This window comes from Euphorbia lathyris, chromosome 1 (genome assembly GCF_963576675.1).
Source record: "Euphorbia lathyris chromosome 1, ddEupLath1.1, whole genome shotgun sequence".
Taxonomy (NCBI): domain Eukaryota; kingdom Viridiplantae; phylum Streptophyta; class Magnoliopsida; order Malpighiales; family Euphorbiaceae; genus Euphorbia; species Euphorbia lathyris.
Window position 1 is genome coordinate 23,580,178 of NC_088910.1, and position 72,089 is coordinate 23,652,266.

General features: G+C 34.1%; 4 protein-coding genes and 1 non-coding gene across 8 annotated transcripts; 2 read left to right on the forward strand and 3 right to left on the reverse strand.

Annotated features, from left to right (window-relative positions):
- Positions 1–3,378: 3,378 nt before the first annotated feature.
- On the reverse strand, positions 3,379–10,215 carry LOC136225249 (U-box domain-containing protein 32). Of its 3 annotated transcripts, none has more exons than XM_066013418.1 (10): positions 9,692–10,215; positions 9,124–9,245; positions 8,792–8,913; positions 8,519–8,623; positions 7,852–7,979; positions 7,595–7,737; positions 6,841–6,990; positions 5,126–5,653; positions 3,825–4,577; positions 3,379–3,728 (listed from the first exon to the last, which is right to left on the reverse strand). In XM_066013418.1, the coding sequence occupies exons 1-10, from the start codon at positions 9,876–9,878 to the stop codon at positions 3,546–3,548; spliced, it is 2,421 nt and encodes an 806-aa protein (XP_065869490.1). In that variant the 5' UTR covers positions 9,879–10,215; the 3' UTR covers positions 3,379–3,545. The 3 variants fall into 3 exon arrangements, with proteins under 3 accessions (XP_065869490.1, XP_065869491.1, XP_065869492.1); XM_066013419.1 differs by having other exon boundaries at positions 7,595–7,725; positions 9,692–10,214; XM_066013420.1 differs by lacking the exons at positions 9,124–9,245; positions 9,692–10,215 and having other exon boundaries at positions 7,852–7,995.
- An 8,664-nt stretch (positions 10,216–18,879) lies between these two features.
- On the forward strand, positions 18,880–28,185 carry LOC136225286 (uncharacterized protein At3g49055). 2 transcript variants are annotated; one of them, XM_066013422.1, is made up of 5 exons: positions 18,880–19,921; positions 25,832–25,908; positions 26,297–26,408; positions 26,493–26,606; positions 27,386–28,185. In XM_066013422.1, the coding sequence occupies exons 1-5, from the start codon at positions 18,941–18,943 to the stop codon at positions 27,737–27,739; spliced, it is 1,638 nt and encodes a 545-aa protein (XP_065869494.1). In that variant the 5' UTR covers positions 18,880–18,940; the 3' UTR covers positions 27,740–28,185. The 2 variants fall into 2 exon arrangements, with proteins under 2 accessions (XP_065869494.1, XP_065869493.1); XM_066013421.1 differs by having other exon boundaries at positions 18,881–19,921; positions 26,493–26,609; positions 27,386–28,182.
- Positions 28,186–30,144: 1,959 nt separating this feature from the next.
- Positions 30,145–33,612, reverse strand: LOC136225312 (probable prolyl 4-hydroxylase 12). Its single transcript, XM_066013424.1, has 7 exons — positions 33,401–33,612; positions 32,606–32,725; positions 32,357–32,414; positions 32,175–32,276; positions 31,001–31,058; positions 30,731–30,900; positions 30,145–30,647 (listed from the first exon to the last, which is right to left on the reverse strand). The coding sequence occupies exons 1-7, from the start codon at positions 33,463–33,465 to the stop codon at positions 30,303–30,305; spliced, it is 918 nt and encodes a 305-aa protein (XP_065869496.1). The 5' UTR covers positions 33,466–33,612; the 3' UTR covers positions 30,145–30,302.
- An 881-nt stretch (positions 33,613–34,493) lies between these two features.
- On the reverse strand, positions 34,494–40,833 carry LOC136225328 (uncharacterized). The gene is made up of 5 exons (XM_066013425.1): positions 39,205–40,833; positions 38,487–38,545; positions 37,977–38,105; positions 37,258–37,393; positions 34,494–34,962 (listed from the first exon to the last, which is right to left on the reverse strand). Exons 1-5 carry the CDS (start codon positions 39,907–39,909, stop codon positions 34,633–34,635), a joined length of 1,359 nt encoding a protein of 452 aa, XP_065869497.1. The 5' UTR covers positions 39,910–40,833; the 3' UTR covers positions 34,494–34,632.
- Positions 40,834–62,209: 21,376 nt separating this feature from the next.
- Positions 62,210–62,316, forward strand: LOC136215889 (small nucleolar RNA R71). The gene has a single exon (XR_010682892.1). It is a non-coding gene; the product is annotated as a small nucleolar RNA R71 (small nucleolar RNA).
- The last annotated feature ends 9,773 nt before the right edge of the window (positions 62,317–72,089 follow it).

The window sequence follows — 72,089 nt, forward strand, 5'->3', positions numbered from 1 at the left end:
AAAGAAATCAAGAAATTAAAGATTTTACTAAATCAAAATTAAGGATCTTAATATATATATATATATATATATATATATATAATATATATGAAATGATTTTTTTTTAATTAAACAGACAATGCATTAATGAGCCAAATTTTGGCAAAATTGTAACAATAAATCAGAAACAGAACTCGGTAATAAATTAAAAAAAGAATGTCAAGTGGATAAACAGGAAGACTGTGCTAACACATGTGTCATCCCATTCGCTTGCCGCCGTATCCATTTGACTGAGTAAGAGTCATTTGATATTAGGATCGATCGTATTTGAACAATTTTATCCCCAAATTCAGAATCATCAACAGAACTAGAATTTATTGCATCAATCACTTGTGTAGCATCAAACTCAAATACCACATTCATTATTCCATCAGCTTTTAATAAACTAATAACTTGTTTATCCTAATATTAATCATTTGAAATATATAATAATGGAAACAAATGGTGATCCAAGTGCTTAAAATCATGGTTATCAAAACCGGACCGGTCAAAGAACCGGAAAAGACAAAGGGTCAAGGGTTAGAGGTTCAATCGGGGTTCAACCGAGGTTCAACCGGTATTAAAAAAATTATGTGAAAATAATATTTTATCCATATTTTAACTTATAAAAATTATGTAATAAAATTAAAAATATTAAATTTATAAATCCAATCATGAATTAAAAATATAATAAAAATTCAATTTATAAAAAGACTAAAAAATATAAATTATATATTTTTTAAAACTAAATAATTAGTATTATTATTAACATAACATATAAGTATAATAAAATAGTTATTATACAATTTTTTTAGAGTTTTAAATTTTATTTTATGAAATATTTAAATATTAATAAAATATTATGAGTATTGAAATGATAAAATAATGTTTGTATAATATTTATAGAAATATATATAAAAAAATATTTCAAATATTTACGTTTTATAATGATTATATATATCTATAATGATTATATATATATCTATATTGTTAAGATTATACACAAGTTAATAAGTGGCCTAGTGGTTAAGCAGTCATTTCTTATTCAAAGGTTCTATGTTCGAATCTTTGAAAAAGCAATTTTTTTTATTGAGTATAAAGTGTAATCCGACCAACCCGATTAACCACGACCGGTTCAGACGGGTCACGGTTCAACCATTCTTAAAATAGAGCTACCGGTTTGGTGGCTGTGGAAAACGAAATTGAATCTCTTTATCGAAATGAAATATGGTTGATATGGTGGCCTTGGACCTCAAACACACGCCAAGAAGGTACACAATTCCATATATTCAAACTCATTTACATTCTCAAGGCTTATGGCACATTTGCTACATGGAAAGTTGGAGGAGCAGATCTATCTATAGCAACCTAAAGGGTTTGAGTTTGAAGGAAAGAAATGTCATATATATTTATTAAAGAAATATATGTATGGGCTAAAGTAGTTATTCAAGATCATCTTATAATAATTATGTTTATTTAAGTAAGGCTGTAGATTCTTTCATCTATTTGTTATTGTATGTTGATGATATGAATGGAGAATGTTAGGGATAGAGAAGTTGGTATACCTGAGCCAAAAAATTATATATATTGAGAAATTTCTTAAGAGGTTTGGCATAAGATATGCAAAAGTGGTATCTACTTCATTGGTAGCTCATTTCAAACTTTCTGCTACGATGCCACTACAATTTGAAGAAGATGAGAAGTACATTGCATGCGGCCCCTAGTGTAACATGATCCGTAACACAATGTATTGCATGGTGTGTACTCGTCTTGATCTGGTAGTGTGCTTAACCGGTATATGTCGTGTCCTGAAGTACTTGTGCAGAATTTCCCATTATTGCCTTGATAGATCTTTTAGTAGTTTGGTTGGATATTGCGATTATGATTATGCATGAGATTTGCATAAAATGAGATCATTGACGGATTATATCTTTACCCTTAGCAATACAACTATCAGTTGGAAGGCTTTTCTGCAACCTACAATTGTGTTGTCAACAAAATCATTGACGGATTATATCTTTACCCTTAGCAATACAACTATGAGCTGGAAAAAAAAATCTAGCTGAACTTGCAACAAAGTAATAGGTTGTGTATGTTAATTGTGATAGCGAAAATGCTACATATTTGACAAAACATCAAAGGTTTCATGAAAGAACAAAACATATTGACATACGGTATCATTTTGTTCGGAAAGTTGGAAATGAGTGGCAAATTTTGGTGAAAAAAAATCATACTTCTTATAATCTAGCTAAGAAGTTCACTAAACATGTTCAATCTATCAAGTTCAAGTTGTGTAACGGCTTGGTAGGACTTGGAGCATGATACTTGTGACTCTAAGGAGAACAGAAAATAATGATTAATCTAGAATTAATAGTTAAAGATGAGATTGTTACTGGTAACTATTAATTCATAATTATTAATTAGTCACGTGTAAAAATTTTGTTTTTTTTAATAGTATGAGAAAACTTGAGTTTTGAATAATGACGGAAATCATATTACTTTGGTCAAACATGTATTTTCAAATAGTTGAACACACAAATGAGTTTTGTGTTTCCATTAATACTCCAAGGAACCTATAAATAACATGTAGTGTTCCATTTAAATATCAGTAAAGAAAAATTGAGAATTTGAGAAAAGAAATTCTTAGATTTGTGAGGTTTTATAAATTTTTCTTTGTATAATAATAAAAACTTCTGATCTCCCATCAAAATAGACCTGAATTGACCAAACCATCGTACAACTTTTATGTTTCTCTTTTGAAGAGTGAGAAATTGGTTCTCGCTGTATTTTGAAAAGGAGAAAAATCTTGTTGCTGCAACTTTTTTTAGTGGGAGACAGACAGATTTGTGAGAAAATAATTGATTGGTCTTTTTCAGGAAAAAAATTACTTATTTGAAGAATTTTGTTGAGAGAAATTATATTTTTTTATTACTATTATTTTTTGAGGAACGCATTTGATTTTGGAGATTTGTGTTGGTTTTGATACTATTTTCCTAAGTATTTTTATTTTTTCTATATTTATGATTACTCAGTTCATAAATTCAAATAAATAAAGGAGACTGAAACATTTTAATTTCGCATGTAAGATACAATTCAGCTGTTAACATAAAACTAAAATAAAAAATTACCATTCATTTTATCTCTATTTAAATTGTAATTTTAAAAGTTTGAATGCAGTTTTTAAATATATAAATAAAAACTGTAAAACTTTCATTTCAAATTATTAAAAATACAATTTCAAACTGCAGTTTTTTTATATGTTCCATGTAATACTCTTTTAACTACAGTATCTTTTTTTGGTGAGCATGGACTTAAAATTATTTCAATAATGAATTATGGATCTTGATGTAATTCTGAAGAAAAGGAAATCAAAATTTACTGATGATGACTTTAGCCAATTATCAACTATGAGCAGCTTTTAGATTCTCTATTGTTCTGTACTTTACAGCAAGTGTCTTCCTGTTCTTGTTCATTTTGGTTATGTTTATGTATATGTGATTAGCATCTGTACACTATTAACTATGAGCTCAGCAACGTTGCTCCCACTCTTGTATTGCTTGATAAAGGGCATGATTAGGGAGAAGATTACAGTGTTCAAGTTTCAGATTTGTCATCGGGGAAGTCTTGCGCCCACTTTTCAGCCATCCTCCAATAGCTTCTGCATCGTATGTGAAACCATCTGCTGCAATTTGTGGATCTTTCATCACTTCCTGCAAATGATCCAAATACAGTAGCTATAAGAAACACAGATATTATAAAGATCAAGTTTTAGTTGTAACTTGAAGGCGGTTTCAGATTTATGTTACCTGAAAAATGGGACATACGAAATGGGATGGAATCGGTTGCAGCTCCTTGGAGTTGGAAATGAAGCATGATGCTGAATCAACACATGATGTCCTCAACGGCTCGAGGACGTTCCAGATTTCTGACACAAGGTCTGGCCTTTGCAGCGGACTACTTTCGCAGCACCTTAATGCCAAGTTTGCTAGTAATCTGGCTTGTTCAACTAGACATTCCCCAGAAGAGCAATAGCAATCCAGTAATGCTTCCAAGTTCTCTTTTTGTAACGCACATTTCACATCTTCCACCAATCCGGAAACTGGTCTTGCAGTTAAGAGTTGTAACAGTATCATCCCGAATGAGTAAATATCTGACTGTGGTCTGAGTATGCCTGTCTTAATGTATTCTGGATCAGTATACAAAAAGTCCAGGTTAGAGTTATTGGTGTTTCGGGTTTTTTCACTTTGGGGAATCAAACAAGAGATGCCAAAGTCATTGAGTTTGCTGATGTAGTTGGCATCGAGAAGTACTTTTGATGGTTTTAGATTTCCATGTATCATACAAGGATTCTTGGAGTGAAGGAATATAAGAGCCGAGCATATCTCAGTAGCAATGCGTAACCGAGTTTGCCATGAGAGTGGAGGTTCCTTATTTTTGCAGGCAAGGCAATCTTCAAGGCTTCCATTTCTGACATACTCGTAGACGAGTGACCTTGACTCGGGGCAAGTTCCAATTAATGTTACCAAGTGTGGATGCCGTACCCTACTCAAAACCTCTACCTGAAATTCAACCAACATAAACAGTCCTTGTTATCTGAATTTACAAAATTCAACATTCGACTCGAAACTTTATCACACACATGCATATAATTTGCACAGTTCTCACAAAATGCATGAGTAGTAAAGCCTTGACCTGTTAGGACATTAGATACCACCTTAATAAATTCTTTTAACTAAGCCTCTTAATTTCAACAGCTTTCATTCTAGTCAAAACTTAAGTAATGAATAGTGTTTTAACAAATACACCCATTTCACGTAGAACACAAGAACCTGAGAGCGCAATCAAGACTATAGTAGAGGCCTGTACTGGCATACAGGAGGATGCAACACCTCAAGAACACCATAATCATCCCAATGCCATTATCATTCCTTCCAAACTTTTGAGTGAGCAAAAAAACTCTGATTAGGTTCATTTATTTCCATCACAAGCTTCATTCTTGATTTCACAGTCATGATAAAACTATGTACCACTATAATCATTGCTTAGAATTTGAGTAGAATAATGATATGATTAAGAAGTAGTACAAAGAAGGGCAGATATGGTTTACCCCGTTTTGAAAATGAATTTGGCTTTGAGAGCTGTAAGAAGGTAACATCTTGATAGCAACATGTGCATGTCGAAGGACCCCTTTGTAGACACTTCCGTATCTGCCTTCTCCAATCTTCCAGGACGGTTCAAATTCTCGAGTTGCCTGATTGATCTCCATGAAAGAGAATTCAAGGATTTCAGACCAGCAAAATCTCACAGGTTCCATCTTTTCCAATTTCCTTAGCCTGTTAACTTCTGTTATTGATTTTTCATATTCTGTCCGTGCTCCATCTCTTTTTGCCCTGAAACTTATTAAGAGCTCTACAGCAGAAATGATTTTGTCTTCCAGATCTTTCACTGTGCAATTGGATTCTGTAAGTTGACTCTCAAGTACAGACATCTGATCCTGGACAGTCTGCAGTTCTTTCGTTAATTCATCTCGTTGATTCTTTGTCCTTTCTACTTCTTGCTTTTTTCTAGTCAATTCTTCCTCCATCTCTTTTCTTAGGCTCATCTCCTTAACACACAAGTTTTCTAATGCCTTTGCCTGTAAGAGAATTAGATAGCCGAAAGGTTAACAATGAAAATGAAGTTGACTGAATGATATAAACAAGTGTTCCATAAACCAATGCCAAGAGACATTCTTTTCACTTGATTAAAGTCAAGTTTGGTTAAAATAGTACATGTTGCTTGATGTACTAATGTTAATGGTGGTGGTAGGTTGATCATCCACTTATTCGATATCAAGGGAAAATGAAGACTGAAACATAAATTACAGAGCAAAAGAATACAACAACTACATGCATGTTACATAATAATTCAATGTAATAAATGTAATAATTCAATGTTGCTTGATGTACTAATGTTAATGGTGGTGGTAGGTTGATCATCCACTTATTCGATATCAAGGGAAAATGAAGACTGAAACATAAATTACAGAGCAAAAGAATACAACAACTACATGCATGTTACATAATAATTCAATGTAATAAATGTAAGCATGCCTATGTCAGCTAAAGCATGCTTAGGCTGCTATAGGACTGTTATAGGCTGCTGTGGGCCTACAATGTCTCCTTGATTGAAGGTGAACCTTGTATATATATGTGTATTGCTCTTACGTAAAATATATCAATGCAGTCTCTTAATCTACATGGTATCCCATGTATTCCTAGTGTATTACATGGTTTGTTACAATGCAGAACCGCAGAGGTTCTCTTTTATTCTGTTTTAGTGGTTATCGTTGGTGAGTACAGGTTATCCTGCAGTGAACTGAACCTCACCTTAATACCAATAAAATAGTCCACCACAATCATTTTGTGCCCTTAACTCTACCTCGAGCAAATATCTTATTACGTTGATGATAATCATGACTGATTTTAGTTTTTCTCAATGTGTGAGTTTCCTCATGTTCTTAGAACTATCTATGTGATTCTAAAGAAATTCTGTGCCAGTTGTCCAAAATTCCAGACAGGTTGAACATCTGGTTCAAGTAGAAAGCCTCAAGGTACAAATAAATTGAAATAGATACAGAAAGATTTGTCTGTGTAATCGAGAAGGATGCATTATGAGTAAAAGGTATGCCAGACTAAATTTTTGTTATATCCAGGGTTATTATCATTTCCTTGGGCAGCAGTCTAAGGAACTTTAAGACAATAATTTCAGATCACAATGACCTCTATCTCCCAATAGAAATGACAGAAAAAAGAAGAAGAAAGGGACTTATAAAGTACTTGCCTTGCATTTGGCCTCCATAGCATCATCTTCCTCTTTCCAGCGCATTACTGCCTCCTCACTGGCTTTTTTCTTGGAGTCTTTAACATTTAGAATTGCTCGTTCCAGTTGACAAGTAGTTCTTTCAAAATTATTTTCTTCAACTTTTTCTTCCTGCAGAAGCCATATTTTATTAATATCATTATGTGGTTTAAGCAGGAATCACTTCTACCAATGGCCTTAATTTCCTTTAGGACTGTCAGATATTAATATGAATTGGGCTTTAACTATCACCTTAAACTTTTAGTTGAAACGGTTCCATGACATGGTACCAGAGCCTTTTTGATCAAGGGTTCAATTCCTGTCAACCCCATTCGTTGATTAAATTTCAGGACATGGTAATATAGGCCTGTGTTGTGGCGTTCGAGGGTGTGCCAGATATTAATATGAATTGGGCTTTTAACTATCAGCTTAAACTTTTAGTTCAAACGGTTCCATGACAATGACTATGGAGACTAGTGTAGATTATAATATATTCCTGAGAAAAAGGAATGTGGGACTTTTCTCCTGACACTCTTGCAGATCATTGTTTTCTAAATCTCTACATGATACTAAAAGAGTTCCTCTTTTATTTCTTCTTCATACAAACAGGAATGTGTTATAAAATGGCCCATTGTACCCAAATCTTCTATAGACCACAAAAAGATGAATGGTAAACAATAAAAATTGGACTTGGGACCTTTGACATATAAGGCAAAAACAGCAAATTTTCTCAAACCTCTTCTATCGCATGGCGAATCAACTTAGCTGTGGCAAGTTCTGCATTTCTTGAATGGCTGGAAAGTACTAAACATTGAAGATTCAAACTTCCTGATATTCCTTCCAAGTCATCAGCGTCCTCCTCAGAAGCTGTACATTTCTCTGGCAGTTAGTCAAATCCTTTAAGATTACAATTCTTTGGCAGTCCCCATATGAAAGAGAAAAATAAACAGATTTAAACATAAAAGCAACCGGCATGACAGTTAATACACCTACCTAGAGACCTATGGGTTTGTGTAAAAGATCCCAGTCTCAATTGTTCCAACCGCTGGGTTTCTAAATCTGAATTCAGCAGCAGCAATGGAAGAGCCATCTCTTTCTCAGATTTGTCAATTCTACTTTCCCTGTTTTCGTTTGTTCCTTTTATAAGAAACCAATGATAGTTTTATTGAATAGATGCGTAAAATGGATGGAAAATTGGAACAATGAAATAGAATCTGGCAGGGAAGATACTTTTAGACATAACAAAATATCAACTCAAAACCAAATCATGCTTTTAGGCATTTCTTATAACATGAATGTGAACCGTGAGCAGAACTGTTATTCATTTTTCTCTAAACTCCATATGGACATTAGAATTGCAAGGTTAGTACACTTCAGGCCCCATTGATGCTATTCAGATGAGAATGACGGACAAAGCAGATGAAAATGCAAAATTCCAAGTAATATTAGACTGAATAAGTCAGTGGCAGCTTCAGTTTAATCTTTTATTGGAAAATGCATGAACTACTTAAGATTGAAGCACCAGTAATAATGACAGACCACGAATAGTATGAAGGAGATAGCGAATTGATCCAAGAAAAAGGTCTTTGAACTCTACATGTTTCCTCTAGTTATACGAAAATCAACCAAGCAAAAGAAACTTTTAGAATGTCAAATGTACCTTGTATAGATGAGACAACCCTTGCAAGAAAACCAGATTTGACAGGAAATAGGAGCATGTTGGCATACAAATACAGCTTTTTTGGACTTCAGCCCCGTCAACTTCCTGCAGTAGGAAATAACTTTTAATTAAGAGTTTGAAGTACTAGGGACTTCCAAATACCAAATAAAATATGCTACATATAGACTCCTCATAGGCACTTTAAACTATGTCTTAAAAATAACCAACATGCGATGATACTGAACAACTAGCTACTGCATTTAAGATTCACACTTTGAATAGTATTTATCTGCTGCTGCTCCCATGACAAGCCATCTGATGTTGTACTGAGCAATAATCTCAACAATCCCCTTTTCAACATTGTCCATCTGAATCCAAACTTTATCTGCCTCTACCTATGAAAATAATTCACAGTTGAATCAACAAATGAATCAAATGTCTGATCATATGCATAATGTTAGAGTTAAGATGGACATTCAGAGTCTGAATGAATAACTATCTTTAGGTACAGTAATTGGAAGTACTTTCTTCTTAGTTGAGATTGGAAGTACCAAGCATCTTCATCCTAATTTGAACAAAAAATAAAAAAACAAAAGAACACATACCCCTTCTTGAGCAATAATGCGACAGTATTGATGTAAAACATCTAACATCTTCTTCTTTTCAAGCTCCTGGAATGCCCCAAGCATCTCTTGTTTCGGTTTACCCAGAGCAAATTTCTTGTCAGCTGTGTAGAATACAACTACTTCAGCAATCGCATAAAAGCATCCAGAACAGAAAATCCACAAAATGAGATAAAAAGTGAAGCGTATTCACTACATAATAGAATCTTTGTAAGCATTGAATTCCACGGTTGACATTTCTGAAATAATTTAATTTCATTCAACATCAGATCATAATATGAAGAAAAGGAAAGAAATTAGAAATGCTATTATTATTTGTCTAATAGCAGAAAAACAAAAAAACAAAACAAACATGGAGCTTAACCAATTCGAAATATATATTTGACTAATTCCCGAATATCAGAGCAAAACAAAAAACACGGTTATCGCTTTCGAAGTCCAAAATTTTCCATTCTTTTCCCGCAGTTTCTCAGCAACCAAACACGGAATGAATCAATCAAACAACAACATTACAAGTACTTGATAAAAAGAAGAAGAAGAAGAAGCTAACTCAATGAAAAAGCATTAGCAGGCTGATGAACATGAAGCAAACAAATCTTCTTCCCAGCAAAGCTCTGGAGTGCCCATAACAGCGTTGTTTTAGACTTCTCCACATTCTTCCCCAGCGCAACGAATATAGTATTCTCCGCATCATAATCTGAATCTCCCGGCTCCGCAATCAGATCAACGCTCCCCATAGAATCAATATTGAAATTGATAGAGAAGGATAAGATCAGCCAGAGTCACATCCGAGAAGAGGGAAAGCTGAGGAAACCGAAGAAAAGATTGCTTTATGTGAAGTGTCAGTCCATGGTGGTTACTAGGAAGAGTTGGCCTACTTTCGGAAAGATGAATAGAAAAAGGGGCAATTTTGGTTGCATTTGAGTGCGTGTTGAAGGTTGTATTCTACTTGATGGAGAATTAAGGAAAAGAGAAGAAAAAGATGGAAAAGGACAATGGAGATTATTAATATTCCATTACAAAGACCAGCAGTAGAATGTCAAATGGGTATGACGTTTAGTAATCGGTGTTTCTCTCTATTGCTTAATTATCTCTAAACTTATCTAAGAAGTTTTGAATAGTAAAATCAATTTTTAAAATGTTGTCATGATACTTTCAATTTCTATTTATTTAAAATGCAGTCGATCAATTATTTAATGACAAAGAAATAAAGTATATATATGTAAAATATACTGTATAAGCTTTAAAATGTTAAAGCCTCTATTCAATTATATAGGTTATTTTAAAGTATTTTATACAAATTAAAAAATATATTGATTAACTAATAAAATTCAATAAATATCTATACTATATATAACAGCGGAATCAGAGAGAAATAAGAAGAAGTGTTTTAGCTAAATGTGGATGGTGCGTCATTTGCGAACGAGAATGTGGCTGGGTTTGGGTGTATCGTTTGGGATGAGTTGGGTCGATTTGTTGCGGCTAAAAATGGTATATTGCAGAATTACCATGATGCATCGTTCATTGAAGCGCTATCGGTCCGTGAAGCTCTCAGTTGGATCAAAGAACGCGGATGGAAGGATGTAATCATTGAATCAGATTCTTTGATCGTGGTACAGTCTATGGCCCGTCCGTTAGAGGTTTCATCTCCTTTTAACGTCTTAGCCAATGATTGTCATTTTTCATTGAACGGGCTTTTTAATTGCTCTATTCGATTTGTCTGTCGTTCTACAAACTCTGTTGCTCATTTGTTAGCTAGAAGTAGTATTTTACCTTTACATTGGGGTGAGTGGTTTTCTGTACCCCTGATTTTATTTGTAATATGCTTCTTCTTGATTCTTAATATATGCTTCTTTGGTTGTAAAAAAAAAAGTGTTTTAGAGGTATTTTTGATGAGTTTTTAACGTATTAAAAAAATCAAAATTAAAAAGATTTAATTAATTAAAAATAACAGATTTATATTTATAATATATTAAATAATTACTAGCCCATTAGTTAAAATAATAAAAGAAAGTAAGAGTTACAGAAAGATGAAAAAAGACAAAGAAATCCAAAATTCACAAATAAACTTCTATATAAACCATGATAGATAGTATTCCACCATTATATTCATTGGTCGTGATAGATAGTATTATATTTCTAAAGGTAATTATTCAATGTTTTTCATATGTTGTAGTTATTTTGTTCTCAATTGTGTTTTTTTTATTAAACAATAGTTGTTATAGTTTCATCTTTCAGATCCATTTATGTCGTTACACAGGTTCTATACCTCTCGCTACCTTATCCATGTTTTCTTTTTAGGTTAATTATAAATAACTACCCTGTGGTTTGGCCGATTTGTGATGTGGTACCTGTGGTATTTTTTTGGTTGCAAAATTTTACATGTTTTTTTTACTTTACCAAATTTGGCCGATAACGACTTCGAAATAAAAAAATTCAAGAGCTAAATGATATTTTAAGCAACTTTAATTCTTCAATTTTTTAGGTTTAAGGTCATTTAGGTGTTGTTTTTTTATGAGAGGGAAAGATACTGTTTAGAGAGAGAAAACTCCAAAAATGATGATTTTGAAAAATTAAGAATATAGTTCCATAGTAAATATGATACCAAACAAGTTTAATTCTTGAAAATTTTCATTTCGAAGTCGTTATCGGCCAAATTTAGCAAAGTAAAAAAAACATGTAAAATTTTGTAACCATAGGGTTGTGTTTGCAAAAAAAAATACCACAGGTACCACATCGCAAATCGGCCAAACCACAGGGTAGTTATTTGTAATTAACCCTTTCTTTTTTATTTGTCTTTTTTTTTCAAAATGATATCTCCAATTGAAGAAATCCGATACAAATAGAAGATGCATGGACAACAAGAATCGGGAAACACAAAAGTGTCAAATTACAAGAAATTCTTATGTTTTTCAAGGTAATTATCCAATTTTTCTATATGTTGCAGTTATTTTTGTTCTCAATTGTGTTGTTTTATTTTTATTAAACAATAGTTGTTATAGTTTCATCTTTTAGAGATGAAATTCCATTTATGTCGTTACCCAGGTTTCATACCTCTCTCTACCTTATCCATGTTTTCTTTTTTTATTTGTCATTTTTTTTTCAAAATGACTAAAATAAAGATTTTGTATATTTGCATTCTTTTTTAATATATGTTGCTAGGTGTTACGTTATCGTTTTGATTGTTAACTCTAACTAAAATTTAGATTTTCGGTTTTATATGAACTCAATTTTTAGCTTTAATTGAAGTTAAATTAATTGTTCTAATTCGAAACCTGTTGAAATCCATTCATTTTTTTTATCTTGAGTTTATCTAACTGATATGGATTGTAATTTTTATTTTTATGCATTTTTGTACAAATAGATATAAAGTTTCACACAATAGTTGTTCATTGAAGTTGGAGACATATTGAATAAAATATTAAAGGTGTATTCAAATATTATACTTACAATGGAGTTTATTTCAATTATAAATTATGTTATATTATTATTATTATTATTATCAAGAAGTTATTTTTTTCCCCAGTTCTCTAGACAAAGAGATTGTAAGCGTCTAATACACTTGATAAGATGTTTATTCTCGAAGAATTTGGATTATGCTAGCTACGAATTCAAAATGAAGGTAAATAAAAATAAGTTTTGATGCTCAAAATCATAAAAATGTATATTAATTATGAGATATTAAGATAATTGCTTTTACCGCATTGGCTTATATAGTTTTTAACTATTATATTGTTTTGTACAAAATTGTTAGCATTTCAAGAGTTTTTAACAGATGAAAATGAAACATGATTATAAGACAAGTTGTTGGAAAATATTAATTAAAAATTATTATTTGAATCTCTTCAAATTCTCAAATGTTGAGCATAATGATTCTAATTAAATAGAATTAATTCCACATATTAACTATAAAACATTTTTTTTTGTACTGAGTGGTTATAAATTACGATTTAATTCTATTTAACTAAATTTCATTTATGGACTTAATATTTCATACGAAAAAATAAAAAATTTAATTAATTGGCAAAAAATATTTTTACTTTCTTTATATGCTTATATCTTGACATTCTCTTTTATTTTCGAAAAAAAAACGAGAGGAAGATAGTTCTCTCTTAATTATATTTTTTGTCCCTTTATTTTTGTTTTCTATTCTTTTGTTTGTTTTTCTTGCTTACGAAATTCAAGAATATATGATTATTAGAAAATATAAACGAAGTCAAATAAGTGATATTTGCGAGCGTGGCTGATATTCTATACAGTGAAAGAATGAAGAACAAATTGATTGAATGTCTTGATGAGATATTATGAGATGAAAATAGAAGAAATCATCATCTTAAGCTGATTCAATTGGATATATTGGGTTATTGTAGCGGAATGAATAATTAAATTCGATACTTGGTGATCTTGAAATTCCATCAAGCACAATGATTATCATCAAGATGAATTTGTGATATGAATTTTATTTTTTTATACGTAACATATTGAATTGATAAAGTTTCTTCATGTGCAACATTAGAAAAGTATTGAGGGTAAATTACATACGTGGTGTACAACATTTACCTGTTATCACACTTTGGTGTATAACCTTTAATTTTGCACACTAAAATGTACAACCTTCTGGTGACCTCCCACTAAAGTGTACAGCCGGTATTTATGACCGGTCAACGCAAGTCAACGTTGCCACGTCAGCATTTTGACCACTTTAAAAGTCAAAAATTCACATCCCTAATATTGAATTACTAAAATACCCTCGTCCCTTCCCAATTATCCCAATTGAAAAAAAATAGAACCCACTCCCTCTCTCTTCCATTTCTTTCCCTAACTCTTCTCTCTCTCTAAAAGCTTTCATATCTTTCACTTTCCCTCTCTAAAAGCTATCAATTTCTCTATCTTTCCCTTTCTCTCTAACTTTCAATCTCTCTTTCCCGCCAAGAGTAATCAAATTATCCCCGAGTACCAGCTTCCTAAACAGTACGAGCCACTGTCATAGGGGAATCAGTGACTTCTGAAACTGAACTAAGAGAAGAACAGTCCATGGGAAACTCCATCAAAGAATCTGATTGCATTTTCTCAGTTTTCGCACCAATCAGTTTTCCACTCCATTTTCTCAGATTATAAATATCTCTTTTTTCGTGATGTAATTCAGGACCTATTAAAACTTTGAAGGGCTGTATGCGGAGCTTGTAGAGCGTTGTGGAAGTGAGCCTACCTTTATACAGTGGGCTGCTGCTGCAGGAATTGATCAGAGAGAGAAGAGTGGGCTGAACTTGAACTATGGCAGATTATGCAAAGACAAAATGATAAAATCTAACATACGACTTCTAATTTCAATTGCTAAAAATTATCAAGGGGCTGGAATAAATCCATTTATGAACTCTCTTTATGCAATGGAGGTTAGAGGACATGGATGATTCGCGGTGAAGATCGGAATCGACATTAGAAAAGCATGTTGACGATGGCGGCACTGATATTTTTTTATTTCAAAGCAGATTGGTACTCTGCTATGGCTGTTTATTATTTCGATTTAGTTCTCAATTTTTTTGGGGCTTTGATGTTGTGGGTTTAAGACTGTAATAATGGAGAATAATTCTAGTTGGAGTACGAAATTGATTATGCTTTTGATGTATGAACCTGTGATTTTTTCAAGAGACAAAAATGGTATTGTTGTGATTTAACTAGAGAGAGGTTAGAGAGAGAGAAAGAAATTTGGAGAGAGAGAGAAAGAAATCAAGTTGAAGAGGGAAGAAGATGAAGAGAGATGGGTAAATTTCAAAGTCCCTTTAGAGAGAGATAGGACTTAGAGAGAGAAAGGGTAAAAAGAGTGGAAGCTTTAGAGAGAGAAATTGTAAAAAAAAATTGGAGGAAGAAGAAAGGGTTTTTTTAGTAATTATATAAAGAATAAAGGGTACAAAAATAATTTCATATTAAGTGGGTCATTTTTTTACTTTTAGAGGAGTCAAAATGGTGATGTGGCGCGTTGACTTCGGGTTGACCAGTCACAATTACCTGTTGTACACTTTAGTGGGAGGTCACCATAAGATTGTACACTTTAGTGTGCAAAATTGAAGGTTGTACACCAAAGTGTGAAAATGAGTAAAGGTTGTACACCACGTATGTAATTTACCTAAAGTATTGATTGTAATAGTTTATAGCATAATATATTGATGTTGCTTCCATTTTAACATAGATTGTAATTTTTTTTGTATCGTAGATATACTATTGAATTTTAATTGTAGTCTAATTCAATTTTTCTTTAACATAGATTGTAATTCTTTTGTATCGCAACTATAATATTTAATTTTAATTTTAATTTGATTCAATTTTTGGTTTTTCATTATATTCTAATATTTTTTTTAATTAATCCCCTATTTTATTTTATTATTATTGTTTCAGAGAATTCCAATTATAAAAAATATGAAAATATATTAAAATTATAAAAAAAAGTGTAAACATAAATAAATCATTCACCTTGAATTAAAATTCTATAAAAAAAATTAATCAATTATTTTTAAAATTAATTTAATTTAATTTGCATTATCAATAAAAAATGTATATTAATTTCAAATATACATAATATAAAAAAATTTCATAGCATGATATATAATTACTTAAAAGTAAATATATCAATTTATTAATTTATCTAAATTATATAAAAAATTTATATCCCGTGCATCGCATAGTATAGGTTATTTTAGAGTATTTTATCAACAACCTTAATTCAATAAAGAAAGAAAAAGAACAGAATTGGGTGTATGGTACTGATATCGCGGAAACCTAAAAAGATTGAAATACTAAGTATCATTCTGTTATCTAGCCATTAATTCTCATACTTAGTCTCGGGAATAGACCGAAATACCTTTTGGACAAATTTGAAAATTCTCAAAACCTCTCAAACACCCTAAACTCTCTTGGATCAAATCCGGACTAATTTATCAATGAAAACATGGATCGGGGGAGGGACGACAAAGGAAAAACACTAATGGTACGAAAATCTGTTTGATTTTGTTGATTTTTGGGTGTTTTTTTTAATCGAATTTGGATTATTGGGGATTTCGGAATCGGGGGTGGGGCGTGAGGCCATCACGTCGTCACCTTTGGTGCGGCGTATGAACATCACGCCGCACCACCTGTGGTGAGGCGTGATGGCCTCACGTCCTCACCTATATGAGAGCGTGATAGCCTCACGCCCGTGTGACGAATTATGAATTTATTAATTTTTTCTTAAGTTAATTTAATTTTGTTATAATTTTTATTATTGTTAATTATTGTTATTTTTATTTTATTAATTTGATTATAATTTTTATTTTTGTTAATTTTTATGTTGTAAATTTTATTTTGTTAATCATAGTTAAATGTAGTTGTTGTAAATTTTATTTTGTTTAATTTAGTTTTGTTGATTTTTATGTTGTAAATTTTATTTTGTTAATTTTAGGTAAATTTAGTTGTTGTAAATTTTATTTTGTTTAATTTAATTTAGTTAAATTTGTATGTTATAAATTTTAGGGTAAAGTACAAAAAAAAAACCATGTGGTTTCCGACTTTTGAAAACAAGGTCCCGTGTTTTAAAAGCGTACAAACGGGGGTCTGTGGTACCAGCCGTTAACAAAGAAGGCATTTTTTATGGATGCCGTTAAGTTGGGCTGACCTGTCACTTTGACTGAAAATTGCACCAAGGGCAATTATTTGGCTTGAAAAATTTTACTTGACAAATTTAGTTCAGTGCACAGAAAATTGAGAAAGAACTTTCCCAAGCATCAATAGCAATCCAACAAAGCCTACCAAGTCAATACTTAGAACCATTATAAATACTTAAAGACATACCACAATGAACTGCAATCCTGAAAAATTTGAACCAGGGGCTGTATGGACCAAAAAAGAAGAGGAAGAGCGAATTTGGGGGATGGAATTTCTCAAGCCTTTTATACCACAATTGGGATGCGAAAGGACGAAATTGCCCTTGGTGCAATTTTCAGTCAAAGTGCCAGGTCAACCCAACTTAACGGCATCCATAAAAAATCTCTTCTTTGTTAATGGCTGGTACCACAGACCCCCGTTTGTACGCTTTTAAAACACGGAACTTTGTTTGCAAAAGTCGGAAACCACAGGGTTTTTTTTATACTTTACCCTAAATTTTATTTTGTTAATTTTAGTTAAATTTAGTTGTAGTAAAATTTATTTTGTTTAATTTAGTTGTTGTATTATGTTTATTTTTATATTGTTAATTTATTTTGTTAATATTATTTTGTTTAATTTAGTTTAGTTAAATTTTTATTTTGTTAATTTTAGTTAAATTTAGTTAAATAATGGTGAATATGTGTAGATGGAGCGGGAGACTATAGTGGGGAAACCTATCTCGTCAGCAGCTAGGCATCTAGATATGGATGAAGAGGATACACCACGTCATACGAGAAGGCGTGGTATTGATATATCAGGCCGTAGACGGAGAGCAGTTGGGACGCAGCAGGTGCGGGGGGCTTCGATAGAGCAGCATGTGTTGGATCAGCCCGAGTTTAGGGGAGAGGAGGCGGATGATTTGGGAGACCGAGATCTTGGTATTAATGTTGTCGACGAGTATTTTCAGGAGTTAGCTGAGGCACAGCGACGGCCGGGATCTGATGGTGATGATGATGTGCAACCGACCCCGGGTTCGAGCAAATAGCGCAGGGATGGTCGCTTTGCTAGTACATGTATTATTTATAGTTTTAGTATTATTTATATTTGAGTATTATTTAAAATTTTAGTATTATTTATAGTATAGTATTATTTATAATTGAGTATTATTTATAGTATAGTATTATTTATATTTGAGTATTATTTAAAATTTCAGTATTATTTATTATTGAGTATTATTTATAATTTTAGTATCATTTATATACAGTATTATTTATAATTTTAGTATAGTATTATTTATAATTAGAGTATTATTTATAATTTTAGTATTATTTATTTCAGGGACCAGAAAACGGTCCAAAGCTATTGAGGACCGTAGCTGGATTGTTTCTGGACCGGTGGATGGTGGCCCCAGTGATGGTTCCGTGATTCCTAGTTTTTTAGGACACGTTGTCTAATGGATGTTGGGTGGGGATCTTCGATCGTATCTTACGTGCTACAATAGATCATTAGCATGTGCCACATTGGAGCGATGGTATCAAGGTGCACACCTGTTGTCCTCAAAATAGACTCTAGCAAATGCACTAGGTACAAGTAATATCTCGATAAGTAACATTCAATTCCTTTTTAATAATTTTTTTTTAGTTTTGGACAGTGGCTTCACGCCGCTGCCCAAAAGTTACAGGAATCCCTTGCAATATATATTCATTACGGCGCTATAATCCTTGCAATATATATTCATTACGACGCTTATAGCGCCGTAATTAGTTAATTTTTAACTATAGTTTCAAAACAGTCCCATTCAAAGAATTATTTTTTAATTAATACCATATTAGAAATAATTTTTTAAATGGTATCAAATTGGGTTTAACCCATCAAATTTGATGTGGATGGAATAATATACATATATATTTTTTAAATGAACTTCTATGTAAATTTCCCAAATGTAAAATGGAGTAGGCACACAAAAAGCCCAACAGAGTAACGATATCATATGGATTGGGCTTGAGATATCCACACGCTTTAAGAGGCGCGTAGAGTAGGAGAACCGAAGTGCGCGCCAAAACTCAAATAACCTACACTCATCACCTAAGCTCACATTCTTCCTTTGACTGGTAGGTTTAAACCCATTCTCATTTTCTCTCTATCCTCCACTCCAGATCCCTCATCATATCATTCTCTATGGGTCATGGAAGACACCACCACGCTCAACCACCTGCACTCTCAAATCAGCGGCTCCGATTCGGAAATCTCCGTTCACGATGATCTCCTCGCCGAGCACCTATCGCTCCGTCAATCCTATGAAGATCTCCGATCACAATCCTCCTTGATGGAGGAGAATATCCTTCTTTGCCAGAAGCAGAGAGACGAGGCAATCAGTAGCAGCAACGAACTCAAATTGGTTATGCGTGACCTTTCTCTCGAGAGGGACTCTCTTCGACAACAAATTCGTGAACTCGAGGCCTCTTTTAAGGAAAAGGAAAATGAGCTGGAAAAAAAGGTCAATGAGGAATCCTTGAGGAGGGAAGAAGTTCAAAGAGAAGTTGAATTCGCCAACGAGAGAATTGAAAAATTGGAATACGAGATTAAGAAAGCTGAAGGGAAAATCGGCTTCTTCTTGAAGACTTTGGACTGCGTTCGGCCAGCGAAGGATTATTTGATAGGAATAATAGAGTGTTTAGATGATGAGAAAGTGATTGAGAGGGTGGATGATGACGAGGAAAGGGTTGATTTGGAATTCGACAATGAATCAAGAGCAATTTGGGAAGAATTTTCCCCAATTGCAACGCTAGCAATTGAGGCAAAAGCAAAAGTGAATGCTTATAAAGACAAGAATAAGAATGAGAAAAGAGAACTCGAAAACAGTATAGTGAGTTTGACTGAGGAAAATCGTGATATCAATAGTCTGTTGAGGGTTGCTTTATTGGAGAAAGAGGCAGCCGAGAGGAATTTGAATAAGCTGAAAGGAAACAATGATCAGAAGAGGGTGGCGCTATTGCAGATTGCAGAGCGGGGTTTGCAGAGAGTAGGTTTTGGGTTCATGATGGGAAGTGGGAGCGCTGAGCAATCAGTGGAGAGTTTAGGAACCACCACAGCTACAACTCCGGCTAGTACTACTGCTAGTAGTATATCAGATAGCAGCGAATGTGAAGAAGAGGTTGTTAGCCTGGTATGTATGGTCCGACCTTCCCCAAGCCTAGATTCTGAAGTTAATTATGCTGTAAAGCATACTTGCTGCTAAAATTTTATAGGTTTGTTTTAAATCTGCTAACCAAATTAGTTAGAACACACAACTAATATAGCAATTGTGGGTTATTCCTATTAGGAATTACACAATGTTTTGCAAGCAACGAAAAATAGAATGTCAAAGTAGAGCACTAAACCACTAGATTTTCTGAAAGAGAATTTAACAAAGAAATTGTTGATATGCTTAGTTGTACAATGAGAAATTGTTTGGATATTACAAATTCACCTCAATTTTGTTAGGAATAATTGAAATTACGATAAACGAAAATAAGCAAAACACACAAGAATTGGTTACCCAATTCGCCACTCAATATGAATGACTACGTCTGGGGGCACTACCAAGCCAGGATATTTACTATAATGAATGAGATACGGATTACAGAGAAAGAGGTTACCCAGTTGGATCGCTGCAGTTGGGCCCATCGCTTCAGTTGGGCCTATATATATTAGTCTCCATAAGCCCAACAATCTCCCACCTGGAGACTAAATCCGCCATCTGATGGTAGTGCCATGCCTTTAACTTAATTACCAAGGCCAACTGAAGCCATACATAGCTTCAGCTTCTCTAAGGTTACAACCTTAGTCAACATGTCTGCAGGATTCTCTGTGCCTGGAATCTTCATCAACTGCAATATCTTCCTGTCCAAGAGATGCCGTATGTAGTGATACTTCAACTCTATGTGCTTTGTTCTCGAGTGAAAGGCGAGATTCTTTGCCAAATGAATGGCACTCTGACTGTCGCTGTACAGAATAGGATCCTTCTGCTCCTTTCCCAACTCACGCAAGAAATTCTGCAACCATACCATCTCCTTACTAGCCTCAGTCACCGCAACGTACTCAGCTTCTGCAGTAGACAAAGCCACCACCTTCTGCAGCTTTGAAGCCCAAGAGACAGCAGTACCACCCAATGTGAAGACATATCCGGTTGTACTTCTTCTCTTGTCAAGGTCACTAGATGCCAAATCTGCATCCACATATCCTGTCAACATAACTTTCTTGCCCTCAAAACATAGGGCCTGTTCAGTGGTTCCCTTCAGGTATCTCAAAATCCACTTTACTGCTTCCCAATGCTTCTTACCAGGGTCTCCCATGAAACGACTAACAACTCCCACAGCATGTGCAATATCCGGCCTTGTGCACACCATTGCATACATCAAGCTGCCAATTGCTGAGGCATACGGAGTTCTCTCCATCTGGACTCGCTCTTCTCTGCTCTTGGGTGAGTCATGTTTAGATAGCTTGAAATGGCTACCCAAAGGAACCGTAGCTGGCTTGGCATCTTGCATGCCGAATCTAATCAAGACCTTCTTGATATACTCAGCTTGTGAGAGATACAACTTTCCAACCTTCCTATCTCTTTGAATCCTCATGCCCAGAATCTGCTTAGCTTCTCCGAGATCTTTCATAGCAAACCGCTCAGATAACTGCTTCTTCAGTTTTCTCACTTCTCGAGCACTCGACCCTGCAATCAGCATATCATCAACATATAACAGTAAAATTATGTAGCCTTTATTCAATTTCCTGAAGTAACAACAATGATCAGCTTCACTCCTCACGAACTCAATTTCGTGCATGAATCCGTCAAATTTCTTGTACCACTGTCTTGGAGCTTGTTTCAGACCATACAAGCTCTTGTTCAACTTGCACACAAGCTCAGCATTATCAGACTCATAGCCCTGAGGTTGCTTCATATAGATGTCTTCATCTAAGTCCCCATGAAGAAATGCCGTTTTTACATCCATTTGCTGCAGCTCCAAATCTTCTGCAGCTACCATACTCAACACTAAACGAATAGTAGTCAGCTTCACCACTGGAGTAAAAACGTCAGTATAATCTATGCCGTACCTCTGCTGAAAGCCTTTCACGACCAGCCTTGCCTTGTAGCGTTTGCTACCATCAGCCTCTTCTTTGATTCTGAAAATCCACCTGTTTTGTAGAGCCTTCTTACCCTTTGGAAGCTCAACAAGTTCCCAAGTGCCATTGGTCATCAAGGAATCCATCTCATCATCTATTGCAAGCCTCCACTTGCTCGCATCCTCTCCACGAGATGCTTCCAAGTAGCTTTCTGGTTCACCACTATCTGTCAACAGCATGTAGTTGCTTGTAGGCGTGTACCTGTCAGGTGCTCTACGCTCTCTAGTGGATCTGCGCAGTGTAACCGGTGGAGTTTGGGGTTCTTCTACCTCCTCCACAACTGTCTCCTCCACAACTGTCTCCTCCACAACTGTCTCCTTGCTCCCACCAGAATTCGTGATGTCTAGGTCCACGACCTCTGGTCCTGCATCACCAGTATCAGATGCGCCCAGACTATCCTTGTACATTATCTGCTCATTGAAAACAACATCCCGACTGCGAATAATCTTCCTGTTCTGACTGTCCCAGAACCGATATCCGAAATCATCACCACCGTATCCAATAAACGTGCACTTAATAGACTTCGCATCTAACTTACTTCTCTCAAGGGGAGCAATATGAACATATGAATCACATCCAAATACTCGTAGAAATGATAGATTTACCTGTTTGCCACTCCAAGCCTCTTCAGGAATACCACTCTCCAAGGGACTTGATGGCCCTCTGTTGATCAAGAATGCTGCAGTGTTAACTGCTTCTGCCCAGAACGTCTTCGGAAGTCCGCACTTCAGCCTCATGCTTCTAGCACGCTCACATAAAGTTCTGTTCATTCGTCCTGCAACTCCGTTCTCCTGAGGAGTTCCTTTCAGAGTCTTCTCCATGCGAATTCCATTCTCAGCACAGAATTCCTTGAATTCTCTAAGCTAATACTCTCCACCATTGTCAGACCTCAAGCACTTTACCTTCAAACCTGTCTCATTCTCAACCAGGGCCTTCCATTTTCGAAAGGAATCAAAAGCATCAGATTTCTTTCTCAGAAAATAGATCCACACTTTCCTAGTGGAGTCGTCAATGAAGGTCATGTAATACAAAGCTCCACCAAGAGATTTCACAGGTGCAGGACCCCATAGATCGCTGTGAACTAACTCCAACTTCTCTTTCTTCAAAGTTCTGCCACCCTTAGAGAAACTGACTCTTTTCTGCTTCCCAAAGATGCAATCCTCACACAGCCCAAGATCAGCAGATTTCAGACCCGACAACAGACCCTTTGAACACAGCACTTTCATCCCCTTTTCACTCATGTGACCAAGACGACAGTGCCACAAATCTGCATTGACATTCTCCCTCACGACATCAATGCTATTGAAAACGTTGTCTGTTAAGTACAACGATCCAACCTTCTCACCACGGGCAACCACCATGCCTCCTTTGGTCATTTTCCAAGCACCACATGCAAAGATTACACAATAACCTTCATCATCCATTTGCCCAATTGACAACAGATTTCTCTTTAGGCCAGGAACATGCTTTACTCCAGACAGCTTTATCACAGATCCATTCGGAGATTTGATCAAAACATCTCCCTTCCCTACAATCTCCAAGGGCTCATCATCAGCAAGATAAACCTTTCCGAATTTCCCAGGGGTATAGTTTTCCATCAAATCTGCACTACTACATGAATGAAACGAAGCTCCTGAGTCTAATACCCAAGACTCCAAAGGACTTCTTACACTCAATACCAGGGCTTCTGCTGCTGTTTCTGCAGTTAAATTGCTCAGAATCAACGAATCACCAAAATCCTCGCTGGCTGAATTCACTGACTTCTCCTTCTGCGGTGCCTTGCATTCACTCTTGTAATGACCATTCTCATTACAATTCCAGCACTTGATGTGGCTCTTGTCCTTCACAGGTTTCCCTCTCCCTTTGGACTTAGACCTGCCACGATTCTGCTTAGACCTGCGATCTGACCTGCCCCGATTCTCTGCATTCAAGGCTGATCCAGATGTGGAACCTGACTCTTTCTTGCGAATCTCCTCGCTTATAACATCATCAAACCTAAGTTTTTCTTTCCCTGCTAAAGCACTTAGGGCAGTAACCGTGCCACTCCAACTTTCTGGTAAAGAAGATAATAGAATTAGGGCTAATACCTCTTCGTCGAAATCAATATCCACAGAACTTAATTGAGTGATCGTCATATTAAAATCATTCAGATGCGTCGCCACTGCTATATTCTCCGTCATCTGTAGATTAAACAGTCGTCGCATCAGATGAACTTTATTAGCCGCGGAAGGCTTCTCGTATAACGAACTCAAAATCTCCAACATCTCCTTCGTGGTCTTTGCCTTCACCGTGTGATGCGCCACGTTTCTGGACAGCGACAGGCGAATCACGCTCATCGTTTTTCTGTCCAACAGCTTCCACTCTTCATCATACATATCCTCCGGCTGCTCACCCAGAGGCTGGTACAGATCTTTACCGTACAGGTAATCCTCGATCTGCATCTTCCAGAAACCGAAATCCGAACCATCGAATTTCTCCACAGGGTTTTTCCATCTCCCATCGTAATTACCCTCGCTCTGATACCAGTTGTTAGGAATAATTGAAATTACGATAAACGAAAATAAGCAAAACACACAAGAATTGGTTACCCAGTTCGCCACTCAATATGAATGACTACGTCTGGGGGCACTACCAAGCCAGGATATTTACTATAATGAATGAGATACGGATTACAGAGAAAGAGGTTACATTTATACTCCTGAAACCCTAACCGTCTGAAACCCTAATCGCCCAAAAAAAAGTTGGATCGCTGCAGTTGGGCCCATCGCTTCAGTTGGGCCTATATATATTAGTCTCCATAAGCCCAACAAATTCTATTAGACTGCCTTTGGAAAGAAAAATATAAAGGAATTAGGTATCCATTTGGTTACTGAAGTTGGCTAGGGATCAAATTTTATCCAAAATCAAGTTTCGCTATCAATTTGGTCCTTTAACTCATTTAAGATTAAATTAGTCTAAAATGACACATGCCGGCATAAGAAAGTGACATATGTCAAATACCTACCAATCATAGAGTGACACGTGCCTCATTTGATCGTAAATGCCAAGTTAAAGGATCAAATTGATAAAGTTGATTTTGTACTAAATTGATCCTACTAACCAATTTAGGGATCAAATTAATCCTTATTATGAAGAAAAAGCCACCGCATATTCCACTAAAATACACGTGAAAATAAGTTTTAGAATTTCCTGGTCATTGATCTCATAACTCCTCTTTAGTAGCGTTGTTTTTGTGTACGTGTCCGTTTTCGTTTGAAAAGCTATTTTATGAAGTTATGTTTTAGCATTAACGTTTTCAGTATCCGTTTCCGTGTCCATATGTGCAACATAGCTCTTAATTTGACCGATGTACAATTTCTAAGTATTTTAATTGGATAAAAGAAAGCTGGGGTTATGAGACTAGCAGTTGTAAGATAAGACATGCCAGTGATCATCTTATAGAGAATCTCCTAACAGGTTAACACGATTACATTTTGAATAATGCTTAAAAACACACTTTTTTTTTGTTTTAAAGAACAGAAACTTGTAGGACACACAACTGTTCTTGCTCCTGTGAATTTCTGAATTATGCTTGTTGCTGACTTCATTCTCAAACACACTTATTCTGCTGTTGCTTGTGTTTTTCTAGAGAATTCACAATAATGGTCCTCAAGTAATAGGCTGCTATCTAACTGGACTAGTTTAGTATTTTCACTTCCTTTGTTCTTCTTATGGGCGATTAATTAATAACAAAATAACAATTAACAAAACCGCAGGAAGATTTTACTGAAGTGTTTTTTTGGGGCATGAATTAAGCAGATAAATGAACAATTCTTCCCGTGCCTGCAGGCTGCATTGAATGCCACTCATAAGCTTGTATCATCTATGAAATGATTTTAAAAGCATTCTTCTTATATTTGGTTTCTCACTGGTTTACCAGGCCTCAACTGTGGAGAGAATAATGAAGAATTTACGACTTGAAATCACTCAACTGAGGAGATCTCTGGAAGAGTCTAGGTAATTTATCAATGAACCATACTTCAATTTTTATTTGACATGGTATTTGAAAGACCGTTAGCTGCATAATTATCCAGGAAGATAAGAAATCAGTTTTAGGTAAAGGTAGGCAGGGTGAACAATCATGAGGCTCTATGTTTCTCCACACCGGCCCTCCCCTGGAAAAACGCTTTTTTTTTTTTGGTCGAGCAGTCAATTTCTGATATGACAACACTATTTATAGAGATAATTCGCTTGACACTATTATTATTTTTGTTACATTTACATCATATATAATGACGTGAAATGTAATAGATGACATAAACATGATTATAGCGCGATAACCCTGTTTGACACTCCTATCTTTTGCTGACTTTGGTTCTATTATGCATTGCTTTATTGATGCCAGGTCGGATAATGAGAGGTTACAGAGTCTCACAGAGAAGCAAGCTCGACAAATTGAAGAAAGTGTACTGTACATAAAGGAGTTGGAAGATAGAGAGAGGGTGTTGGCTCAAAATGTAATATTCTCTTGAATGCTTCCTCCTGTGCATTTCTGAATTATGCTCATTGCTTACTTCATTCTTCGATTTTATGACCAAAAGGTGGAGGAACTCCTAACGGAAATAAATGAAACTGAAGCAGAGGTAGCTAGATGGAGGGAAGCCTGTGAATTAGAAGTGGAAGCTGGGAAAAACGAGATTGAAGAACGTGACAAAGTGGTAACTTCTATCTCTGTGCTTAATATAATTTTCTGATGCAATATTAAATTACATCCATAATTATGGCCCCTAAATTAAAATCCTTGAATTTTACATCCTTTATCATTAAAGTTCAAAGTAACAAAAATCTATAAAAAAATAAAATAACGAAATAACCTAGACAAGTTTGACTATATCACCGACTCTCTTTTTTATCCATGTCAGTGATGAGGTATCACTAAAAGTTATGGTCAAAATATCCTCATCATCTTTGTTAGTTTTTAACCAAATTTTGGTTGATTTTGACTTTAATGATAGAGGTTATAAAATCCAGATGCTATGAATATAATTTACCCATCTTTGTAGCGTCTAGCAGTTTCCTTAGGCAATTTCCCAAACTAAATGGTTGTAGGATATGTACCTTGGTTTTAAGTGGATAGCAGAATGATTGACTTGGTTGAATATAATAGTTTTAGTCACTTGAGCTACTTGGTGATCTTTGGGAGTGCAACCCACTTTGGTGTGAACTGGCATGTGCACACAATATTTATGAATACAACTACAATTTGTACAAAACATATATACAATGTAACACAATATTCAACTACTAATGTATAAGTCACTACAGACCAATAGTTGAATTCATTGATTACTTAGGAGCTTTCCACGCACCAAATGTGACCTGAAATTAGCTTAGCTTCGTCACGAAATTTTATCAGATGCTGGACCCAACAGTAAGTCTCTGAATTATCTGAAAACCTTGAAGCGTGATACTAAATGAACTGCTGTTTAATTAGGTTTTCATCCTGAAGCAAGAGGTAGAGAGAACAAAGACTGCTTTAGAGATATCAAAGGACAAGTTGAAACTGAAAGAAGAACTTGCAAATGCTGCAATGGCAGCCCAGGCGGCAGCCGAGAAGTCACTGCAGCTCGCGGACAGCAGAGCCACAGAACTCCAGAATCGAATCGAAGAGCTAAGAAGACAAGTAGAAGAAGCAGAGAGCAGAGAGCGTAACCTCCGCAAAGCGAGGCATATATGTTGGCCATGGCGAACTCTTAAACAGAATTTAACCAACAATGCAAATCCGAGACTGCAGAATATGAGAGTGAAGCAACCAGAGATGCAAGCATTGCTTCAACACAGTATCTGAATCATTAACGTGAGCCTGATAAGATTCATAAACTCTTTTTGAAAGTCATATGCACTCTTTTATCTTTCATTCATTTGTTTCTACATAGAAAAAGTCTCTATGTGATTTATAGAAGTTCGTACATAACCAATGGAACAGAAGCTCTCGGCATGCACTGCTGGAGGGAATTTAGACTCGGGGTTAGCTAGGACCTCTTAAACAGAAGCATCATATCTTTGATCATCTCATTTATTAAACATTTGAAATAATATTACATATACATTAATACTAGGGGGCTACAAGAAACAAAACGATCGGTATTTAAGGGTGGAGCCAGTGGCCCTGAACTGGCTCCGCCCCTGTCGGCATGGATTGCCATATAAACTATATAAAAAGATACTTTTGAATTATTAAAAATGTAATTACAATTTATTAAAAGTTTAAGTCCATAATTCCAAGTTATAATTTAAAAGTCAATTAGATTTCTAATCTTTTAAAAACATCAGTTAAATCTTCAACTTATATTTTTTTAAGTTAATTAAGCTTATTTTTTTTATAAAAAAGGTAATTAAATTACTAACCTTCTCGTACCAATTGAATCTTTTTCATGGTTGAAATAAAATTTCAATAATTATTTTATATTTTCAGTTTGATTTATATTTATTTTCATGATAATTTAAATTTTGGTTCAGTTCATATCTACTTTCATGATATTTTGAATTTTCATTTGGTTCGGTTCAAGTAAAAGAAATCAATTGAACCGAACAAAAATTGATATGTTATATTTTTTATACATAAAATATTATTTTCAATTACTAAAATTGATTAATAATTGAGAATATTATAAAATTTAAGATAACCGAATCAAAAATATAAAATAATTGAACTAATATTAAAAATTAAAAATATTATAAAATATCGATCATAATCAAACCAAGAAAATAAAAATAATAAAAAGAACCAAAACTGTAAGTATAGCAAGATTTCAGTAATACTTCAAGGGTCTAATTGGGAATTTTAAAAAGTTGCTTGAATATCTAATTGATAATTTAAAAAAATTAAAAATTTAATTGATTTTCAAAATATAAATTAAGCCACCATTTAATAAAAAGATTTGGGGGTAAATTTGGCAAGTCCCCAAAGGATCGTTGTTAGAGTAGAGAAACTAGGACGACGGCGACGCCATATTAAAGGGAGGCTCGGATTTGAAAACATGGATTCGAAGGAAGACGGAAGCAGCGCGAAGAAGGTTATATCAGCATGTGATGTGGAGGCCCTGAAGAAATGTTTGGAGGAGAACAAAGGGGATTACCTCAAATGTCAATCGCAGATTCAAGCTTTCAAATCTTCTTGTTCTCTTAAGAATACAACTTCTTCACTGGATTCTTCTACAAAACTCTAGATTTTTACATCATCTTTCTTATATCATTTCTCAGCAGATATTTCCTAGGTTTTCGCTTTTGATTCGTTGTGTATTGATGTGTCTCATGCCCAACAAGTTTGTTGCATTACCGACTCAATAAGATTTTCTTAAGTTTGATACATATTATAATAATTTGTATTATTAATGTTCAGTTCGGATGTAGGGCTCTAAATGAGCTGATCTGTTCATAAGTGGTTGGATTTATAAATTAGTTGTTTATTACTGTTTTGGTTCGTAAACGAACGGTTTGTGCATGTCAAAATTCGGCTCGAAAGCTCGCGAACCGGCTAGATTAGAATATTTACGAATAAATTTTAGTTTTGTGTTAATCATTTACTGTTAGATGAGTTTGTTCACTCATAAATATAATAAATAAATAATAATCTTGTTTATTTATTTATGAACTCTGATTACGAACTTGTTTATGTACAAAGTTAAAGAGATTTTAGACTCTAAACAAGCTTAAAACTCAGTTCGAACTCGTTTATTTTTTAACGAGCTAAACTTGAACATGCTGAAGCTCGGTTCGGGTTCAAGCTAACGAACCGAATTTGAACAGATCAAAACTCGATTAGATTACAACTCTATTCGGATGGATGGTAATTAAAACTCTATAAAAACAATTCAATTTGGAATATTAAAAAAATCTATGTATAAGAGCATTTAGTACTCTATAAATTTTCGGGCTATTTTTTCCAATGGTTAAATTTTCGGCTGTTATAAAAATTCTATAAAGAACTTTCAAATCTTACCGATTTAGTGGATTGAAATGGGATTGAAATGAATATTTTTTAATTAAAGTAGGATTTGAAGGTTATGTTTTATTAAAACCTTTATAATCAACTTGTTTAATCTTATAAATCTTTCACCTCTACATAAACTAAACTGATTATTTTTCCTTCGATAACTTCAATCTATCTCATCCTCTCTCTGCTTCCACTAAAATTCTCTCCACAACTCCATAACTCCATCCAAACAGACTATAATAAGAAACACTTGGATCTTAATTGCTCAACAAAAGCCAAACTCTTTCTAACTTCAAGATCCAACCCTTGCACATAATATGGACAAGGACTAATTTGCAAATCGTCAACAAGCAATGCCAAATTGCCAATTGATCTTTTTCATTCAAAATGGGAGTTTATAGAAGCAAGTCTGCCTTCAACAAGCTTTGCAGCTCTTTCTACATGTGCCATAATAATCAGGAGAACCCGTCATGAACACAGGGTTCCTTTGGCATTCACCATTAGCAGCCCAACTGGGGCAATTGTCATCTTCATCTGTACAGTCGCTGCTATCTGATTCGGACAAGGAATTTCCCTCATCATTGGATAGTAAGAGGAAGTATTTGGTGGCACTCCACATTTCCCCCTTGCGGACAGGGCATCGGGCATGGCTGCTACTCTTGTCTGGAGAAGCATTTGGACGCGCATTGAAAAACAGAATTGCATTCCCTTTCGTGGGTTTCAGAATGTTGCTACCTTTGCCACAATCTGACCCAAACTCCTGTCACGATTCGAAAGTAAATTCATTAAGGATGATTCAAGAGTCTAACAGTAAAAAGAGCTCAGAGATAGTTTCTAACTGGCCTCTGAGTCGGGGAAAAGAATTTCGCCACCCTCATTGACATTCGAGAGGTATAAAACAAGAGTTGCCATCAAAGGTGCATTTGAAATCAGTGTTCTGTTACCAAAATAATGGAGATGCTGGTTTGCCTCTTCAACCCCATAATGCATGACTTGCAGAGGCTTGCCGTTCTCTGAAGTGCAATTAGAGCCGGCCGACAATAGAAAACACCAAGTTCAGTAAAAGGAAACAACCAACTTTTGATGTATAGGTGCTGGGATGAAAAAACATACCTTTTGGAATGAAGGTCCAGGCTGAAATTCTTTCCTCAATTCTTGCAAGTATATGGTTCTAGAAAGCAGAATAATACCACTCAGAATGACAAAAGCTACAAATGTCTTGCCAAAGACACAAATATGGTCTTGCGTCCTATGTCTACATCTACGTACTTCAGTTTTAGGTGCATTCTCAGATTAGTTACTAGTCCAGAATACTGGAAGTGCAATGAAGTACCAGAGCCATATTACAAGGTTATGTACAACTCAATTCAGTTTTGAACTTCATTAGGGGTTGTCAAAACGGGTTATCATGTCATAATCGTGCTATATGATCTATTATCTATATATTACATATTGATTATATATGATATAACTGACACAAAAATGATAATTGTGTCAAGCGGGTTGTGTAAAGCAGGTTGGCTCTGTAAATATTGTTGTCTTGTAAAAAATCGACAGGCCTAAACTGTAATCAAGGAATGAGCTCTGATCTACTAATACTTTGAATAATACAGATTCAAGGAAGGCATACATAATTATATAAACATTCCTTACAACCTTGTAGGGAAAGTCACGCAAATGCTATCTCTCTAGTATATAGACATAAGTTACAATGTTATAGGGAAAGGAAAAGGATATACGAATTCCTTACAATCAGACACAAAAAGTAATACTTTTATATACTAGCTCCAAAATCAATAAAAGTGCAAAGAGGCAAAGGTTCCCGCAGGGGTTGTCACAATTTTCTTTAGCAGTTTTTTTCCCTGGCCTTTTTCATTTTTATCTTAAAATTTATCAATTTTAATTCATTAATATGAGTTGTGTTTAAAGTGTCTTTGAACAGCTGATGGAGTGGAGGGATCTTGGATAGACTTTTGTCTATCTGTACCCCATCTATCAACTCCTCATAATAGACATAATATAGAGGGATGTAAAGCTCCGAATCAGACACAGAAATGTATCTTAGAAGAATCGATTCCATCAAATGCTGATTTACAACTCAGCAAAAAGCTGTCAAGTTAAGAATCCATGAATGCTAATAAATTAAAATCACCAAAAGCCCTTTCATACCTCGAGAGGCCAGAAAACAGACAAAATATTTTCCAAAATATGAAAGCACATATATGTATAATCTACCCCATGAGACACAGTGTGTTCACAAATAGGGGAAATATCAAAACTCACTTACATCCATGTTTAAAAGTGACTCTGAACTTGTAAGCAACTCATTCTCTGGAAATTTCCCTAAATCATCACCTTTCCCTAGAACTCTCTCTTTTGGAGCTTGTGCCTAAACACAACATAAGTACATCAAATAATTCCCCACATAACAAAGAGATATAATGGAAGTATCAAGACAAGGATATCTACCAAAGAAATAATATGATCGCATTCCTCATCCGTCAAAAAGCCTTTATACAAGAAAACCCTAATGCAGGAAAAATAAAGTCAGATTTTTTTACTAAATTAGAAATTGATGACTACATGATTCAAGGGATATGATATATTATTCTAAAACTTTCGATCTCTAGTCAAAAATAAGAAATTAGTATTTACAGAACAGTAGAATCTGTGAAGCATAAAGAAGTAGATTAAAAACAGTTAATCCATATACCTGACCTTGGTCGCCAAGAGAGTTGGACAACTGGTAGCAAGCTGAGTCTGTTGGTCTGGATTGAGCTTTTCAATTGTATGACAATGTCTTGGTTGACCTCCTTATCCCTCAATTCTTTCCGGCCTCTGCACCAAAAGATATGAACTGTGATGCCTATAAGGGTGTCAAAACGGTTTACTGTGTGATAATTGTGCACATTATTCTACATGATTATATAAGATATAATAAATGATACAAAAATGATAATTGTATAGCATTGTCAGAAATTGAAAGCTCTAAATGACTATGATATTTCTTATACATTGAGATTATATCTCACAATTGTAAAGAAAACACTATTGTCGACTGAAAAATAAGAACAAATAACAACATTAGAAGCCTTTTTGGTATACATTTGAACACAATGAATAGATCAATTGCAGTTTAATACAATGAAAACAAGCAATCACTTATCATAAAAGAATTGGAAAAAGAGAAAATGTAAAACCATGCAGATTTCAAAAAACGACTCATGTTAATTATTACTGCAAGAGACAAATCCATGGAATTATCGGTGAACACAAATTGAATATACGAAAAATCCAGATTAATTGCAGTGAAATATTCAAATGTACAATTAACTCGTGAAATTAAATGGAATCAGGGATACTAATGCATTAGAAAAGCAGAGCTAAAAGTCGAAAAACTATTTCTAGCAAAAGTTGCGGAGAAAAATTCAAATTGTGCGGAAAAAGGATCAAATTCTTTCACTCGTCTATCACAATTCACAAGTAGGGTGGAAATGGAGACGGGTTAGTTACCTCCCTGTAAAACAGTTGGAAGCTGCAAGAGCCAGAAGAAGAAGAAAGTAAGCAGAAGAAGACATTAATGAATGAGCCCGATCGCAAATTGATGAAATCTGAGATCAAATCTATAATATTATCCAAGAATTGTTGCGCCCGTTCTGAGTTTGGTTGCTCTTCTTGTCAACATGCTTAATCGAGTGGTATAATTTCCTTTTGTATTAGCGGACAACTGACTCTGGCAACGAGGAAAATTCCAGTACTTTCAATTGTAGACATCAGAGATATGCATAGGTTGGATTTAAACCGCATACTGAACCGAACCGAACCGAACTGATTAAATTCAATTTTTCGGTTCGGTTTTTTTAACATTTCAGGAGGCATTGGTTTTAATTTTAAATGTTGTTCGGTATTCAATTTGGCTCGGTTCGGTTTGATAAGAAAAATTAAAAAAAACGAACTGCTGAACCACACATATTTTACATTCTTATATATACACATATATTTGATTTTACAAGTTTATTTTTATTATTATTATTGAGATAATAACCCTATATTTTGAAAGTATTTCAATTTTTGTTGTTGTTGAGATAAATTTAATAAGAAAATACAATGATTTTTATTTTTTATTTTTAACTTAATTCAATTTGTTCGGTTTAAACCGAACCAAACCGTATATTTCGGTTCAATTTTAATTCGGTTTTACCTATTATTTAGTTTGATATCAGTGTCAATTATTTTGATCATTCGGTATTTGGTTTTTTCGGATCGGTTCGTTTTGTACCGATGCACACCCTAGGACTACTCGTATGAGAATACCCACAAGGTATTTGGTACCCGTTACTCGTTATAAGTCCGTTTTTCCCCAACTCCAGCAACAGCCTCACACGGTGTGTGACTTGACTGACACGCCGTGTGAGGAAGATTTTCTCCTTGATCTCACTTGGCTCCCACTCTTACTCCGACTCCGGATCTCGTGTCACAAATGCCCGCATCATTTTTTTCTACCAAATGTAAGGGACACCTTATCCAACCTAATTTATTTGTTTATTTTCTCTGTATTTTCAACTCTAGATTAACCCTTTCATGAACAAACATGTCAATCAAGCAATTAATCAGGGAAGAATATTAATCTGAAGGGGAGTATTATCATATGAATCAAAGTATCTATTTTGCCCCAAAAACAATCACTCTACTTTTCATGCTATCCCCATGTACATCTACTTGAACATCATCACAACACAAATCAATCAATCATCCCTATGAGATTTCTTAAGCACCATCTGACCAGACTTGTCCTTTTCGAAAAGGCGCTCGATCAGTTCATCCCAGTTCTCTTTCGACGTGCTTTTCCTAGAAGAACCAAAAGAAGACTCCCCACTCGATCTGTTTGAATCTTCTTGCTCCTGCTCATTAAAAGTTCCATACTCAGAAGGTGAAAATGCATGTGGCACAGACAATGTAACCGCCCTCTGCAGAGCTGCCTTGTACTCTTCCGTGTGTTCTCTTTCCAATGTCTGCTGCCTCTCCATCCTTTGCTTTGCCGGAATCTCCATGATATGCTGGTTCTCTAGCATTATCTGAAATCAAGATAAGAAATGCATTAGATAAATAAATGAAGTTCGCAATTATCTTCAACACTCTTCACTAACTGAAACTCGGGTCCTTTATGAAACTTCTAAGAAATTCAATGCATTCTTGACAGTAACTGCAGTTTCAACTTTCAAGAAGTATTATGCATACAAGTAAAACCTGCTACTTTTGGTATCAATTCTGCATGTGTCTCCAAAAAAAAGAAGAAAGTTTGATTATCAGTTGTCACAAAAATTACTGAAAATGCCGTCCTATTTTCTCTCTTAAAATATCAGTTGAATGGGTTTGAGATTTAGGAAAAATCACATTTGCAAGGGCATGGCCACAAAAGTAAGACAAATGACTGAACAAAATTATTTTCTCAGTACTGAGAAATTATGTCAATTACATAAGATCAATAGATAAAGAGAAAACAGATTTGCAACTCAGAAAGAATCAATTCATGTTCATCAAATTTTACTGCTAAAAAAGTACACGGGTAAACAAAAAAAATTCTCAAACCATGGACAAAAAGATCAATTAGCGCATCTCCAATAGAGGGTGCTCTAAAAATTGCCAAAAACTTAACGCATCATACTAAAATATAATATTTTATTTCCTTACTCATCCACGTCACTTTTGACAACTTTTATTAAATAATGCTCCAATAGTAAGCAATTTTTAAGGCTAACAGACTCTAGAAATTCTTAGCACTCAGTTCTGCACTCCACATTCCATGTCTGACCAAGAAGAGAAGACCACTAACACAACAACAACAACAACAACAAAGCCTTAGTCCCGAAATGATTCGGGGTCGGCTAACATGAACTATCATATAAAACCGTGAAATCAAATCGTGTCAGCAACACAAATTCGCTCCCTCCACTCCGTCCTATCCACTACCATATTTTCCTCAATTCCCAGTAAACTCATATCACTCTCGATCACCCTCCTCCAAGTTTGCTTATGTCTGACTAAGAAGAGAAGACATGTTCTTTATTGCTGAAAAAAACTGAACTGAACTGAATTGAACTGAATTGAACTGAATACTGAACTGAATTTAACTGAATACTACTGAACTTAACTGAATACTACCGAACTGAACCGAACTAAACAATAATGATGATATTAGACTTTAAAATAATTTAATTGATAATATTGGACATTAATAAACTTATAATAATAATAATGATGGTTCTAATAAATTTAATAATATCAATAATAAATAAATAAATATATTATTAAAGATAAAACTAAATTGAATATCAAATAAAAGCTCGGCTTGATAAAATTTTGGCTCGATAAAAGCCTATAAAATTAAATAAAAATGAGTCTAATTTAAATTAAAAATACAAATTACATACAAACACAAATTTACATATAATTTAAAGCCTATGAAATCAAATACAAATTTTTATATGAATACAAACTCTTAACTTTTTATTCTAATTAAGGGTTAAAGTGTAAAAATATCCCTAACGTTTTGGGTCATGGGTAATTTTACCCCTAACATCTAAAATGGTGCAATTGTATCTCTAACATTGATAAATTCGATAAATTTGAGTGCAATTTCTAATTTTTAAATATAGAAGCATACTTTAATTTTAATTTTTTTATTAAACGATATATACTTTAATAAACTATCATTTCTTAACTTTTATCTAATTTATAGATAATGATAAACTATAAATAATAATAATAATAATAAATAATAATAAATTAAATAATAATAATTATTATAATAAATTGTATATAAATAATTATAATATAATAAATAAGGATAAATTACTGAATACTGAAACTGAATACTGAATGCTGAACTGAAGTGAACTGATTGTTACTGAAATTAAGTGATAAAGCTGAACTGAACTGAAGTGAACTGATTGTTACTGAAATTAAGTGATAAAGAACAAGGCCTAACACAGACGGAAGAAAATCTGTTCCCAAGTTCCAAATTCTCTGTCCCCTTCCATGTCCTTCACATGAAAAAGCCCCCTTTTTCTTGTGTGGGTCCTTCCGGCTCACACAATATATTATTTCAATTAAGTGGAGACAATATTTTGTGTGAGGCAGGGAATTTGGGATTGCAGATTTTCTTCCCCTTAGAACTTCAGAACCCAGTGTAGAATTATAATCCTGAGTAACCAAATTTTCAGTGGCGATGCACAACACTGTAAATAAACATTCTAATCTGACAAGCAGAAATGTTAGGGCTGATTTTTTTTTTTTTTTTTTTATCTCACGTAGTAAAGTCTTTCTTGAACCATGAAACATTACTAAAGTTGCACAAGGAAAAAACTTACATCCAGGGCCCTTGTGGCTTCTTTCTCTATCCAAAGGATGGCATGGTCAGAAGTGGCATTACAAGATAGAACTATGTGCTCAAACCTCCCATCTACAGGTACTGCTGTCCTCACAACCGGAGGGAATCTTCCCATTCTGCAAACAGAAGTCATGCATTCAATTCATAAAGGGCGGCCCTGTCGCATTACGCGTCCCCGCTGAGCGAGGGTCCGGGGAGGGGTCCCACCACAAGGGTGTATTGGGGGCAAGCCTTCCCTTGCCAATTTAATTGGCAAGAGGCCGCTCCTAAGACTCGAACCCGTGACCTCTGGTCACACGACAACAACGTTTTACCGTTGCGCCAAGGCTCGCCCTCTCATGCATTCAATTCATAGAAAGTAAATATTTTGCTGGGACTGACACTGACTTAAATATCCATCTAAATGATGATCTCTTCCAGTTCTATGAAGCAATTATGATCTCTCTGATTTATATTCATTAATTTAAAGGTATTTCCCTTTACTGCCAAACCACCCAGGCATTTAATTTGTTCAATAAGAAAATGTTATTACTTCATACAATTCTTAAACCTGGAGATATAATCAATGTCTATGTTCGATTACATAATCAATGTTCTCCATTGAAAGAACTTAATAGAAAGACATTAACTCAATAAAAAAAACTTTGAACATTCACGTGCTTAGTTGAGTTAATATTTGACAGAATTGTGTATCTATACCTGCAAGGCTTTCTCTCTACAATGTGATAGAGGCGGCCAGGAGCATACAGCCTCCTCGGATCCTTTAGCATCTTCTCCTCAGGTATACATGTATCCCTCATGCACCTTAGACATAGTATGCATGGCAAACTGTTCAACAAAAGAAAAGTTGCCTGTTCAATATCCGGAACCAACATCATAAATACAAGTCGAGGACAAAAGAAATTGGAATCTTCAGTCTGTGAAATACTCAATGGTTAACAATCACAAAATCACTAAACCAGATTTTTGGCAAGTGGCAACTACAACCGAGTCCTGTATATGCAAAAGGTCAATTTCAGATTTCCTCTCTTGTGACTCAGAAGTTTATATTATAGAAAAGGAGATACCTCAACTGCATCTTACACTGTTAAAGAATTTGCATATCTAAGAGATTTACGAGTGCGATTTAACTTCACTCCCTCAGAAATCCAGAAAAGTTTAACGACCACATCAGTAAAAGTAACTTCAATTCATAGAAAATATATTTACCAGAAAAGCGACTTGAAAATGTCTTCCAAGGGAGTGGCTGTCCGTGGTAGAAAATCATCCTGCACCAGTGGCATATATCAAGCCTAACTGTCAGTAGAGTACATAATCAATGTGCATTCAGTGAGGACATATTTGAATTAAAGCTTATTCTCCATGATGAAACCATGTCATATACAAAGCTTCATCCACAGTAATGGAAAACATTTATGCATTTTACCTAACTAAGACTACTTGAAAGGATGGATGTCTGTTCTATCCTAATTCCTACTCTTTAAGCTCCAGAACTTACATCAATGCCCTTAAGATGAAAACCATAGATTTCCAAAGTTTTTTAGCATTGATATGAGCATGGAACTCTACAGATAGCCAACTCATTGAAAAATTCTTCAATGAGATCTTTATTAAAGACTTCCACCGTGAGTATCCTAAACATTTTCAACTTGTTATCATTAACAATAAGGAATAACTGACATTTTGAGAAACCACCATAACATGCCACAGAAAAATAAGTCTCAAAGTTACTGAGCATCCTAGTGTTCAAGGGGATAACATTTTTGCCCGAGGTTGAGACAAGAAAAATATTGGTAAAACCTAAATAATGAAGAGATACAAAAAGGGTAGAACAGGTAGAACCAATTCATAAAATTATGAAAAGGATGATGATGACTCGAGGGTGATATTGTCAAACATTCAGCAAATAAAAGATCTAACAACTTGCCTGTAGTACAACAGAATTAATAACGTCTGCATATCTGACTGCCAAATTAAGGGACATACATCTTGCTGGTGCAATAGCATAGCACCTGACCCTCTTCCTCTCAATATCTCCCAGTTTATCCCGACTTAGCACTACCACCAACGTTAGCATTGCTGCCACGCCAGAACCAAGGGAATGTCCCGCAAAAGTCAAAGTATAATTTGGATATTTCTTCACCAACTCTTTCAAAATCTCAGATTCAGCATCTAAAACACACCCAGCAGCCTTCAATAGCCCATTGTGTACATACCCGCCATCAATTTTCTTTTTTCCCAGCTTATTATCCAAAAGGAGTGCATAGTCACTCTCCTTTGCCAAATTAAGACCCCTAATGGCAAGAACTATATCAAAATGATCATGATCAAGATACAGTATATATGGAGGGGCCCTTCCATGAGTATCTGCATAAGTTTTTTTTAAAATTACACAATCTGGATTTATCCCATATCCTCCAGGGGGCTCCCATATAGGATGCCGGAGGTCATCTTCATAAACAGCTAGGATATAGCGGCACAGGCGAGGTACAGGCTCAAATTCCTCAGCAGTTGCAAGGCCCCATGTCTCACTGTCGTGACCTGCAGAATGGAGACATCTTTTCCATGCCCAGCGGGTACAGGCAATACAATAGACACACTCAAGAAGAGGCAAGCCACAAACTATTGACATTGATGCCTAGAATTTACATATGCTGACATATATCAGTCAGCAAGGGGCTCGGCAATTTGGGAAGGCAAGAATCAAATCCCAAGATAGTAAAAAAAGTAATGGATGATTCAAATAATTGTATCAAATTAAAATGTAGGAGTTCAAATGGACACTACACATTTGCAAAATAGTAGTATAACCAATAGCAACATCACAGTGTTTCTGAAGTATGAAGAAAAAACTCAAATGACAACAAAATGGCGAAAGTTTTAGCAATAGGAAATGAGTTGTCTAATATATACACGAGGCAAAATTGAGATCTCTGGTGGATAATCAAGCAAATTCAGTGGCAATAAGAGGCATAAATTGACCAAAGCCCCAGAATTCTCAGGATCAACAACATACAAATATTGTGAACAGTAAGGGAACCAAAGATTATATACAAGAGTCGAAAAATCTATAAAGATACAGAGTCCACACAACGCTCACCAGAACTTCAACGCAAAGAAATTGAGAAGTATCAGCAGAAATCGATCTGTACCTCCGGTGCTGAAGGTCACTAGCTTACTATGCTAACAGAAGAATAGCGAAAAAACAACACCAAAATTCACTTGCGAAAATGAAAAATTAGGAGGCAAATTCCATGAATATGAATCGAATAGTTTGAGGGAGGTAGTTCCAGTGCCCCTGCCCGCAGACCGCACGGCTCCTCCTATTGGGCAGAGATAAGCGTGATTCGTGGATGATGTTGATGATGAGTAACATGAAGGAGTACTAATTGAGAGGGTTGACAATGATCGAAAGGATCGAGAACATATATGTAAACCGGGGTAAAAATTGAAAGATAATAAACAAATAGATGGCCACCTACAAGTCAAAGAGGCCATTTCGGGGCTTAGCTGTTTGGAAGAAGACATGTTTGGATTGGAGTTCTACCGATGTTTCTGTGAAAATAAAAAACAAACGAGAATTCTTGAGCAAAAATCATATACTACTGTTTATAAAATATAGGTAAGTAATTTATAAATTCATTCATATTTCACCGGTCCTTCTATTTTTAAAAAATAAAAGCTTAGACAAAATTAATTACTTGATTTGTCGATTCAATTTTTTTATATAAATGATAAATTTATACTTATACAACCACTAATTAATTATACCACTAGTTAATATACAGATTGGTTAATATACAGATATGTTTTCATTAAATTTTATATCAAAATAAAATTATTATATCATTTCAAAAAAAAATATTATATTATATAATTATAAAAAATAACATTCATCATAAATTATAGTTATTTAATATGTTTTTAATTAAAACTAAACAATTAAATTTGTAATAATATAATATTTTAATTTAGGTAAATTCTATAGCTATTTTATGGAAAATAAAGTAGTCATACTTTGTTTTAGTATCCAATAGTAATTGAACATGTGTTAATAAAAATAATGTTAATTAAAATTAATAAAAAAAAAAGTAACTTGCTATAATAGGTAATATTTAATTATGGAAATTTAAAATATTATTAATTACAAAGTAAATAATATATGAGTCCTTATATTTTAACCTAATCACTATTTAGTCATGATGTGTTAATAATACACTATTCAGTTCTTAATTTTAGCTCAATTCAAACAGTTTAGTCCCTTATAGAGGGACTACTATGTTCAATAATTTAAAAATTTAAGTAACAAAACTATTAATCAAAATAAAAAAATAAGAACTAAACAATATATTATTAAAATACGAGAACTAAACATATGTTAGATATTTAACATAGGGACTGATAAAATAAAAGATTTACGTAAAATTCATAGGTTTTACGTAAAATTCTATTTTCACAAGGTTTGTGAATTTTTTTCTCCTAAAATAAAAAGGTTGCGTAAATTTAGTCAAACTATACGTAAATTATATTTAAAAATAAAAGATTTACGTAAAGTTCAAAAGTTTTACGTAAACCTCTAATTTTCACAAGGTTTGTAGATTTTTCATCCTAAAATAACAAGGTTACGTAAATTATGTCCAACTTTACGTAATTTATGTTAAAAATAAAAGATTTACGTAAAATTCATAGGTTTTACGTAAAATATATTTTCACAAGGTTTGTGAATTTTTTTCTCCTAAAATAAAAATGTTACGTAAATTTAGTCAAACTATACGTAAATTATATCTAAAAATAAAAGATTTACGTAAAGTTTAAAAGTTTTACGTAAAACTCTAATTTTCACAAGGTTTGTGGATTTTTCTCATAAAGTAAAAGGGTTACGTAATAATTTAGTCAAACCTTACGTAAATTATGTCTAAAAATAAAAGACTTACATAAAATTCATAGATGTTACATAAAACTCTATTTTCACAAGGTTTGTGAAATTTTTTCTCCTAAAATAAATAGGTTACGTAAATTAATCAAACTATACGTAAATTATATCTAAAAATAAAAGATTTACGTAAAGTTCAAAGATTTTACGTAAAACTCTAATTTTCACAAGGTTTGTGGATTTTTTCTCCTAAAATAACAAGGTTACGTAAATTATGTCCAACTTTACGTAATTTATGTCAAAAAATAAAAGATTTACGTAAAATTCATAGGTTTTACGTAAAATCTATTTTCACAAGTTTTGTGGATTTTTTTCTCCTAAAATAAAAATGTTACGTAAATTTAGTTAAACTATACGTAAATTATATTTAAAAATAAAAGATTTACGTAAAGTTCAACTGTTTTACGTAAAACTCTAATTTTAACAAGGTTTATTGATTTTTCTCCTAAAGTAAAAGGGTTACGTAAATTTAGTCAAACCTTACGTAAATTATGTCTAAAAATAAAAGATTTACGTAAAATTCATAGGTTTTACGTAAAACTCTATTTTCATAAGGTTTGTGAATTTTTTTCTCCTAAAATAAAAAGGTTATGTAAATTTAGTCAAACTATATGTAAATTATATTTAAAAATAAAAGATTTATGTAAAGTTCAAAGGTTTTACGTAAAACTCTAATTTTAATAAGATTTGTGGATTTTCATCCTAAAATAACAAGGTTACGTAAATTATGTCCAACTTTACGTAATTTGTGTCAAAAAATAAAAGATTTACGTAAAATTCATAGGTTTTACGTAAAATCTATTTTCACAAGGTTTGTGAACTTTTTTCTCCTAAAATAAAAAGGTTACGTAAATTTAGTCAAACTATACGTAAATTATATCTAAAAATAAAAGATTTACGCAAAGTTCAAAAGTTTTACGTAAAACTCTAATTTTCACAAGGTTTGTGGATTTTTTTCATAAATTAAAAAGGTTACATAATAATTTAGTCAAACCTTACGTAAATTATGTCTAAAAATAAAAGACTTACGTAAAATCCATAAATTTTACGTAAAAGTCTATTTTCACAAGGTTTGTGAATTTTTTTCTCCTAAAATAAATAGGTTACGTAAATTAGTCAAACTATACGTAAATTATATCTAAAAATAAAAGATTTAAGTAAAGTTCAAAGATTTTACATAAAACTCTAATTTTCACCAGGTTTGTGGATTTTTCTCATAAAGTAAAAGGGTTGCGTAATAATTTAGTCAAACCTTACGTAAATTATGTCTAAAAATAAAAGACTTACGTAAAATTCATAGATTTTATGCAAAACTCTATTTTCACAAGGTTTGTGAATTTTTTATCCTAAAATAAATAGGTTATGTAAATTAGTCAAACTATACGTAAATTATATCTAAAAATAAAAGATTTACGTAAAGTTCAAAGATTTTACGTAAAACTCTAATTTTCACAAGGTTTGTGGATTTTTTCTCCTAAAATAACAAGGTTACGTAAATTATGTCCGACTTTACATAATTTATGTCAAAAAATAAAAGATTTACCTAAAATACATAGGTTTTACGTAAAACTCTATTTTCACAAGGTTTGTGAATTTTTTTCTCCTAAAAAAAAGGTTACGCAAATTTAGTGAAACTCTACGTAAATTATATCTAAAAATAAAAGATTTATGTAAAGTTTAAAGGTTTTACGTAAGACCCTATTTTCAACAAAGTTTGTGGATTTTAACTCCTAAAATAACAAGGTTATGTAAATTTAAACCAATTTTACGTAAATTATGTCTAAAACTAAAATATTTACGGAACATTCCAATGTTTTACGTAAAACTCTATTTTTCATGAGGTTTATAAATTTTTCTCCCAAATAAGAAGGTTACGTAAATTTAGTCCAATTTTACGTGAATTATGTCTAAAAATAAAAGATTTAAAAATAGTTCAAATTTTATGTAAAACTCTAATTTTCACATGGTTTATGAATTTTTCTCCAAAAATAACAAAATTACGTAAATTTACTCCAACTTTACGTAAATTATGTATAAAAATAAAAAGATTTACGTAAAGTTTAAAGGTTTTACGTAAAACGCTATTTTTCACAAGGTTTTTGGATTTTTTCTTATACAGTAACAAGATTACGTAAATTTGACTGCTAATGTTAAGGTAAAACTGCACAATTTTAGAAATTATGGATAAAATTACTCTGATGTGTAAACATTTATCTATCTTCTTTTGTATACTATTTATCTTTCCGACTCTATAATCATCACATCAGTGTTGAAGTAACAATGCTTTTTCCCTTCAATTTTAAAAACTCTCCAAAATTCTCTCTCCAAAATTCTTCTGTGAAATATCTTTATGAATTTTACTTGACAATACTCTAATGCTGTTATAATTTTTGATCCAATTATTGAAATCTTTTTTAGCTTTTGAATGTCACTAGCAGTTATAATAACATCAGAATCCAAGTTGATTACACATTTAACACATTGTCTAGAATTTCAGCCAAATAATAATTCAATGGGTTGTACAAAACTGGAGAAATTGAAACCAAAATAAAATCATTCACAAGATTTTTGTCAAATATATAAACATTCAACTTCCATGAGAGGAATGTAGAATTTACGGTCATACCCAAATTGTTACTCTTGTTGAAAGTAATGAAATGGAAGAAGATGTGGTTGTGAGCAGATTGAATGCTTCGGAAGTGAATGGATAACAACAATTGTCCTCAAGTATATTCAGGATCAAGATATGAGTCATACCGATATGAACTAGAGAAAGATGATAGATGTAGACTCATATCACATGTTTTATAGAAAGAAGAGAAGGACATAAGGGAGAGCTGAAGTTAATACGGTTAATTTGTGCTTGATTGGTGATTTTTGAAAAGTTGGGGACCTTATTGATGATTTGAATAGAATGAGGGGTTAATTAAGTTTGGCCATATAGTTTAGAGGTCCAAATGGGCTTTATGCCTTTATTTAATTTGCAAAAAAACCTGTCAACATGATTTCACCCCAAATCTTATTTCAGTGTTTGAGAAATCGCAAACCTCTCATCGCTGGCTGTTCCTAGCACCAAGTTCGAACTTACTGAGAAATCGCAAACCTCAGACCAAGATCCCACTGCTGGTTCACTGCTGTCGTTCTCTTCACTATTGACCGAGGCAAACATAATCTAAGTCGATTTGGAGTTATGTAATTTTTTCTCCTCTCCATTTTGAGTGAATGAACTTTTCGATCACTTGTTGTATCATTAATCAAATTGACTTGACATGAATAATTTTGTTTCCATTCCTCTCATCAATTTGAGTTTAACTATTGAAGCTTGCAAGTTCTTCTTTTAAATTGAGTTTAAATGTTGAAATTGATTTTATCTATTATTGAATGGTTCTTGACCTCATAATTGCAATCCAATGAAACAATGAGAAGTTGAAGCATTTCAATTTCAACTGAGAGATAGGATACTATTGAATGGGGCTGGTTAATCTTTTAAATGTGATTCGACAGAGAGATAGGTATGGACGGATCTACAGTGGGGCCCACTGTAATTTTAGGATTTTTTTCCCAGGTTATGTTTGACCCCATTTTTTAAGATCCAGAAGCTTTTTTCTTGCGGACGTCGAACACAGATGAGGGCGGAAGGTTGAAGATGAGATATTTAGTTTTTAATTAATTGCTTTTTTTAGAAAAAAAACTAAATGAAACGACGTTGTTTCCATAAGTATATAGAACGAAGTCGTTTCATTTAAAAAGAACAGAAACAAATAAAATAAATGAAGAGCTTGACAAGGGAAATAACTTACCTTGTTTCAATACCGAAGAAGAAACCTAAGGAAAATATCTTAAATCAATCGAATTTCACATATTTACTAAAATAAAAGGAAATTAAGTAAACTATAGGTGATTAAAGATTTGGAGTTTAGTATTTCTCAGTTTGCAAATGCTCATTTAATTTCACATCTCAGTTAAGGGCTATTTATGAGTTAAAGATTTGAAGTTTAGTACTTAGCTTAATTCCTTGATGGGGTAAGGAATTAAGCTAAATTCAAAAGAACCCAGATAATTAATTTAATCTTAAGTGATAGGGTAGAGCAATTAAAGAAATCATTTGAGCACAACACAACCAATTCGATTCAGAAAAGGGAGAAAATTTGCAGAAGGATCACTCATTCTAAGTTTGTTGTACAACTTGTTTTCTTGATTTTGCTTGAGTTTGATTGTTCCTACTCGCTGATTTGAAGAAATGAGTAATTTCAGTGGTTAAATGTGTTGGCTCGTGTCTTGATGGATCATGGTTGTGGTAATTAAATTAGGATGAATATGTTTTTTAGAGTTATTTTGAATGGATGAAATTCATTTGAATTGAATGCTTTTTACTTAATTTTCATGTTGGGAAACAAGAACAGTGGAATTCAATTAAGAGAAACTCGTTGAGAAAATAATAAGGAATAACACCTCACAATAAAATTTTATATATACAAATACATTACACGCACTAAATAGTTGCTTCTGACCTTTAACAATGATAATGTTATTTCTTGATTTTTTTTGTAAAATTATTATTTTAAATGTATAGTTTGCCTCACTAATTGAAAATCCTGGATTCATTCCTGGAGATAGGGAAGGTTTAAATGTTGGAAACAGTGAGCCTGAAAGTCTTTGACAATAGTGAAGAGTTGATTCTGTGTCAATTATTTAAGGGGAAATTGGTAGATGTAATTTTTTATTGCCATAGTAGATACAAGTGAGTCAAAACCTGAAGATTTGGAGTTGGAGATTAGTGTTGATAGCTTTTTGTATATTAAAAAAATCTATATCAGGATTAGTGATTTATATTTATGTATATAAATCTTTCTATTTTCTAAACAATATAACATTTATAGTCAATTACAATTACTGTCAGTTGCAATTGTATGATTCGAATCGAATCGAACGCTACTTATGAGCAATCTTATTTAGAGTTTTCCCCAATAGTATACCTCTCATTTGGCATTTAATTTTATAGTTCTCCCATTGTAGAAAGCTTACATTCAGTGGATTACTCATAATATAGTAGAGGTTCTGTTGATGTAATCTACACCTTTACAGTATTGTAAAGCCATCGAGAATGATATATGTGTTCCTATTATATTGTGAAATGTTTTTATTTTTTTATACATGTTTTAGTTATTGTTGCTTTAACTCTTTAGGAAAAATACTAGCTAAAAATTTCTTAGTTAATTTATTTAGGTTGTTGACAATATGCACAATAGCGAAGAACGTACTGGAGATTTTCATTCTAATCAAGAAAATTTTGTTGGCAATGCAAGTACTTTTTTTTTCCAGGAATAGAAAACCAAAAGGTTGATGAAATTACCAAAAAGGTATTTGATTCTTTAGATGCAGTCGAGTCTTTTTATAGAGATTATAGCAAACAAATCGGTTTTAGCTTTCAAGTACGTGATTCACAGATAAATAAAAGTGGTCAGTTAAGAATGAAAAAATGGGTATGTGAAAAGGAAGGAACAAAGAAAACTATTGGCACTAATGAGTCACAATAGAATAAAAGAAGGAAGCATCGTCTGGTTCGACAGGAATGTACCGCTTCCTTTCATGTGAAGTTGGATAGTAAAATTGATAAATGGGTGGTTAGAAACTTTGTTCCTTTCCATAACCATGAATTAGTTCCATCTAATCATGTTCAATTTTTGAAATCTCATAGAAGCATTGATGATGGTGATATGGCACAAGCTAAAGCAGTGCATGATGTTAGTGTTGTTGATTTATTGGCACATCAGAGTGGCGGTTTTCAAAATTTGGGATTTATACCAAAAGACATGTAGAACAATATGAACTTTGCTAGGAGAATGGAGATAGAAAATGGTGACGCATTCACAACGTTGGGTTTTCTTGCCAAAAAGGAAATTGACCCTGGATTTTATTTCAAGTACACAACTAAGGAAAATGGACAGTTGGGTAAGTTGTTTTAGTCAGATTCCATATGTAGACTTGATTATTCTGTTTTCGGTGATGTGGTTGCATTTGATGCTTGTTATAGGAGGAACGTTTATTGTACCCCAATAGTTACACTTGTGGGTGTGAATAATCATTGTCAATCAATTATTTTTGCATGTGCGTTGTTAGAGGATGAGCAAGCATCCTCTTATAATTGGATGTTAAGTACTTTTCTAGATTGTATGAGTGGAATAAAACCTTTTTCTATTGTTACTGGTGGGGATTCGGCTATGCGTGCTGCTATTAGGGAGGTTTTTACTGGTTTTACTCATAGGTTGTGTAGCTGGCATATTCAAAGAAATGCAAGTGGTGAGGTGAAGGGTAGTGATTTCAATCATGATTTTGGACACGTTATGGTAACTCATATGGAGTTGCAAGAATTTGAAGAAAAATGGTCATCTTTGGTTTTAAAGTACAATCTACAAAATAATTCTTGGATTCAACGTATGTATGTAGATCGTAAGATGTGGGCTGAGATATATCTTAGAGGGTTTTTTTGGGGGGGAACTAGAACCACATCTAGGTGTGAGGGTTTGCATTCTTTTTTGAATCAATACCTGAACAAGAAATTGAATTTGTTAGAATTTGTCAAGCAATTTGACAGGGCATTAGATAAGATTCGTTACAATGAAACTAAAGCTGATCATAGTGCACTATATTCTAAACCTGACTGTACACATGTTCTAAAGGCATATGAAAGGCATGCTGCTGAACAATATGTTGAGCGATTTCCGCAAGTGCACGGTATACGCTTGTAGTAATAAAAGATATCGATCCCACGGGGAACGCTTTTTTAAACAAAACTTATTTATAATCAGTTAAATTTACTTTTAGGTTTATAATATGGAAAAATCGTTTAATCGGTTTTGGTTTTGAAATTGCTAGAATGAGAATTAGATTAGAATATGAAGATGTTAGAAAATATCTGATTTAAGATTGAATTTGCAAAACAGGAACGTTTTAGTACTTTAGAAAAGTAAACAGGTATATTTGTTTACATTAAGCAAAGAAACAACTTTAAACTTTGTACGAATTATAAAGATGAAATAAATGACGGAACCTCTAATTAATTGGCTTTGAACGCGACAAAACCCTTTCGGGATAGTTGCCTTTAATCAAATTAAAACTCTTTCGAGATGATAATTTGCCTAAGTGTTCAACAAAGTTTCCTTGTAAAGATTTTGGATTAAATACGTTTTAATGAAAACACCAGCATCAATCCACTTCGGCTCATTTACCAAAGTGCTGCATAAAAATCTATCGAATAGAACGGACTTTATTAGATGAAATATAAATTGATACAAGTTTACAGAGAACATGGAGCATTGAATTCTTCGATGGCGTGCAAGTGAATGGGTTGTCAATCCTTTCCTTGGGTTTCGTTCGAGTTTGTCAGGCTCAGGGGCGAATCCTCTACTCAATCTTCTCGTTGAATCTTCGTAATAGAGACTGGGTCGGTCTACTACCAAAATGAAAACTAAACTGGAACAATGTCTAAACGCTACTGAATTTGTTATTAATTTGTAAACAATGTGTGTACATCATATTGCTTTTTACAGAATCTAAATCTAACTTCTGAATCACTTGATTCGGAATTTCTGCATAAATTCTACACTAATCTCTTTCTTCTACACATATATCATTATATGTCATTATTCTCTCTTCAACTCTCCATCAACTCTTTATTTATAGATGTTGAAGAGTCTTGATCGAAGTGTCGTTTCCGTTGCGAAAAGACGTATCCATTGTGGAGAGTCGTATACCTTATGAAGGGACGTATACCTTGTGAAGGGACGTATACCTTGTGAAGGGACGTTCTTATCCACCCGAACGATCGCGTTCCGTCGAAAACGAAAGTGTGTAACTAGGCTTCTAAATCTCCTGCTCGTACCGAGATTTATCAAATTCACTACCGAGAATGGGGGAGCATCAATTGTACTTCGGACGAAGGGGAAAAGTGACTGGCGACGCGTGTCGCGACCGTGAAAAGGGGAAGCCGCAGTCGCGGCACGGAGCTTTTTTCGTTTTTCAGCTCTCGTTCGTGTCCTCGACTTGGCGTTATTAATTTTCGTCGTCTTCGACTCCTTTTGTAGGGCTTTTCTTCTACTTTTGAGCTCTATTTACTCCTATTTGGATTTTACTAAATATTTATGTACCTTGCATGAAAGAAACATATTCGAGAGTAAAAGCATTCTAAATAGGTATAAATAGCATAAATTCGTAGCAATATTGATGTAATTATTGATGATATTTTAGGTATATTTTGGGCTTAACAAATCTCCACACTTAATCTTTTGCTAGTCCCGAGCAAAATTTCACTGAATTTATTCTTTAACTAATCTCTTTATAAAAATAAAACATATATCTCTGTATTACCTTTTAAATTAGTTAAGCCGAAAAGATTAACTTCGCATGGCAAATTTATACGCAAAATATCAAACCAACCTAGTATAAATATGATATATCATTCGTCTTGTATTTCCAATTTTGAATTGAAGCATTCGGGACGATATAAGCACGCATGTTATTGAGTCTTTCATCTCAAGGCATTTCAAAGCACAAAATTTCCTTTCCCAAACCTAAACTAATATATAAGATATATTAAAATGAATAAGTACTTGATTTTAATTTATTTGCTTGGTTACGCCCGAAATAAGGGTGGTTTCAACCGTAACCTTATACGCTTTTATTATTACTTTTTTTTTCTTTTTCTTTGTGTTTGCTTAAGAGGTACCGACCATGCCATGGGTGGACGCAATCGTTACTTTAAACTTATACACGCTTATTTTTTATTTAAACGTTCCTTCCATACCTCGATTGTGATAAGGGTGGTCGCAACCGTGGCCAAAAGTAAACGGTACTTAAATATTCTTCCCTTTCATACCTCGATTGTGATAAGGTTGGTCTCAATCGTGGCCAAAAGTTAAGAATTCAACTAATTGATTAATTAATATGAATTATAAAATTGTAAGTTGGGAAAAAGAAAAATAGCACATTCATCCTATATTGATTTAAAATTCAACATGTATTATGGCTAAAGTTTCCTTAAAAACTTCAATTAGTTTTAATGTAAGATGAAATCAAACCGAGCTAAAATTGTTAGTTCAATTTAATGCCTATAAACCTAATTGAAAATTTAAAATAAGATTTATTGAATCATGAATTGCATGATATAAAAATAGAGATTGAATAAAGAATTTTTTGTTACTTAAATACATTCACTAAAGACAATTTTCTTAAAATCGTATCGGAGATTTGTGAAAAAATTTGAAAAATATTACCCGTATAGAAATATTATTTCTATCGATAATGATAACCTAAAAATAATCATAAAAACTTATATGATTAATTTTAAAAATATATGAAAATGTTAAGTTATTGTGAAAAATGTTTTGCAATATATATATGTGTTGCATTTGCATGAATATCATTCGTTGCATTTATTATTTTGTTTTGCAAAATAATATCTTTGTTGAATTTATTCGTATTTCGTATTTATGTAGAAATTGATATATGTATGTCTCCTCCCACACTTAAATTGGACCATGTCCTCATTGGTGCAAAAATAATGGAGAAAATATAGAATACGAAATAAGGCATACGAAACAAAGATGTAAATTAAGCAAATGAAACATTCAACATAAAAAAAATGTACCAAACATAATAAAAGGAAAATGTATCAAACATATAACAAAATAAAAATAAAATGAAAGGAAAACAACCTAAGCATGAGGTGGTGAATCGGGAGGTGTAGGTGACGTCTCCACATTGCGGCGTCGGAAAAAGGAAAGCATCCGATGCCGAGTTGATCGATGTTCACGCCTCAAAAGGTTGAGGTTATCATTCATCACCATATTGTTTTCAACCAAATCATCAATGCGTAGATTCATTGAGCGATTGTTGGAATTGATTTGGTCCAAAATCCTCCTCAAATCCACCGGATCATCCTCCGCTTGAGGTGCTTGGGGTTGTTCTTGAGCCGGTGGTGCATCCTCCTCTCCTTCCGCATCTCCGCCGCCTTCGGTACCTACAAATTGAGAACTTGAAGCGCCACCACCCATAGTGCCACGAAGATGGGCAATACGGGTAGCATAGGAAATAAAGACGGGAGGTCCTTGGGGAAGCAATAAATGAGCTCGCTCAAGAGCTGAGATGTCCAAAAGCGGAACATACCTACGGTAGGTAGACATGTCATAGTCGGCCAATTCACCCCGTGCTCCCAACACAAGACCGGTGATAAAATTACAAAGAGGGATTTGAATTGTACTAGCCCTCGAAGCACGGAACAAATTGTCAAACATGATTCCAATACTATCAATCCTCAAACCTTTAAGCAAACTATTCAAAACATACAAATCCCGAACTTGGACCTTTGAACTCTCAACACGACCAAACAAGGAGAAACTCAAAAACTTATGAAAGAAGAACACACAATTGTCCTTAATCAACTTGCTTGAAGTGTTTTTGGAATTAAAATAAGCTTGATTCGAGAGAGTTTGCCAAACCGCATCATTATCAAAATCCTTAGGCTTATCGTAAAAATCAGAAGTAGGGAATCCAAACATATTTCCCATTGCTTCATAATCAATGGTATAAGGTATACCATTATTCCTAAAAGAAATTGAAGTTTTCTTCTTGTTCATGGATAAAGTGACCAAAAATTCCACAACATACTCATTAATACGCGGGAAACGCATATTAACGAACTCTTGCCAACCCAAAGCTTCAATAAAGGCATCAATTCGAGTAGAGAAATTTAATACTCTTACCGAATGGAAGTCTAAGAAGTGCATATCCACAAATTGGCGGTCGGCTTGTGAAAAATGTTTGAAACGAGAGGCTTCTTCCTCCGAATAGATGTCAAAATAAGCTCCGCATTGAATCCGGAGGCGATTAGCTTCCGTAACAGCGGGCTTGTTACCAACACGCTTTGTCCTAACCATGGTGATGGTGTTTAGGGGCTTATGGTATGAGAAAAATAAGAAGAAGAAGAAGAAGAAGTGAAAGAGAAAGACCTAAGCTTGAAGATGAGTTTGGGGTTGTGAAATGGAAGTGATTGAAAATAGGAAATTGGATAGAAATTGGAGTGAATAAATTGGGAAGATAAAAAGTAGATTTTTGGGGAAGAGTTTAGAGTAAGGGATTGGGTAAAAATAGAGGTGATGTGAGGTGTTGTGTAGGAGGTAGGGTTATATAGGGTGATTAGGTAAGTGAATAGGTAGAAATAGAATAGGAATAGGCAAAAATATTGGCAAAATCGGATTTAATAGGGCAATTTGGACGCGTGTCGCGACCGCGAATGGCATAGCCGCGGCACGCAATTTTCAGGCAATTTTTGCCCTGAAATCGGTCCAAACCTGTTGCTCATACCGAGAATTTCTTAATTCTCGGTAGAGAATTGGTTGAAATAGCCAAATTTGGTTCCTTTTGACTTGGTTTGTGCATTGTTTTTGTTGAAATGGTTCCTGAACTTAATATTAATTGTTCCTGTACTAAAAACGTTAAATAAATGACATTAATTGCAAGGAAAACCAAAGGTTTTACCTTAATAAATTGAATTAAAGTATAATAAATTGATTTATGAGTAATTAATGAAACTTAAATGTTCATTTATGCATATAAGTTAAGAGAACCATATTAAATGCATAATAAGTGCATGTTAATACATATTTAACACATGAATTAAAATGATAAAAAGATAACTTAATTTATTGAAAATAAATTGAGTTACAAAATAAAATTAAACGTGGATAAATGTGTGGAAAAAATAAAAAAAAACACATATTTAGTTCAAGTGAATCTTTTTAATCTTAATTTAAGTAAGAAAAAGTAGAAAGTACCCATATGAAATATGCTAAGTATAGATAATGGATCAAATGGATAAAAATTAAGAATTAAACTAAATAAGATTTTTATTATATAAACATATGTACAAAATAATGAAAACAAACCAATAATCAAAATAAAACAAAATATATACAAAAAAAACAGAAACTATTCTACATATTCATCCCTATCTAACGGGATATTTCTGGCCTTAATACGATCAATTTGAAACTGCACGAAAGTTTCACGTTCCGGTGCAGACAAAAATTGAGGCCCTGCTCGAAAGACACGTTTCACAAGTCCTTCGCGCTCGAGAAATTCATAGTCAATTGTCGGGAAGAATTCATCTTCACTCCAGGGAACATCAATAGTACCCTTTGAACCGAGAATTATTCCACAGATTATATTGACGAACCCAATCTTCTTATCTTTGGATCGAGAAGCGGCGACAAGACCTTCCATCAGAATTTTGGAAGAATCCAACATACAAATCTGTGTCACGGACCACACTATTGAATGTGTGCCCGAATAAACTGTGACACAGAAATTTATGTAAATACAGCATGGAGTTGGAGCGAAAAGAGTGATTATAGGCGAGTTTTGAATTGAATCGCCAGAATCCTATAAGCATTCTCCAAATGTCCGAGGATGTCATGTCTCGTCCAGGATGACATTTGATTGTATCCCTCGGGGGAAAACCAAACCAAGCATGCAACTCGGGATAGCCGAAAGTGAAGATTTTGCCTTCTCGACGAAAACTGAGACGTACTCGTCGTTTATTAGTAAAACGCACGATACAGAAGAATTCGAGTATCCAGTCGCCTATTATTGGAAATCGCATTTGGGCGAATTTTGTCCACCCTAAGCGCTCCATATAGTGGCTCATGTCATCAGTAATGCCTAATTGGTCGTTAAGGAATTCATCCATATACAACATTCCGGTGAAGAATTTGTAACGGTGATTCCAATAACGCCTACCTTCATCGTGGTTGAAGATAGGAAAAGGCGCCCCATATCGCTTGGATAAGTCTGGGCGTTTGTTGATTGAGGCAGCATTGTGCCTAGGTGATTTTTATTTGGTAGGCATGGTGCAAAGTTAGTGTAACTTTAGCAAAAAACGGTGTTTGTGAAGAAAAATCAGAGTTCTGACAAAGATGAAAAGAATTGGAACAGAACCTGAATCCTCTAAGATTACTTTATCAGAGTTTAGGATGAAAAGAGGTATTGTTTTAATTATGAAAAGGTATAATTTGTACCTTTCTGGAATGAAGAAACTTAATGTTTCAATTTCCAAGAGGTTCGTCGAAAGGGTGAGAGTGTTTCAGGCCTGATAGTGCAGGAAATACGCGTGTCGCGACCGCGAATGGCAAAGCCGCGGTCGCGACACGCTGATTTCCTTGCGGAAATCAGGCATCAAAGCCACCTCCTGATTCACGGTAGAGAATTTAAATATTCTCGGTATGACCAGAGAAATCCGAATCAACATAGACAATTCTAAAACAGAGTATTCTCTGCAGGGAATTTCCAATTCTCGGCAGAGAATTGCCTTAAACTACAAAATCATCCTAATTTCTTAAAAATTAAATCTAAAATCATGAAATAAAAATATTTACGTTACTAAATCATAACATAAAGTAATCTAATCATAAAAATGGCATTTTGAAATAAAATAAAAAAAAATAAACAAAAACATAAGAAAAACAAAATAAACTGTGCAAGAAAAACTGAGTAATTTATACGTCAGATAATCTCGTTACGAACGGAATTTCAATTTGTGAAATATTTTCGTAATAGATTTTACATCGATTACGATTAACTTTGAATCGAACTCCGTTAGGACCTTCTAGTTCCAAAGAACCATAATCGAATGTTTTGACGACTAAATATGGTCCTAACCATCTGGACTTAAGTTTTCCTGGAAATAAACGAAGTCGTGAATTAAATAACAGCACTTTATCCCCAACATTAAAGTGTTTAACTCTAATTTTGGCATCGTGCCATTTTTTCACTTTTTCTTTATAAATCTTTGCATTTTCGTAAGATAGATGACGCAACTCATCTAACTCATTTAGATTGAGCAAACGTTTCTTACCTGCTTGATGTAAGTCAAAGTTAAGTTCTCTAATAGCCCAATAGGCTTTATGTTCTAATTTGACTGGCAAATGACATGCCTTACCATACACTAAACGGTACGGAGTCATTCCTATTGGTGTTTTAAACGTAGTACGGTATGCCCATAACGCATTATTAAGTTTAGAAGACCAATCTTTTCTAGAAGATGAGACCGTTTTCTCGAGAATCCATTTGAGTTCTCTGTTTGATATCTCTGCCTGACCATTTGACTGAGGATGGTACGGCGTTGATACGCGGTGGCGTACTCCATATTTTTTCATAAGCGTTTCAAAACTCTTGTTTATAAAATGAGCACCACCATCACTAACGATAACTCTTGGGCAACCAAATCTACAAAATATATCGTCAAGAAAATTAACGACAACCTTAGAATCACTCGTCGGGGTTGCAATTGCTTCAACCCACTTTGAAACATAATCAACGGCAACTAATATGTAAGTTTTACCATTGGAAGGGGGAAAAGGTCCCATGAAATCTATTCCCCACATATCGAAGACTTTAACTTTTAATACGGTTGTGAGGTGCATCTCATCTTTCCTTCATAGATTTCCTATTCTTTGGCACTTATCACAACGAGTAATAAATGAACGGACATCTTTAAACATCGTAGGCCAAAAGAAACCACTTTCAAATATTCTAGCTGCTGTCTTATTAACTCCATTATGTCCTCCATAAGAGCTAGAATGACATTCTGACATTATGGATTCAAATTCATTTTCACCAACGCATCTCCTAATTATCCCGTCACCACAAGTCTTGAACAAAAAGGGATCTTCCCAAAAGTATTGTTTAATATCGAAGAAAAATTTCTTCCTTTGGTGGGAATTTAATCCTTCCGGAACAATATTGGCTGCGAGGTAATTAGCAATATCTGCATACCAAGGTGATATAAAACTTTTCATTTGATAGAGATGTTCATCAGGGAAATCATCTCGTATACCGATAGTTTCACCTATAGGACCATTTTCATCTTCAAGTCTCGATAGATGATCGGCGACAATGTTTTCAACTCCCTTTTTGTCTTTAATTTCTATATCAAATTCTTGCAACAATAAAACCCATCTAATTAGACGTGGTTTTGCATCCTTTTTAGCAAATAAATATCTTAATGCTGCATGATCAGTATAAATAATAACTTTCGAACCTAACAAGTATGACCTAAACTTGTCACATGCAAAAACTACGGCTAACATTTCTTTTTCTGTTGTGGTGTAGTTTAATTGTGCACCAGACAGTGTGTGACTTGCATAATAAATGACATGAAGTTTCTTATCCTTCCTTTGACCTAAAACACATCCGACAGCTAAATCACTTGCATCACACATGATTTCAAAGGGTAAATCCCAATCGGGTTTAGCAATAATAGGTGCACTGACTAAAGCAGTTTTCAATGTTTCGAAAGCTTTAACGCATTCTTCATTAAAATCAAAGGTTGAATCTTTCATGAGTAAATTAGTAAGTGGTTTGGAAATTACAGAAAAATTCTTAATAAATCTTCTGTAAAAACCAGCATGTCCTAAGAATGATCTTACTCCCTTTACAGTAGTTGGAGGGGGTAATTTCTCTATTACTGAGGTTTTTGCTCTATCTACTTCTAATCCTTTTTCAGAGATTTTGTGACCTAAAACAATTCCTTCGTCAACCATGAAATGACATTTTTCCCAGTTTAATACCAAATTTGTTTCTTCACACCTAGACAGAACTTTATCCAAGTTTTCTAGGCATGAATCAAAAGAATCTCCATAAACTGAAAAATCGTCCATAAAAACTTCCATGATATCTTCAATGAAATCATTAAAAATCGCAGTCATACAATGTTGAAATGTTGCAGGTGCGTTACATAGACCAAAAGGCATTCTTCTATATGCAAATGTTCCGTAAGGACATGTGAAAGTTGTTTTATCTTGGTCATCCGGGTAAATGTATATTTAAAAGAATCCGGAGTAACCATCAAGAAAACAGTAGAAAGCATGACCAGCTATCCTTTCGATCATTTGATCAATGAAAGGAAGAGGAAAATGATCTTTCCTAGTTGCTTTATTTAAATTTCTATAATCTATACAAACCCTCCAACCAGTGGTGGTTCGCGTAGGTATTAATTCACCTTCTTCATTCCTTACAACTGTTATGCCTCCCTTTTTAGGTACACAATGGATTGGACTAACCCATTCACTATCCGAGATAGGGTAGATGATTCCATTGTCTAGAAGTTTAGTAATCTCATTTTTTACTACTTCTTTCATGTTCGGATTTAGGCGTCTTTGCCTATCCGCTTTAGGTGGCTTATCTTCTTCTAAGTGAATTCTATGCATTACAATACTTGGATTAGTACCTTTTAAGTCTGAAATTTGCCAACCCATACTTCCTATCCTATTTCTAACAACTTCTTTCAATTTCTCTTCTTGAACTTGTGTCAACTTGTTAGAGATAATTATAGGTAGAGAATCGCCTTCGCCTAAGAAAGCGTACCTCAAATGACCTGGTAATTCCTTAAGTTCTAATTTAGGTGGAACTATAATCGAAGGCGGAACTGGTCCATCTTCTCGAATCAAAGGTTCTGGGTCCTTATCTTCTAGTTCATCACTCATTATAGGTTCTATTATTTCTTCTTTCTGAACAATGTCATTTACACATTCTTCAATTAAATCAAGTTTCATACAAGCGAAATCCTCCATAGGATATTTCATCGCTTGATTCATGTCAAACTCAATCTTATCATCTCCTATTCGTAAAACTACTTTCCCTTCCGACACATCAACTAGAGCACGTCCCGTGTTCATGAACGGTCTACCAAAGATTAGCAGACAATTTACATCATAAGCAAAATCTAAAATAACGAAATCAGTAGGAAAAATAAATGTCAACTTTAACTAAAACATCCTCAATTATACCGTATGGTCTTTTAGTGGTTTGATCCGCTAATTGTAAAACCATATTGGTACGTTTGATGTCTTCTTCTAAACCTAACTTATTAAATATAGATAATGGCATCAAGTTAATGCTTGCTCCTAAATCACAAAGACAACTAGGGAATTCTATATCTCCCAATTTACATGGAATGGTAAAACATCCGGGATCTTTGAGTTTTGTGGGCAAATTGCTTGACACAATCGAACTGCAATCTTCAGTTAGTGAAATGGATGAAATTCCTTCCCAACTGATTTTCTTTGAAATTAAATCTTTGAGGAATTTGCGTAATCGCATCCATAAACGTTAAATTAATATGCAAATTCTTAAGTTTGTCTAAAAATGTTAAAAGTTGTTTATCATAGTCCTTGTTGCGGACTTTGTGTGGAAAATGTGGTTTAGGTACAAAAGTTTTTGTACTAGAGTCAATCGGTGCATCTTTTTGATTTAACGTATCTTCTTTGGGCTTTGGTAAATCAATTCCAGGTAAAGTTGAATTTCCGGGCATTTCCGGACCTAAGTAATTTTTCCCTGAACGAAGAGTGATAGCCTTAACATGCTCTTTTGGATTTTCTTCCGTATGGCTTGGAAGACTTCCCTCTTTGCGGGATGGAATCGATTTAGCGAGTTGTCCAATTTGAATCTCCAAATTATGGATGCTAGATGATTGGTTTTTAATAAGCTGATCGAATTTATTCTCGATCCGTTTAAAACCATCGTCGTGATTACTTATTTTTCCGCTCATCGCATCAATGAATTTGTCGATTTTAGAAGATAAGGTGCTAATTGATAGGGGTATTTTACCCCTATCTTTTAGCGTGATTTACGGGATGATTTCGGGTAAAATAAATAAGTTTAATTGCAAAAATAAAGTGTTTTTGATAAATAAAGAAATAAAAATAAATCTCGTACTTTTAGTTTATTTTCCTCGTTTTTGATTAGTTTAGGAAATAAAAACGTCAAGCTAACTCGGCTCTCAAGATTTGTATTTCAGGTACGAGAAAGGAGCAAAAATCCACTCAATACGCGGGGCGTATTATCCTGTACGCGGGGCATGAAACGTAGTGCCAGAAATAATTGCCTTATCCGCAGGCACCATGTGGAACTGACTCAGCATACGCGGGGCGTATGACACACTACGCGGGGCGTATGACACATGTCGGCAATCATTGGCCTAATCCTGAAAGTCAGACTGCATTGTCTCCCAGAGTCAACTATACCTACGCGGGGCGTACCACTATATACGTGGGGCGTAAAAGGCAGTTCTTCAACATAAAAAGATCAGAGACTCCTTTACGCGGGGGCGTACTTCAGCTACGCACGGCGTAAAGGCACCAATTCAGGCAATAAAATTCCAGAGACTCAAACACGCGGGGCGTATAATCCTCTATGCAGGGCGTACTTGAGTCAACAAGACAACGAATTGGTCCACATGCAGAAGATTTCTGACGGAATGGGCATTTACGCGGGGCGTAGACCAAAACACGCGGGGCGTATCATGGGATTTCTGCACCAAATAATATTGTTCCATACTTGTGCCTAGTGAAATTACAAACCTGCCCCTGCTTGATGTCTATAAATAAGAAGCTCTTGAACTTCATTTGACACCAATTACATACTAGAGAGAGCTATACTATACTCTTTTCCTTCCTTGTAATTTAGATTCAGATTTTGTAGTTAAACTCTCCCCCTCGAGAGCTTGTTCGGTTGTTCCGGCGTTCCATCGAAGTTCCGCTCCATCATTCGTCACCAAGCTCGAGAGTTCCACCTCCACGACCTAGGAGACGGCTTTGAGTCCGGTTAGCTAGTTCCAAGGGCGGATTCTCCCTTTTTACTTGCTAATTAGCTTGTACTCTTCCTATGTACTAGGCTTGGTTGTATTTCATCTAAACACTTTCCATATTTATAATTTATAGTTTATAATCTCTGTTTCCCTTTACGTGTTAATGTTTATTGCTTGTTTTGATATTGATAATTGATTATTGTGTAGGAGCACGCGATTACCGCCACCATCCGGGCTATCTTTAGGGGTTATATAGGTGTTGCCCTACCGGAAGTGACAAACCGGAAACCGTAGGAATTGACAAGCCACGGAGCTTACGGGCCCTAATTTCTAATCCCGAGCATTAGACACGCCTTGACTAGGAACCACGTAGTCTAAGTACTTCACGGGTCGGTCACACTACACATAGTCGTCATTGCAAGAGTAAATCATTAACCGTATATATTTAGAATCATTGTTTATCGTATTTATATTTTATCACCATTCATATCACTTCGTAGAGTTTTTGTGCCGTAAATATGTCTCACCCATAGTTAGGAGTAGTTTGTAGTTGTGTCTCACACCAACCTCAAAGTATTCACCGCTTAGATAACGTATAAAACCGAGTCGTTTAATACTTGCAGTTATAAATCCCGTGGATTCGATACCCGGTCTTAACCGGATTATTACTTGATACGACGGGGTACACTTGCCCCTAAGTAGTTGTAGCGTCTAATAAAGATAGAGCATTTATAAAGATCACATCCATAGTCATAGCACATTCACCGCAATACACATTTAGTCGTCGTAAGAAACTCTACCACTAGGCCCTACGCCCCATCACTAATCGTATCTCTTGATTGATTTTGATAATTAGTAGTACGATTTTGATTGGCATTAACATTATTATTGTTATTATCTCTCTAGTTAAAGTTAGGATGATTTCTCCATCCAGGATTATATGTATTGGAATAAGGATTATTAGTTTGGTTTTGCCCTTGGACAAAATTTACCTGTTCAATTTCACTCATACCTTCGTAATCCACATCCGTTCGGATTGGTTGACCATTAGGATCACACGGTGCCATAAACCTATCAATTTTGTGTGACAAGGCAGAAAATTGGGCTTGCAACATCGCTACTGGATCAAGATTCACTATACCTTTAACTGATGATGTTGTTGAGGATGATGGTTTCGCTGATGGTAGGTGTCCACGTTCCGCGGGCCACATACTGCTGTTGATTGCCATTTCCTCCAAAAGTTCTCTTGCTTGGGCAGATGTTTTCTTCATGAATAACCCTCCAGACATAGCGTCCAATGAACCTCTAACTGTAGGATTTAGTCCATTATAAAATGTTTGCATTAAAAGTTCAGCGGGCAATTGGTGGTGTGGGCATAAACGTTGAAGTTCTTTAAAACGTTCCCAAGCCTCATAAAGAGTTTCATTATCATTTTGAGAAAAAGATGTTAACTCTTTAATGACACTCTTGCGGTTTTTGCTAAAGGGAAAAATTTTGATAAAAATGCTTGGGCTAATTGCTCCCAAGTCTCAATTGAAGCGGTTGGCATAGAAGTTAACCATTCTTTGGCTCGATCCTTCAAAGTAAAAGGAAAAAGGCGAAGATTGATCACTTCCGCAGTCACATTTGGTATTTTAAAAGTGTCAAAAATTTCTAAGAAATTTGTCAAATGGGTATTAGGATTTTCGTTAGGTAACCCGTAAAACGTTACATTATTTTGCAACATGTTAAGCAACGCACACTTAATTTCAAATTGATTTTCATTGATTTGGGGTCTAACTATACTGTTTGTTACACCGGCCACTCCTGGCCTAGCGTAATCCATAAGTGTGGCCATTACTTCTGGCTCGGTAATTTTAGTTTTTATTGGGGTTTGGTTTTTCTTTTTCTTTTCTCTCTTGTTCTTTTTAAGAGTTCTTTCAATTTCTGGGTCAATAGGATCTGGTGACGTGCCCGAACTTCGAGAACTGCGCATGAACTTGAAATTTCGCACGAACCGAAACTACCTACAAAACAGAACTTGAAAAATAAATAAGTTAGTAATTAAAAATAAATAAAAATATAAAAGTTTGAATAAGTATGAATAAACCTAGATTCGTAATAAAACACGAAAAATTTAAAATTTTGTCAAAAATTTTGGCGTTTCCCCGGCAACGGCGCCAAAAACTTGTTGAGCGATTTCCGCAAGTGCACGGTATACGCTTGTAGTAATAAAAGATATCGATCCCACGGGGAACGCTTTTTTAAACAAAACTTATTTATAATCGATTAAATTTACTTTTAGGTTTATAATATGGAAAAATCGTTTAATCGGTTTTGGTTTTGAAATTGCTAGAATGAGAATTAGATTAGAATATGAAGATGTTAGAAAATATCTGATTTAAGATTGAATTTGCAAAACAGGAACGTTTTAGTACTTTAGAAAAGTAAACAGGTATATTTGTTTGCATTAAGCAAAGAAACAACTTTAAACTTTGTACGAATTATAAAGATGAAATAAATGACGGAACCTCTAATTAATTGGCTTTGAACGCGATAAAACCCTTTCGGGATAGTTGCCCTTAATCAAATTAAAACTCTTTCGAGATGATAATTTGCCTAAGTGTTCAACAAAGTTTCCTTGTAAAGATTTTGGATTAAATACGTTTTAATGAAAACACCAGCATCAATCCACTTCGGCTCATTTACCAAAGTGCTGCATAAAAATCTATCGAATAGAATGAACTTTATTAGATGAAATATAAATTGATACAAGTTTACAGAGAACATGGAGCATTGAATTCTTCGACGGCGTGCAAGTGAACGGGTTGTCAATCCTTTCCTTGGGTTTCGTTCGAGTTTGTCAGGCTCAGGGGCGAATCCTCTACTCAATCTTCTCGTTGAATCTTCGTAATAGAGACTAGGTCGGTCTACTACCAAAATGAAAACTAAACTGGAACAATGTCTAAACGCTACTGAATTTGTTATTAATTTGTAAACAATGTGTGTACATCATATTGCTTTTTACAGAATCTAAATCTAACTTCTGAATCACTTGATTCGGAATTTCTGCATAAATTCTACACTAATCTCTTTCTTCTACACATATATCATTATATGTCATTATTCTCTCTTCAACTCTCCATCAACTATTTATTTATAGATGTTGAAGAGTCTTGATCGAAGTGTCGTGTCCGTTGCGAAAAGACGTATCCGTTGTGGAGAGTCGTATACCTTGTGAAGGGACGTATACCTTGTGAAGGGACGTTCTTATCCACACGAACGATCGCGTTCCGTCGAAAACGAAAGTGTGTAACTAGGCTTCTAAATCTCCTACTCGTACCGAGATTTATCAAATTCACTACCGAGAATGGGGGAGCATCAATTGTACTTCGGACGAAGGGGAAAAGTGACTGGCGACACGTGTTGCGATCGTGAAAAGGGGAAGCCGCGGTCGCGGTACGGAGCTTTTTTCGTTTTTCAGCTCTCGTTCGTGTCCTCGACTTGGCGTTATTAATTTTCGTCGTCTTCGACTCCTTTTGTAGGGCTTTTCTTTTATTTTTGAGCTCTATTTACTCCTATTTGGATTTTACCAAATATTTATGTACCTTGCATGAAAGAAACATATTCGAGAGTAAAAGCATTCTAAATAGGTATAAATAGCATAAATTCGTAGCAATATTGATGTAATTATTGATGATATTTTAGGTATATTTTGGGCTTAACACAATACACGCCAAAAGCTTTAAGAAAGTTTCAAGAGGACTTGAATAAAGAATCTGCTTATTTGATGAATGAGGCAGTGGAATATAATGGCAATGAACACATTTATCAGCTTTCTAGATGGAGAGGTGAAGGCCGTATAAGGGCGGTTATATATGATTCCATTTTGCAAATAATAAAGTGTTCTTGTATGCATTTTGAATCATGGGGATTCCCTTGTCGCCACTCTATTTGCGTTATGAAGTTAGAGCAATTGGATTGCATTCCGGATTCTTGCTTCCTTAAAAGATGGACTAAAAATGCAAAAAATGACTTCTTAGATACAACTGCTAAGGATGTTATTTCTGATGATGTATTGTCTTTGATTCGATATGGTGCTTTGACTTCTACTTCTAAGAGATTGTGCAAACTTGCCTCCAAATCCACTACAAGCTACAAAGAACTTACAAGTGATATGAGAAAATGGGTTAGATGTTTGGAAGAAGAAAACCATTTGCATATGCCTAGTGGAGAGTTTGAAGGAATCCATGATCCAAAACGTGTAAGAACAAAATGTATGCGTTCTAATCAAACTTCTAAAAGTGCCCAAGCAAGAAAGTGTGAAAATTGCAGAACACCAGGGCATACTAGAACAACATGTCCCTTACGAATCGGGGGTGATCATACTATGGTTGCAAGTAATGATGAAAGTGATCATAATGAGGCTGTTTCAACGGATGGATATACCCAAAGAGAAGTATTAATAACACATTCAACTCAGGTATTATTTAATATTGTTGCTATTTTACATTTATTAATTTTTTTTATTATTTTTGTCTTATGTAATCCTTCTTTTTAATTTGAAGGATGCAAGGATGATTTCATCTCAAAATATGATGTCCACTTATGGGAGTACGGAGTTTCAATTTAAGGTTAGAATTTTTGTATTTGATCATAATTTGATATGATTAATAAGTAGTATATATAAAAGGAGAAACTTTTTTTTGGCAGGAGGTTGAGTCACGATTTTATATTGGAGAGACGAGCAAAAGAAGTTGAATTCAATTATCATATAGTCATTCATGATACTTTACATTGCCAATTTTTTTTGTCAAATATTGAATTCATCATTTATAATGTGTTTGATATCTTTATGTCTTAGCTTCATTATTTTATACTTCCTATCAGTCGCGAGTAAGGTATGCTCGTTTCTATTTTACCCGATCCAGTACAGGAATTTATGGATGCTGATGTTACTATAATGGAAGTTTTCTAATTGATTTGGTCCTAGAGCAGCAATAATTAATTGCTAAAAAGTGCAGCATTTGATGGTGCAGGATATTTTTTTTACCATCTATACATCCATGCTCATGAGGAGATCCTGCTGATTAATCTCACATTTTGTATTAGAATGAAGACACTCACATTTTACCTGAATTTTAAGTGTTTGATTCAGGCTGGTCCAAGTTGTTTAATTAGGGAAATGGTACTAAACATATGGTAGTAGGAGAGGCTCAACTTAGTTTATAGGGTTCTAAACAAGATTACTAATCAATTTAGCCCTTCATTTTGTTTCAAAGTATCAATGTTACAAAATGAATTTTATGTATTAATTTAGTCTTATCATTTTGTTTCAAAGTATCAATGCTACAAAATGAATTAGAAATTAGCTGACTATTGTCGTGAATTGTTGTTCTATGATAAAAAAGATATTCATGATATACATATATTTTTAGTTTCAGCAGAAGCTTTTAGATTTTGATTTTTCTATACTTTTAGAGTAACTCCCTTCAATCCAAATCATTATAAATAATTTTAATGCGACAATTAGATTACTTTTGTTTATCAGGGTGATTAGAGTCGGATGTTAGAACAACCGACCCCAATGAATATGTATTACAGCTCTGTTTTGGTTTAATGTATGCTTGGATTTCTCATTTTTTAGAGGTTTTGATGAGTTTTAATAATGCGGGGATTGTTATTAGAATTTAATAGCTTGTGTTTTTATGGCTCGCTTGAGTTTTCTGGATGTATATGATATGCAGTCAATGGAATATATTATTCAGTTTTCAGGTTAGCATAATGCATTGAAATTGTAAGAATTACAATGTCTTTTTACCATACGGTTTGTTATTCTAGTGTCTTTCTTGATTAACATGCATAACTGCTCTCTATGATGTCTGTATGTCAGTTGTTGATACTTGATTAAGTTCTTTTAGCACTTTCGTTTCCTTTAGTCTATGTTTTTTGTGTTATAAACAGCAAGTTTGGGGCAACTAATGTTCTACAGAGGGAAGAATGGACTAAGACCAGAAAAGGCATGGAGAAACATCTTAAAAAGCTTTGTGGCTTTGACAGTTTGAATTGGTTCTAGTCACACCATGAGCATAAAGCATATGCTTCAATAACTTAAGCATCATATACTTTGGAGGATGAAGGTGCAGTATCTCGTTTGGGGCACTTGGTTCCTTTCTATGATTTGTCTGTAACTATTCAATTGCATGCGTGTTCTTGCTTTTTTTGCAGATGTACGTGATTGGAGATTGGAGTTCAGAGCACATATGAGGATGTTGCTCGCGATACTAATAGAGGACATACAGTAGCCACTCTGGCTGATTGTTTTGCCTTGGTAAAGGATGCTGGTTTCAAGGTATGCTATTGCCTTATTATTTGGGGAATTGGGTGTCTTGCACTTCATTTGGTCATGTGTATGTGTGTATTATGGCTTCCAGGTCTTTAGCTGGGTTTAGATGCACAATTAAGTTAATTTACCATTAGCATTCCGGTCTGTATGCTTATGATGCCCATCTCTGTATGATATTCAAGCAGTTTCCATCTTCTGATTTTGTTTGGATCTAATCTAAGCTCTGTTTTCTTCCAATCATTAAGATGTTTGGTTCGAACTCAATAAATTTTCAGTTTTAAATCTCCGTTTCTTCAATTTGGCTCTAATCTCCTCTGTTTCATCTCATATTTGGGTCTAATCATCCATCAATCTGATTTTCAGGTGATTTCCATTATCGATGAATGAATTCAGGCGGTTGCCATCGGCTTCGATCATCTGATTTTCGTTCGCATTGAAGGTGGTTACTGTTATTTGTACTTTGTTTTACATAATTCTTTATTTCGTTCAATTAGATATCTTCATTTTTTTTGCATTTTAGATCTTTCTAGATTCACTCCACCTTGTTGATTTGGACCTAGGACCCGAGGTTAAAGGTAGTCATTTGCCTAAGAAGGGTAGAGCAGTTTGGGCGTAACATGAAATTTAGGTTGCAGGATAATGATTAGCTATTGACTTATGTTTTGAGAATGATGGTAATGGGCATTCAACATTCAACATTCATCAAATAAAATATTGTCCATTATTTTAGACCTTTATTCAATGTCTAACAGTTGTTCTTTAGCTCTATCTTAACTTGTTTATGTTTGATCTGAGGACCTGCTACACAGTTTCCAGTTCATTTGTTAATAAAGTTTGGAGCTTGTTTCATGAGCTACTAGACTTCAAATGTTTTCTTATCTCGTAGGAAGTTTGTTTGCTCTTGTGAAATATGATCTGACCCCAACTTTTAATGTATGACAATCTTTAAAATCTTGACAGATGATCTCAGTTTCTAGAATGCCATTTGACTATGCATTTGACAGTGAGATCTGTAATATAATAAACTGATGATTCTTTACCATTTCAGGCAGTTAAATCTGGTTTACTAACGACCTTCTCCAAGATGGACATCTCATTGCTTTCAAGGTACAATTGAAAGCACCATCTCTCCTTTTCACTATTTGGGCACTCATTGCAGAGCTGTGCTTAATTTCCGTTGTTTGACTTATTTATTTCCTGTATTTAGTTATTGTGGCGCCCAGGTATTTAAGATTTATGGATTAGGGAAGGAAGTCGCTAATCTGCAAACGTAATTTTTACTGGTGAGTTCCTTCTATCTCATTTCAACCATTCTTACTTGGATTTATGGAGGGAAGGAAGTTGTTAATCTGCAAACGCAATTCTCTATTTCAATGCATTATCTCCCGCCATTCATTTCCAAAATATCTCAACCTTACTGGTGAGTTCCTTCTATCTCATTTCAACCTTTTCCTACTTGGGTTTATGGTCTGCTGCTTCCTTATTGCCTTTTGTTTAATTCTTTCACAGTGTTTAGTTTTTTTTTAATGTACAACAACGAAATTGGATGTGGTTGAATATTCTCATGAAGCGATATTATTATTTTGACAGGTATAGAATTAGTTATTTATTTATTTTTATGGAAGTTTAGCTTTATGGAGGATGTAAACCTGTGAATGTTTTGCTTCTAGTGATAGTCTGGTAGAGGAAGTTATGGTGGTGCATCTGCGCTCAAATCTTATATAGAGATTGATGAAAAGGGATTTCTGCAGTCTGAGGTGAATTTCTCTTCAAACAAAACCAATTTGATGATATATTTAAACATCTGGACAATTAATCTTCCATGTAACATTGTTAGTGAAACTACAAATTTTTTACGTAACAGAAGATTTTCTACATGAACTCTGGTTTTTCTCAACTTGAATCTACAGGTTTATGATTTGGTTATAAAATTTCCTTTTAGCTGCATTCAGTTTTTGTAAAAGATGAAATTGCTAGTGAAACTACAAATCTGATACGTCAATTAAGATTATCATGGAAAAATTGATAGTATTCGAAGTATTCAATATTTATCACGAGGAACTCTTACTACTTCTGGTTTGCCTTTATTTTTTTCCCCTTGCCTATTTTAGTTTTCTTTTTTTGGATAACAGATGTGCTAGAGGGGCAAATATTCCTTCAACACTTTCCAAGCATTGTTGCTTCTCATGTTCTAGGTATTTATCATTTGGTTTTTGTCATTTGAATGTTAATTTACTTATGACCCATGTCAGTTTTCACGGTAGTAGTTTCCCTGTTGCTTATTAAGCATATGGGCGAAACAAAAGAAGGAAAGAGGTAAGGAACTAATCTTTGAACACTTGGTTACTATTAATGATAACTAAAATGACAAAAGAAAAGTTGCTACTCGTTACATAATTTGTGTTTCAAAAACAAATAAACTTTCTGATTCATTTGGTATCTGAGACATCTTTTTTGGATGCATGTTATTTTGTGATTGGTAGGGCATGGGTATATGAATAGCTTAAAAACACTGCCACTTAAGAACAATTTAACTATTGGAAATGAAATTTAGAGGCATGATAGATTTTTAGGGATCCACTTATAATCTCTCATTTATTGTATTTATCAGTGTTAATTGGCATTACTCTACACTATAATTTACTTAAAGGGTGCTTCATAATCTAAAGATTATAGTACTATGGTTCCTTTCTGTGGTTAGCTTGTTAGAGAAGCTTTTACTTGCTGAAATTAAAATGAATTTTTGTTCAACTCTGTTGGTTTCAGGATAACCTTATTGGATTATTACGGTTGAGAAAATGTTGGAAGAATGCTACTTGTCCTGAGCTCATGGTGAAGTGCTCCATTTTTCGTGAGCTCCACGTTTATGGAATTGCAGTTCCTATATATGGGCGTGATGCAGACAAGTTACAACACCAGATAATCAGTAGTATTCTTCCTAAGTAAGAGTAATGTAATTGGAAGAAGATATGGAGAGATTTATCAGAGGCCAGAGTAATAAAAAAAATAGGCAGACAGAGTATATAAATAATAGGCCAAAGTTATGCATAGCTCAATGTCTTTATATTTATATGAAGAAGTTAAATTGCTAATTGGCTTGAGTGTAAGTGATTTAATTTTTGGTTCATTTCTGATTATGTTGGTGATATTTTTGAACATATTTAAACTTTAGTCATTTTAGTTATGTTGATTTCAGATTTGGTTATTTTTTGTTTTAATATTGACAATATTGGTCACGTTTATTGTAAAATTTGATTGGAATGGCATGATGTATGTGGCTAAAACTGTTTCCTACCTTTAGGCATGGTCCCAAAAAATGAATTATATGGCATCTCTAGGCAGAGATTTAGCGACAACATATTTCATCGGTATATTAGTCTTTAGTGACAGTTTACCGATCTATTTTCTGTCGGTAATTCCTGTTTTTTTTTTAATTCTGAAAATCGATTCTAGAGGCGGTTTACACTTTTCTCATAATATTGTACACCATATTGATTATTCAGGGTAGCCTTATGTTTGTCATTCAGACTCCAATCAAATACATATATAAATTTATATTACAAATTATAATTTAATAAAAATTAATATTGAATAAAGCAAAGCTTTATCAAAGGCCATTTTTGTACTAGTGAAAGACGATTTATTTTATTACATTTTATGTATTATAAAGTGTAGTTAGATAAGCCGTAATGTAATATAGTGACTATATGAGCTCAATTGAATCCAAATTTTTTAAGTAATTGAGCAATTGACATGTACTATTTTAGCAAGAAGTTCACAAAGAAGGCTGAGTCCAACTGTGAATAAAAACTTCTAATAGAAAATTCGTGTCAAAATTGGTCGTAAAAAGACTCATTCATTGTCATTATATCTTTTAAACCTTTTCATTGAAGGTTCCAAATATGGTAGGGCGAGGATGAAGACTTCTTCTTATATCCTCACCAATATGAAAAATTACCATCTTTATCTCTATTTATAAGGTTTCTAAGTTTGTTTCTTTAACTCTACCATTTAACACTTAAAGCATTTTCTGCTTCACATTTGAAAAGTGTCTCATTTTTTTATTTTTTCCAATTGTGTTTCATTTATATAATTTGTTCCTTATTACAATTATGCACAATATCACAATGATTCAGTGATTTTCTATTGCTTTTTCTGTGCTGTCATGAACAAAAAGTTTAAAATATATTTGCTTGCTCTGTTTCAACCGTAACAATTGATTTGTTAGTAAAAATATAAATAAACCTGGAAATTCAAGTAGATTAAATACTACAAGTCATTTTGTAAATCCTTTAACACGTTTTTAACTATTGATGTTGTATTGCATGTTTTATTCAGACAATCTTCCTTATGACGAACTTTCTTAAATCTGCATCTCCACTTGTAATTATTAGCTGCAAATAGAACTCTTGTACGCTGTTTATTTGAGGGATTTGATATAAGCCAAACTAAAATCTTACGCCTCATTTCATTAGATTCCTTATCACCCTCCTACAAAAATGATTGAATATATTAAGACATCATCAACCATCTTATTGACAATATATAACTATTAGATTGCATTGGAACTTTAAAATAAAAATCAAAGATATTTACCACAAATGGAATCTCCAAAAAAGCATGTCGCATTTATTATAATACATAAACCCCACAATCGTAACTACAACCAAAATTATAAAACAATCAATAAAATATAAATTTTTAGAATAAATAATACAAAATGCACATGTAAAAAAATAAATCAGAATTTATCCTTACCAATTTGTTTGTTGAAATGTATTTCCAGGCACAATTGGATATGTACTAAAAAACTTGAGTGAATTGTGGCTATTTCCTTGAAATTCAGAAAGTAAGAAAAATTGATCTAGGAATGCTAACTGTAAGATAAAATGTTAAGATAAGTTACTTACTAAG

Coding starts and splice junctions, on each gene's coding strand:
- LOC136225249 (XM_066013418.1), bottom strand. CDS start 9,878: ATGGGGAGCGTTGATCTGATTGCGGAGCCGGGAGATTCAGATTATGAT. Junction 6,991..7,594: donor TTCGCCATGCGATAGAAGAG/GTTTGAGAAAAT, acceptor TGGCTTCTGCAG/GAAGAAAAAGTTGAAGAAAA. Junction 5,654..6,840: donor CTATGGAGGCCAAATGCAAG/GCAAGTACTTTA, acceptor ATTCTCTTACAG/GCAAAGGCATTAGAAAACTT.
- LOC136225286 (XM_066013421.1), top strand. CDS start 18,941: ATGGAAGACACCACCACGCTCAACCACCTGCACTCTCAAATCAGCGGC. Junction 19,922..25,831: donor AAGAAGAGGTTGTTAGCCTG/GTATGTATGGTC, acceptor CTGGTTTACCAG/GCCTCAACTGTGGAGAGAAT. Junction 26,610..27,385: donor TTGAAGAACGTGACAAAGTG/GTAACTTCTATC, acceptor CTGTTTAATTAG/GTTTTCATCCTGAAGCAAGA.
- LOC136225312 (XM_066013424.1), bottom strand. CDS start 33,465: ATGTCTTCTTCTGCTTACTTTCTTCTTCTTCTGGCTCTTGCAGCTTCC. Junction 32,726..33,400: donor TCCAACTGTTTTACAGGGAG/GTAACTAACCCG, acceptor CTTTTGGTGCAG/AGGCCGGAAAGAATTGAGGG. Junction 30,648..30,730: donor TTCTTTTCCCCGACTCAGAG/GCCAGTTAGAAA, acceptor GAATCGTGACAG/GAGTTTGGGTCAGATTGTGG.
- LOC136225328 (XM_066013425.1), bottom strand. CDS start 39,909: ATGTCAATAGTTTGTGGCTTGCCTCTTCTTGAGTGTGTCTATTGTATT. Junction 38,546..39,204: donor TTAATTCTGTTGTACTACAG/GCAAGTTGTTAG, acceptor CCACTGGTGCAG/GATGATTTTCTACCACGGAC. Junction 38,106..38,486: donor ATTTTCAAGTCGCTTTTCTG/GTAAATATATTT, acceptor TTTGTTGAACAG/TTTGCCATGCATACTATGTC.